Source organism: Ipomoea nil, unplaced genomic scaffold, assembly GCF_001879475.1.
Source record: "Ipomoea nil cultivar Tokyo-kokei standard unplaced genomic scaffold, Asagao_1.1 scaffold3030, whole genome shotgun sequence".
Lineage (NCBI taxonomy): Eukaryota > Viridiplantae > Streptophyta > Magnoliopsida > Solanales > Convolvulaceae > Ipomoea > Ipomoea nil.
This window is the reverse complement of record NW_017619458.1, coordinates 1,149,219-1,221,307: the sequence shown is the minus strand read 5'-3', so window position 1 is coordinate 1,221,307 and position 72,089 is coordinate 1,149,219. Positions and strand designations below refer to the sequence as shown.

Sequence of the window (72,089 nt, the reverse complement as noted above, 5' to 3'; positions counted from 1 at the left end):
ATCAATGCGGGCAAGTATTGAGAAGTCCAAAGGCTTTTTACAAATGAGAAGTTTAAAGGCTCTTAATTTTTTTAGTACTATTGATCCGGCAATTTGTGTTGTGGAACCGTATCCATCTTGCAAGATAAACACGATTCCAAAATTGTTCATAATTATGAATATATATAGTTCTACTATTATGATCATAGTGTTGTGAACATAATTTTGAACACATAGTTTAGTAATTATGAACATAGAGTTTTGTAATTGTAAATATAGAGTTCAATAATTATGAATATGAAGTTAAAAGATTATGAATATATAACTTTATAATAATGAACATAAAGTTCAGTAATTATAACCATAGACTCTGTCCACCTTGCAAGGTGGACACAATTCCACAGCATAACTATTCGATTGACCCTGTTACATGTATACTTTCTCAACCTATTGAAGACCAACGTGTCAAAATGCTTTTATTTAAGAAACCTTATCTTAATGGCTTCTTATTTTAGTTTTTTTTTAAAAATTTTTTTTTTTAAATTTATTAGGGGGTTTAAGAAAGATTAACCCAAAACGTATATGAGTTGTTTTTGTTTTTAGCAGTTTGGATCAAATTGCTAAGTTATTAAATAATATTTTTGGTGTTTTGATTAAATATAAAATGTTAAACAGACGAATTTCTTAAAATTTTGACGAATTTGTCAAATAATCAAATTAGAATAACAACAACAACAACAATAATAATATCAACAACAACAACAACAATAATAATAATAACAACAACAACAACAACAATAATAATAATCCAAAACAAAACTAATATCAACAACAACAACAACAATAATAATAATAACAACAACAACAACAACAACAATAATAATAATAATAATCCAAAACAAAACTATATACAAAATAAAATTAAATTTTTTTAAAAAAATGAGTCACGGGCTCCCTTTGTAAATGATCTGGGATCATTTTGATCGCACATTAAAAATGTTTGAAAAGAGAGAGCAATATCCTCTTACAAACATAATTGCTTGCCCATCAATATGGACAAATATTGAGAGGTCAAAATGTTCTTATTTAAGAAGTCTTAACTTTGTCTTCTTATTTTAGTTTTTATTTATTTATTATTTATTATTAGTGGTGGGTTATGAAAGATTAACCCAAGTTATTATATAAGTTTTTTGGTGTTTTGATTAAAGTTAAAATGTTAAAATGTTAAAATGACGAATTTGTTAAAATTTTGGCGAATTTATCAATAATAATAATAATAATAATAATAATAATAATAATAATAATAATAATAATAATAATAATAATAATAATAATAATAATAATAATACAAACAAAACAATATACAAAATAAAATTAAAAATAAAAATAAGAAGAAGAAGACAAAAGGGAGCCACGGACTCCCTTTGTAAATGATGTTGGATCATTTTGATCCCATATTGAAAATGTTTGGAAAGAGGAGCTCTTGAACTCCTCTATATATTACTTCTCTTACAAATACAATTGTTTGACCATCAATGTGGGTAAGTATTGAGAAGTCCAAAGGCTCTTATTATTATTATTATTATTATTATTATTATTATTATTATTATTATTATTATTATTATTATTATTGTTGTTGTTGTTGTTTTTTTGAGTACTATTGACCTGAAAAATTACGTTGTGGAACCTTGTCCACCTTGCAAGGTAGACACGGTTCTAAAATTGTTCATAATTATGAATATATAGTTCAAAAATTATGAATATATGGTTCTATAATTATGAATATAGTGTTGTAAACATAATTATGAACTTATAGTTATGTAATTATGAATATAGAGATTCAATAATTGTGAATATGAAGTTCAAAAATTATGAATATATAATTTTATAATTATGAACATATAGTTCAATAATTATGAACATAGAGTTTTGTAATTGTGAATATAGAGTTCAATAATTATGAATATAAAGTTCAGAGATTATGAATATATAGTTTTATAATTATGAACATATAGTTCAGTAATTATGAAAATAGAATTGTGTCCACCTTGCAATGTGGACACGGTTTCACAGCATAACTATTTATAAATAGTCAATGAAAATTAAAAATAAAATGAAAATATTAGGTAAAAATATGATTGCATCTATATTCTAATTGTCTAATTGACTAAATATAAAAAATAAATATTGACTGAAAATGAATCTAATATTACTAATTGACTGAAATTATAAGAGGAAATTAATATTAATAATTGACTGCAAATAAAAAATGATCCATAATTGACTAAAAAAAAAAAAGAAATGGTCAGATCATTGCATTTTAATTAAGAAATGGAATGGAAATTAAAAATTGGAGGGAAATATTTCAATAATAATATTCTACATTATCAATAGTAAATGCATATTTTAAAAAATAGTAAAAGTAGAACGGAAATATTTCAATAATAATATCTACATCATCAATTAAAAATGGAACAAAAAATTATGTAAAAATATCACTGCATTTGATATTCTAATTGACTGAAAATATAAAAGGATAACTAATTGAGATTCTACCATTATATATTTTCACCCAAGTAACCTGTCATGTTGGATTGAAGGTGTTAGCTCTAGATGAAGCTGAACAAGATTGTGTTGCCACTACCAATGTCGTCTAGAAAGAGGTTTCAATAATGTGTAAATATAATCGGTGATATTAAGTTTTTTTTTTTTAAATGAAAAAATTGTTATATATCTAGACAAAAAAAAAAAAAAAAAAAAAATCTTCCATACAAATGAATAAGGATAGCAATTCATTTCTATAACTGAGCTGTTAGAGTACGGGCACATTTGCCTAATTTATGAAAATACTAAACAATGATAAATAAAATCTTTAAAGTTATAGCACCGCATGCGTACATCTAGACATTAGCTATTAATTTGAGCAATTATTTGCACAAATTCAAGAAATGATATCATCAAAATATATAAACGATCTAAACCATATCTTTAATTGCACTATATAATATTTGATGTTATAATTTAAATAATTATATATAAATTCATATATTCTTAACAAATCCATTCCGTGCATCGCACGGGTGCAAATACTAGTTTCTTCTAAAACCAAAAGACAAGTCAAATTCTTTTTTATAAATACAATGGTCAATGGAGTATATTTTTTTCTGAGCAAATACCAATTTTGGTCCCACAAGTATTAACAAAATGACAGTTTTAGTCCACATGTTTAATTCCTACCAATTTTCATCCATAATTATTGTTTTAGTACCAATTTTCATCCACGACTATTATTTTAATGCTAAAGTTCATCACGTTGGTCACCTCTTCGTTTAAGGCATGCCAAAAAATGAAATTATTAAGGGTATTTTTGTCCTTTTTCAAATTAAGATATCAATTTGAACATGAATAAAGGAAATTTAGCCATAAGATCTATCTAATTCGTAGTTCTCCACCACAAATTAAGGTAAGATGAGGAGGAGAACTGCGAATTGAGATTCATCTTAGGGCTTAAATCTCCTTATTCTTGCTCAAATTAGAATTTTATGTTGAAAAAGACGAAAATGCCCTTACAATTTTTAGATTTCGGCATGTCTTAAATGGACGGGTGATCGGCATGATGATTTTTGGTACTAAAATAATAATCGTGGATGAAAATTGGTACTAAAACAATAATCGTGGATGAAAATTGGTAGAAATTAAACATGTGGACCAAAACCGTCATTTTGCTAATACTCGTAGGACCAAAATTGGTATTTTCTCATTTTTTTCTGGTAAATATTATAATTTTATCATAAATAATTCTTTAATTCATAAATATTAAATTTTAATTTTAAAGTATTACAATTTTATAAAAAAAATATTATACTTTTTCTTATAAATAAATAATAATCATATTTCTTCCGGCAAAAGCTTGGTGACGTGTTGTAGCTCCACGACGGCAGCAACTTTGTTATGTACGGTGATAGTAAGGACGACAAAAGGTTCTAGGCGACCTATAAAGTTAATTACTTTTGTACGGTTCGATTCGAAAAAACTAAATCGAATTGTCCTCCTTAAAGTTAATTACTAAAATGGTTTCTTAACTATAGAGAATTATCAATTTGGTCCCAAGTTAACGGTTGACTAACGGTCAAACAAACGGAAGACTAAATTGGTTAAGATTTTTAAAGTTGAGGGACTTAATTGGTCAAAAAAATAGTCAAGGATCAAATTGGTAATTTCGCTATAGTCAAGGGACTATTTCGGTAATTAACTCTAATCTATATTTATACTATTATTAAAAACAAAATCTTCCTTTGTAACTTCCGGCTCAAACACTTAATAGTAATAAGGTTAACAATAAAAAAGAATAGAAAAAAATCGTAATTCAAGAAGTCATAATGTTCTAAAATTATTTCTACATGTTATTTACTATTAATCTAATGAATATGAATATAATGAAGATTTAGCAAAAAAAAAAAAAAAAAGAATTGGTTATTAATAATTTATATTAAAATTACAGGGCGTTATTTTATTATTAATCAAATGAATATAAGAAAGATTTTGTAAAAAAAAATTGGAAAAGAATCGGTTATTAATAATCTATAATCTATACAATTATTAAAAACAAAATTCTTCATTTTAAGTTCCCGCCCAAACACATAATAATAATAAGGTTAGCAGTTGATAGTACTAATTCTCGGTAGTCGGTTGTACTCGTAGAGTGTATGTACTGTATATAATATGTATCAGCAAGGTATGAACAAAGAACAAGAGATATAGAAAGGTTCTTTTATTAATGTTCTTGTATGCTTTTGTTTGTAGAGAGAAGTGGGAGGAAATAATGTAGAGAGAGAGAGAGAGAGAGAGAGAGAGAGAGAGAGAGAGAGCTGGTCTCGAAGGAAGGAGAGCACCCTAATTTTGAGGGCTAAAGGCCCTTTTATACGCATGATGGCGGGTTTGACCCGTCACTTCTGACTTTGACCCGCGGACCGGGTCCCGAACCGCTTAACCCATGTACGTACAGTTGGCCGGTGATGTGACACCCTGTAAATCCAAACTTTATCCAATGATTAATTAGATAATTAATCCTAGCTTATTTGGTAATTTGTTCCTAAAATTCTGAAAATTCAATAGTCGGAGGACTAGAATTTGACTACTCAATCCAAGTCAAAGAGTTGTACCTTAAGCCTTATGAGTTGTTCCCTTGTCTCCTTATTCTTCCAACTTTAGTAAGGGCAAAGAAGTCTTTCTACCTAAAGTTTGTGCCCCAAGCTAACCTAACATCATCCTTTCATTTCATCCACCAACACTCTAAACATAAAACATCTACCTTCTCTCTAGAAATTTGATAGCTTCTTCTCCAAGCTAAATTTTGGGCATCTTAGATTCTACAAGTTGGCTTCCAAGATTCATACTTTCTTAACCTTGAGCATAGGGGTGGGTAAGATCCTTGATCTCTTGGTGTTTTTAGTATCTTTTTAGATGTCTTTTTTCTAAAGATAGAATCTTTGTTGTCTTTTGGTGTGTTTATGAAGTTGGAGTTGAAGAAGAGCTTTAGGAGAAGCTTTTAAGGGTGAGAAAAGTGAAGTGTTAGGCTACAAAGGTAACCCATGCTTTACAAAACCTATTTTATTACTTATATGATGATTTCTTAGCTTCTACTTGTGATTCTTGTGTTGAAATGTGAGATTTAATGCATTGTCTTGTGGTAATGCATGTTTAGAGCTTGTTCTTAGGGTTATTGTATGTCATTGCTTGGCTATTTCTTGGGTTCAACTCATATTGTTGTATTGTGTGAGATTTTGGGTATTTTGGACTTGAATTTGGACTTGTTGTTGAAAATCCCCGAAGGGATTATTTTGTGGTACATGGGTGTACCCGCGGGCGAAACGGCGGGTAGAGCTCCACCCGCCACCCCACCCGCGGGGTACATGCCTCGTGGGTGTTGGTACCCGCGGGCAGAACCACGGGTGGAGGTCCACCCGTGGCCCCACCCGCGGGGTACACTGTTGGTTGTCGGCGGGGATTTGTTCCCCGTGATTCTTTTGACTCGGTAATTGATGTTTTGACCTCCCGATGTTGTTTTATTAGGCTATTTGAGTGTCTTCTTGATGTTTCGTATGTCTAGAACGGTATGTCAGGAATCCATGTAGGATTTGGTGTCTTGAAATCGTGCTAAGTGTCCAACTTTGTGATTCGTTGGACTATGATGAGTCTTGTATGTTCTATGGAACTACTTTTGGTTTACCCGTTTGATAAGCATGCTAGTTTGATGTTGAAATGCTAGTGTGTACGGTTTGTTCTTTCCTATTGAGATTGACAACTTGTGTTGACCATCGTTGATGTCGGATTGTAATCCTTTCTTGTGGAAGTATGGTTTCATATCTTTGTTGTGATCCATTGATTGATTCCGGTGATGAAAACGTGTGTACTTGTGGTGCCTTGATTGCACGATTAAGGTTTATGGGGCCTTAATCTCCAAGGTACCAAGGTGGTCCTCGTGTGGCCATGATTGAAATTGGTGGTGTGACTTGAGCTTTGCTCACTTGTTGGTGGTTGTGTGATTGAAATGAACGGTACCCTCGTGTACTATGTGTTGGTGGAAGTGTTGGTGGTTGTTGGTGGGGGAACGTCGGTTCCCGGAGGCATAAGGTTGGACTCAGAAGTATAGGGGTTACTCAGAGGTAATGGTTGGAACTGTAATAAGGCCGGGGGCAGCCATAAGGTTGGAACAGGGCATAAAGTTGGAACTGTGTGAATCTTGTGACATGTAGTTGTCACTGTGGCATGTAGTTGCCAATGTGTGAATGTGTATTCTTTGCTATGAGTATGTCGCGATGTATTCTACTTTGTGATCAGTAGAATATGTCTCGAGTTGTATTGTTTACTGTTGTTGTTCTTGTCTTGATGTTGTCATGGGATGTTGACTTCCCTTCTTCCTTTGGGAGTGTGAAAGAGTTTTTGTAGTTGACTTTCCTCTATGACTTTCGAATTGATATATATAATGTATTCCGTTTCGAAAATGGTTTTGATTTATACTATCTATATATGCTATTTAACGCGTATTGATGGGTTACCAGCAATGTTCGCTGACCGGGCGTCGTCCCCTTTCTTTATGTTGCTTTACAGGTCTTGAGTAGCTTTTGGAGTGCGCGCTAGCTGTTGTTAGATAGTGTAGCTCCTTTGACTGTTTTAGTTAGAGTTTTGGGCCTGTGAACCATGGATTGTTATGATCATGACTTGTTTGTTCGTTAGATTTAGCCTGTGCACCTATAGATGTATAGGTGTGGCATGACATCTCCCGTATTTTGACTTTTGCTTCCGCGTTACGTTAATCTTGATGAGTAGACTTTGTTTCTTTACTAAGCTTTAAATGTTTTTGAAAATTGTGAAAATCGGGGGTGTTACAGGTGTCGAGATATATATCCTATCAAGAGCCCCCTCAGTCCGTGCCCTGACGACGAGCTAACAAGGAAGGGTTCGGGCTGGAAAAACTAGTTACACGGTCTGTGACATGCGCTGGTTGCTTCATTAAAAACCTTAAGCTAATAAAAAAACCAGTGGGAAAAATTTATCCCAGGAAAAAAGAGCACAACTTTAAGCGCAGTCTTGTGGACCAAAAGGGGAGCGCCCGACCTAGGGGTCGGACTTGCAACGCAATTTGTGAGATCATACTTTGCCGGTCCAGCGATCGGACTGGTGAATATGACCGGGAGGTTGATTTGATTGCGATATGAATATCTACTTCGCCAATTACGGGATTGGACGGGATTTGGATTTACTTGCGATTAACGGATCGAACTCTTGCGGGGCAAAAGAAATCAAATTGTACTGATCTTAGGTATTGACTTGCACGAATCGGGAGATTGGATTTACTCGCGATCTAAGGATAAAAAATGACTCATCAAGAGACTGGGTTTGCAAGGAAAGCTACTAATTACTTTTTGCCAATCATGCGAATCGCAGACTAGAACGCTTTTCCCACCTTACTTGGGCTTGACCGGTTGCGACTATTTTCGAGCTCGGTCAAACTTTGATCTAAAGCACTCGACTAAGAAGATCGCTCTTAACCGATTCGCGCTTGGCTAGTTTTGATTATTGCACTAATCACTACGATTTGCTTTTGAGAACTAAGAATTATTCGAGCACAGTTTACGAACCGAAAGTCCCGAGCGGAGGGATACTAAGAGACCCGTTGAGCGAGATGCGTTTCAAAAACGATAATCAGCTGAACGGGGAGTGTGCTCCCTTTTTATGCTCAGTTTGTGGACCAAGAGCCCCCCAAGCGATGGGATCGCTAAGAGACCCGAAGGTCTAACGATGATGAGACCACGGAGGTCATTTTTGACCGAGATGTGATGACGAGACCAGGAAAGTTGGTCTACTCGAGCAACGCTTTGGAGAAACAAATGCAATTCGACCGACGAGCGAGTTAAGCGCTTTGGTGAAACGAATGCGATTCGACCGACGAGCGAGCTAAGTGCTTTGGTGAAATGAACGCGATTCAACCGACGAGCGAGCTAAGCGCTTTGGTGAAACGAATGCGATTCGACCGACCTACTCGGGAAAACTTCAACGAAGCGAACGGACTCCAGCTAAGTGAACAAGAAGCAAACGAGCTACTCTACCGATGTAGCCCCCCACTCCCTTAGGTGCGAGAATCTTCAGCATAAGGGAGTAGATACAATGGGTTCTCGAGTTCGCCTTGTTAACTTTAACTGCGATCGGAAAATGACCCGACCGGGCCACGATGTTAAAGCACTAAACTATATACATAGCGCCGATAACCGGGAAATGACTCGACCGAGCTCACAGTGTCGGTGTACTACCAATCGTATTGCCTAATTTGTAGGACTATGAAACTTTATGAATTCTAAACTGACCGATCAATTGATCGGACCTCTAACAAGGTAAAGGATTTATGTGCTGCCGATCAGGCGATCGGGTTTAAAGTCGAGACATGGTCTCGAGCTGACTAGACCGGTGGTGGTGAGGCCAACCCAACCGGTCGAAGAAATGCCTACCTCGTAGGGCTTAAAGTTGAGATACGATCTCAAATTAACTTGGCCGGTGGTGGCAATGTCAACCTAACCGGACTCAAAGTGCCGGTGGTGGCAACGATGCCGACCGAACCGGACTTAGGGCGCCAGTGGTGGCAAGGCCAACCTAACTGGTCTTTAAAACGCCGGTGGTGATGAGGCCAACCTAACCAGTCAAAAAGTGCCTAGCTTGTAGGGCTTGAAGCGAGACGTGATCTCGGGCTAATTGGTCCGGTGGTGGCAATGCCGACCTAACCGGACTTTGAATGCCAGTGGTGGCAAAGGCCAACCTAACTGGTAAAAGTTTAAGCAATGTTGCGGTCGATACAAGTTTAAGCGACGTTGCGGTCGATACAAGTTTAAGCGACGTTGCGGTCGATATAAGTTTAAGCGACATTGCGGTCGTTCTCGGGCTTGTGCCCTCATCGGCGTGGCTAGAAAAAGTTTAAGCGACATTGCGGTCGGCATCGGTTAGAGAACCGGGAAAAAGTTTAAGCGACTTGGCGGTCGGCATCGGTTAGAAAACTGGAAAAAAGTTTAAGCGACATTGCGGTCGTCAGGCTGGATCCCTCATCGGCATGACCGGAAAAAGTTGAACGACATTGCGGTCGTAAGTTGGATGTGGCGTGACCGACCTGACCGAGCTTAGGGTGCCGGTGGTGGAAATACCAACCTAACCAGACTTAGTACAACTAATTTTATTACAATTTTTCTAAGTACAAAGCTATGGCCTATACAAATCATAATCTAATACAATTTTCTAAGTAAAGGCCTATAACTTCTACGAGTTGTAATATAGCCTATACAATTTTTACACTATAGTACTACACTAAAATGTTACACACTGTAACAACTTTGCACGGCTACAAGTCGGTACTATACTCAAAACTCTATAAGTAATAAAGTTTAGGCCTTTCGCCCTTTCAATATTTGGATGTAGCTTGCCAACTTTGAGAAGTCCCATGAGACCACCTTCCAACTGACCAATCCGATTAGAACATCCAAATAGACGGAATCTAGGGAAGATTACTGATAAAAAGTGGAGCTCTCTACGCCGAGTCGTTAGGTTTCGCCTCGTTCACTCCAATTATCAAGTTTGAGAATTTGATACGACCGGTGAGAATCACAGGCACTCGGCGATACTAAAAAGTTTTTGACAGTCAGAGGTCGGAAACGTATACAATTAGAGGATGGCTTGATTAAACCAACGATGAAATCAGCATGGCAAACATCAGGGAGTTCTGACCGGTGCTGAACTCTTTAAATTCCTTGAACTGAATTTTGCAATTGGTCGGTGTTGGGAACATCGATCACCATTAACAGTGCAGGGAACCTGACCACATATATTCTGCGCACAATAGAGTAATAAAATATTCAAAGCTTACTGCAACGGGGTAACCTGATGGTGGTCAGCCATATTCCCTTCCACGTCCGAGTCTGTTCCGCTTGGTTAATTTTCGCCATGCTCGGGAAAATACGAGGCAACTACGTTAGCAGCACCAATGGGCAAGGTTGAGCAAACGGACTGAAGACTTAGAACAATAAGACAACAGCGGTCGGGGAAGACTTGTGTGTAAGCAAGTAAATCACATAGGAACATAAATACGTGATAGGATCTTATTAAAGTACTAAGTACTAACCTCCAGCCATAGCTTCCGATTGATGATGATTGAGTAGTCACGGGACTGCTGTGGCAGAGTAACAGTATATGTTTCTCTCACTTTCTCAACGCTCTCTGGATGGTGTATGAGGAATGAATGTTAAGCAGTGAGAGGACTAGAGGGCTCTTTATAACCATATGCCATCAATATGGTAACTGAATCACTTCCTAATCATACTCCTCATCTTTATAATCAAGCATTACCTTAATTATTAGAAGTATGTATGAAAGAGTTGCACCAAATAACATATTACCTTAATTATTATAAGGTTGACCTAATATTATAATAATGTAATCTGGGAAAACTTTACATTCTCCCACTTGGTGCAAACTCCATATCCCAAAAACATAAAAACACCGACCATAGTGATATGTCCTCCTTAAATCGAGTAGCATCCATTATGATCAAATGTAAACTGCCCTTGAGCACTTAATTTAGGAAACAAAAACTTAATGAAACAAACTCTATGTTTATTTCAAGTCCAACTGAAGTACATTATCTCAATAAAATAAAGGTGTACACACTTAATGAGATGAATGTCAAAATGCAAAAGAATTTCATTAAAACTGAATACTGAATGTATATATACAAATTACAAAGTTGGCGAAAGTCTCATTTTCTTTACAAGATCCTTGAATTTAACTGAAGGCATGCATTTAGTCAAGGGATCTGCTAACATCAACTCAGTAGTAATTGCTAAGAAATTGATGTTGAGGTGCTTAATTCGACTCCCACTTTTTCTTAGCCAAGAAGATTGTAGCTGAGTTGTAAAAATAGACTTTTAGTGGCATAGATATAGAGTCCATAACTCTAAGCCCAAAGATGAAATTCTTGAGCCACACACCTTATGAAGTGGCCTCGTAACAGGAAACGAACTCGGCTTCCATGGTAGAAGTAGTTATTAAAGACTGTTTAACACTTCTCCATGAGATAGCCCCACCGGCCATAATAAAGATGTACCCTAAAGTTGATCTTCGAGAATCAACATAGCCAGCGAAATCCATATTAGAATAACCGACAACATCTAGGATGTCCGTCTGCCTAAACCCAAGCACGTGACTCTTAGTTCCTTTTAGATACCTCAAAACTCTCTTCAAGAGAAATTGTTTCTCATCAGAAACATCTCATTGTCATTGGTGGCAAGCAAAATTTCATTCACATATAAAACAAGAAAGCATATTTTACTCCCACACACCTTTCGGTATATACAATGGTCAAGAAGATTTTCAACAAAACCAAATGAAGAAATAACCCCATCGAACTTGATATACCATTGATGGGAAGCTTGTTTTAGATCGTATATGGATTCTTAAGCTTACAAACTAAATTCTCACCACCCCTATAAGAGAAAACTTTCGGTTGTTTAATATAAACTTCCTCTTCTAGATCACTATTAAGAAAAGTTGCTTTCACATCCATTTATTGCAACTGGAGATTGAAATGTGCAACTAATTCCAAAATGACTCGAAGTGAATCTTTCTTTGATACATGAGAGAAATTCTCCTTATAATAGATTCCTTCCTTTTGAGTAAATCCCTTCACAACAAGTCAAGCCTTGTATCTCTCAATATTGCCTAATGAATCTCTTTAGGTTTTAAAAGACCCATTTACAGACCATAAGGCAATTCAACAAGTTCCCGAACCCCATTGTTCTTCATGGAATTTATTTCATAGCTTTATACCATAAGTCAGATTGGGCACATTTAGTGGCTTAAGAAAACTTCTTAGGATCATTTTCAACTCCAATGTCAGATTCTTGTAGATAAGAAATGTAATAACTAGGAACTGCTGATCTTTTCATCCGAGTAGACTGTCTTAATGTTGAACCTCCGTCACCTTGCAAAGGTTGTGGGGTAACTACCTCTTGAGGAACTGGGGACAGTCCTTAGATTGGTTCAGTCTGTATCGGTTTAGAATTTTGTAAATCCTAAATTAATTCAACTATTGTTTTAGAATCTGGCCCAGGAAATTGCTGTAAGTCCTGAAGTGATTCTTCCAAAGGTTGAGTATCAACAGTTTGTGGAATCTTAATAGTAGGTTGTATAATCGCAAGTGGGACCGAAGGAACGTTGCGTATAATTACAACCCCATTAGATGACGTAGAAGGTGGAGAGCCATTATGATCGAATGAAGGAACTAAGTCCTTTAATCAATCTCTCCCACTAGTCAAGTCATCTTCAAGAAACTTGGCATTCCTTGATTCCACTATCCTAGTAGTATGAGATGGACAATAAAACCTATAACCGTTAGAAGATTGTGCATATCCAATAAAAAAAAAAACTAATAGTCCTTGGGTCAAGTTTCTTTTCGTGCGGGTGATATATCCTCCCCTCAGACGGACATCCCTAAATATGCATATGTTGCAAACTTGGTTTCCAACCTTTGAATAACTCAAATGGTATCTTAAGGACAACCTTGGTTGGAACACGGTTTAATATATACGTTGTCGTCTAAAGTGTTTCACACCACAACGATTTTTGGAAGGCAAGATTTACTTTGCATACTCCACACCATATTCAAAGGGTCCAGTTCCTTCATCCAGCAACACCTTTTTAGTCCGAAGACCCAGGCATGGTGTATTGGGAAACAATCCCATGCTCTTGAAGAAACTTTACAAAGGGACCTGGTGTTTGTCCATTTTCAGTGTATCTACCATAGTATTCACCACCCATATCAGATCTAACTATTTGTATTTTCTTGTTATATTGGATTTAAAGTTCAGCCTTAAATAATTTAAAGGCATCCAATGTTTCATGGTTATTATGAAGAAAAAATACACATAGGTAGATCTTGAGAAATCATTAATGATGGTGATGAAATATTTGTGAATGAATTTTTGTTAATACTACACCGTTTGATGCCGTTTTGAACATGTAAAGAATTATGATTTAAATCATTCTTTAAGTTAAGACGATAGAGACCATCAGACAATGTACCATCACAATCACAAGTAGAATTATTGAATAATTTGAAATACTTGGATTAAATTCGAATGTAAATCCAAAAGGGTACAAGTCTTGAAACTGAAATTAAATTCCTCGAAAAACTAGGAACATAAAAGGTCTCATCTAATGTCAAAACAAAACATTATTAAAAAAAAAAAAAACTAATTCACAAATTCCAACAGCTTCAACTAGTGGTGCAATCTTGTTTCCAGAGAAGATGCTTCACTCAGTTCCCGTCGGCTGCCTCAGATTTTGCATGTTCTGCAAAAAATTTGTAATGTGGATTGGTGAACCAAAATCAATCCATCAAGAATTAGTATTAACATCTGACATATTAGATTAATAATATATAAAGAAGGGGGAAATATTACCCTTATCAGACATCCACTTCTTGAATTTGGTACAATCTTTCTTCATGTGTCCTTTCTTCTTGCAGAAGAAACACTTTTGTACCTTCTTAATATCAGCTTTTGAGGTCAATTTCCCCTTTGCTGCTGCAGTGAATCCCTTGGTTTTCCCAGATTTTTCTTTAGGCTTTGTTGTGGCCAACATAGCACTCTCCCCAACCTCTTCAATAAGCCTCTCTTCCTCTTGTGCACACATGGTTATCAAGTCATTGATAGACCATTTGTCCTTATGTGTGTTATAGGAAATCTTAAAAGGGCTATAATGTTGAGGGAGGGTATTAAGTGCAAAATGCACAACAAAGGTATCTGGCAAAATTATTTCCAACTTCTTTAGTTGAGCCGCAATATCCCTTACTTGCATTATGTGTTTGTGTGTGCCCTTAATAGTGGAAAGACGAAGACCAACAAACTTCATGATTAGAGTACTTGCCAAAGCTTTATTGGATGTAGCAAATTGGTCATCAATAGCTTTGAACAAGGTTTCGACTTTATCACAATGGTCAATTGACCCACGAATGCTTCTTGGGATTCGTGTCTTAATGAAATACACACACAACCGATTGGATCTAGTCCATTGTGCGTGAAATTTCTTGTCAGCCTCAGAGCTATCATTAGTGATAGGAGCAGGCTCTTTATTGTGAATAGCGAAATCCCTCTCTAACAACCCTAAGTGTAGGAGAACAACATCTTTCCACTCTTGGTGATTATCATCACTTAGCATAGGAACATCAGTCATTATTGTGTTTTGAGTTGGGATTTGAGGTTCTGAAAGGAATACTGAATGCTTGGTTAGAATTTTCGAGGCGCAAAGATAGAGAAAGACTGAAGTGCATATTATTACCAATGTAAATTTATGCAAAAGATAAATTCGAATGCCATAAAAATTGCCTGTGGGCTAAATTTTTACGCATAATAAATTTATCAAGGCTGAATAGTAGAAATAGAATGGGTACGATTTGGATTTGGTTTTTCCACCCTTAATGATAAAACTACCAAACTATATGCCGATTCATAATCCCTGTGGGCAAATTATGATCATAGTTTAGTATTTAATCCTAATTCATCCTACAAATATAACAAAATTGCATGTGCACTAAATTTTGCAATATTACGCGAAATGAATTACAAAGGTATTGCCTATTCTTAATGTGATTTAAATTGAAGACAATTTATGCAATTAAAGATGCTATGGCTACTCTCTAATTAAAAAATTGTAATCACTTGGCAAAACGGAAATTTAAAGCCTAGCAAACAGATTAAACCAACACATGATAAACAATCATTAGGTATACTCCCAGGAAAGTTGGTCGATATGAGACTTGGTTAAATACCAACTCCTTAGACAGAATAGCGTCGCAAGGGGACTAGTAGCAACAAGGCTTTTAAGCCAGGGCCATAGAACTAGTATTCCTCCCCAAGAAACTTCCCTAAGTCATGCATTTTCATATTTGAAGTAAAATCGTTTGGAAGATCTATAAGATGTGATACACCTATTGATAAGGCTTTAAATAGGGTAACTATGAATTTTTATGTACTTTATGTGCTTTAAGAACGTTAAGAAAGCACGAATGGAGTAATAAATGAAGAATAATATTGATATGCGCAATCTATTCCTTATAAGGCACTCAATTCACCTAAAAGGCACTAAATCATGCATTAAAGACATTTAAATCATACCTAAAAGGCTCTAAATTTTTCCTTAAAAGAGCATGCATTTCTAAAGACATAATTATAATAGTAAAATAATTATGGCAATAAACATATAAGGCATACTTAGAGTATGCATATCAATTACTCATACTCCATAAATAAATTATAAAACTTAATACAATTTAAATTTGAAAATTCAATATTAAATTAATATTCAAACAAATTCAACACTTAATAATTTGTTCAAAATTTGAATAATAGTTTAATACTGAATTTAGGCAAAATCAATTAGACAATTTTAATAAGAAGAAGTCTAAATATGATGAACAAATAATGCTTAAGCAAGCCCAAACCAAACAGGTCCAGATTTAATTTAAAATTATTTTTTTTTAGTAGAGGCCCAGGTCTGGCAGAATTGGGTCAGACCCGGCCCAAACTATTAAACCCATCTTCATTCATCATCTTCTTCATTCTGCAACGCAGCAGCGATGGAGATCGACGAACAGGAGTTAAGGGTCGCCGGCGTCGCCACAAGGAGAACGGACAACGGCAACGTCGCCGGGAAGCCCAGCGCCACCACCGCCCTCGATGCAACACCAGCGCCATCGACCGCCATCTGCCGTCCGTAGCCACGACGCAAAATGGCCACTGCCGCGATAGATCCTTGAGGCCGTGGATCCGTCTCCATCACCGAAAAAGAAGCTCCATGTATGACGGCAACAATGGCTGCCGGTGAGCTCCTGATCCGGCGAAGCAGTAGGGAGCAAATTAAATATCCATTATTTTTAATAAAATCTAATTGATTTTATAAAAAAAAAAATAGACTTAATGCGGAAAAAAAACATCCAGCAGTCCAAACAATTGCATATAATTATTCATGTAATAATATACAACATATGCAATTAAAACACTTAATGCTAGGCAGAGGTAAAGCAGACTCTTGATACCAACTGTAAGCAAATAAATCACGTAGGAACATAAATACGTGATAAGATCTTATTAAAGTACTAAGTACTAACCTCTAGCCAGAGCTTCCGATTGATGATGATTGAGTAGTCACGGGACTTCTGCGGCAGAGTAACAGTATATGTTTCTCTCACTTTCTCAACCCTCTCTGGATGGTGTATGAGGAATGAATGTTAAGCAGTGAGAGGACTAGAGGGCTCTTTATAACCATATGCCATCAATATGGTAACTGAATCCCTTCCTAATCATACTCTTTATCTTTATAATCAAGAATTACCTTAATTATTAGAAGGAGTAAAAGACAATTTTGGTCCTAGACTTATAGTGCCCCGGACAATTTTAGTCCACTATAAAAAAATCAGACAATTTGTGGACACTCTTATTGTGACGAGGACAATTTTGGTCCTCTGTCTATATTTCTGTTAAGTAGCCGTCTAAGAGGAGGGCAATTGCGTCAATTCACCCTATCTTCTTCTCCCATCTTCTTTCTCCGCTGCTCAGAACCAAGGTGCGTGTTCGTCTTCGTCATCGTACCAACCATTTATTTTTTAAATTTATTATTATTGTTTTTTTGTTGCCTATGTTTACAGATCGTTTATTTTATATTCGTTGTTGAATCCCTAATGTGCTAGTACATATAATGGAGATTGGATTTGTGATATAGCTGATATCATTTCAACTATAGATATTATTTTGGATCGTGTTGATTTTTGTGTATTTGGGTTCTCTTTTCTTTTTTAAACTATGATTTTTTTCCAACTTAATGATTCTGAGAACGAATGGGTGTAAGATAGTTGGGTAAGGAGCATTTTCTGTCATTAGGAGTTGTCTGTTGGGCAAGTGAGGTTTATCAATTGCGTGATTCATACAATGATTGTAAATCACAGATTATGAGCTGATTGTCTATTATGCTCTGCAATTTGGAGGTTGTAATAAAGATGATTGGACCACATGTTTATGTTTATGTTTATTAGAATATGGGTAGTTTGTTTTGACTGTGGATTCGACATGGAGTGTCTTTTGTAGCTTATCCGTTAGGTAAGGTCCTCTTTTTGTTTAACATAGTTAACACGATGGCCATCTGAGACGAAGAAGAATACGCAACTTGGTTCTGAGCAGCGGAAAGTGTGGCGTGAAGACATTGTCGACTCGGAGCATCCCGACGAGGGAGAGGAGGAGGAAGATCGCGGAGGAGACACATACAGGATCTGGGGAAACTCATTCGTGGCTGTCTGGGGATGAACACGGCCAAGATGTTTCAGGCTGGAAGGTTGGGGAAGAAGATAGGGTGAATTGACGCAATTACCCTCCTCTTAGACAGCCATCTAACAGAAATATAGACGGAGGACTAAAATTGTCCTCGTCACAATAAGAGTGTCCACAAATTGTCTGATTTTTTTATAAAGGACTAAAATTGTCCGTGCCACTATAAGTCTAGGACCAAAATTGTCTTTTACTCTTATTAGAAGTATGTATGGAAGAGTTGCACCACATAACAGATTACCTTAATTATTATAAGGTTAACCTAATATTATAATAATGTAATCTGGGAAAACTTTACATTGTGAGGTCGAACACTAACGATGGAAGGGGATTACCCGGCCTCCTTAACTGCTATGCGGTTGACGTAATTGGACTGTTCCTCAGTGGTCGCTTTGATTACTGATGTACTACGCACTTCTCTGTTTTCGATAACTCCGGAAACTTGATTAAAGGAGCAGAGTATTCCACAAGGTCAGGGAAGACCACGATCGAGGATTTGAAACTTTGAATAACTTGCTTAACATGGTGACTTAGTCGCTCGGTTATAGGTACACTAAGCAAGAGCTCGGTTACCGGATTGGAAGTCTCTATTCGAGCAAATATTTGCACGTTAAACTGAAGGAGCTTCAGCTGCTTGGCGATATTCGGGCTCGTCTTCGGTCATGTCGTCTGATCAACCGGAATTCTGCTACTGTAGTGGGCTCTTAAATGATGAGCCAGGTGTCTGTGCTCAATGATGACAACCGGCTTCTGGCCGGTCGGTGAGGCTGAAAGCTGAGATATTCATGCACTGAGATGTTCTTGCATGCCCTTAATTCCTTCCAAATGATACGAGTCCGGGAGTGCATTCATCTTAGTAGGCGCGATCGGAATCGAACTAGGAGAACCGGACAGGTGCACATCTTTTTTTTTTCCTCCACCCATGCAAGCAAGGGATATTTAAACAATGTCCCATAAGCTTTGCTATTTTCCTTCCTTTTGCTCTATATCACCGCCAGCTGCAACCAATGAGAGTGCATGCATGCACTTTTCAATTTTTATTTTCTTTTCTTCTTGCACTATCTTGGTTATCACGTTCCATCGCTGCATGCACCAATCAACTTATTTTCTTTTTTCCCTTTCTTTTGCCTTTCTCATTTATGCTGCCACTATCTCCTTGTTATTACCCCTTCACCCCCACTTTCAACCGGGGTTGTCTACAGCTAGCAACCCAGGAGAAAATACACAAACGATGAAGGAGCACTGGTAAACTGCTAGCATGGCGTTCTTTAAAGTGGCGAAGGGGAGGAGATGGCGATGCCGAGGCGTCCCTGTGAGTTGTTCAGTGAGAAACGCCTTCTCTTCAAGAGTGTTCGTCGTGAGTTGCAAAGCTATATATTGTGGAGAACTCAATTATTCATGAGTGTAAAGTGGTAATCAGAGAAAGGAAGATGGTGTGCATTATTGATGATCTGAGGAGAATACAAAACTTAGCAAAGAAAAGGAAAGATAGCTACTGTTATATACAAACTGCTATGGCAGTTATAACAGAAAAGGAAAGAGGAGAAAAGACAATAAGGTCCTCCTTGATAGAAGGCAGCTCAGTGTGCTAAGTATGCCTCATCACCCCCTCCCCCTCCCCCCCCCCCCCCCCCCCCCCGTAAGCTGGAGCATGAACATCTTGAAGGCCCAGCTTAGAGTGGAAGTTATCAAACAACAATATAGGTAGTGCCTTGGTGAAACCATCAGCAAGCTGTTTTTGTGAGGGACAACATGACAATCTATCTCAATATGTTTAGTCCTTTCATGAAAGACATGATTCTCTCCAATAGCAATTGCAGACTTGTTATCACAAAATAGAGTAGTGGGGCTGTTAGGCTTGACTTTCAGATCTGCAAGCAAATATAAGAGCCATTGGACCTCACAAACAGTGGATGCAAGGGCCCTATACTCAGCCTCAGAAGATGATCTAGAGACAGTAGCTTATTTCTTTGTTTTCCAAGAGATTAAGGACTTGCCAAGATAAATGCAATAGCCTGTGACAGATTTTCTGGTTTCAGCACAAGTGGCCCAATCAGAGTCAGAGAACCCTTGTAGCTTTATTTGAGAGTTTGCTGGATAAAATATCCCTTTTCCAGGAGCCCCTTTCAAGTACCTCAACACTCAGTGAGCAGCCATAAGATGAGTGTTCCTAGGCTTGTCAACATACTGACTCAACTGCTGAACTGCATATGTGATTTCAGGCCTGGTATTTGTCAAGTATAATAGCTTCCCAACAAGTCTTCTATAAACTTCTGGCTTATCAAGTGATGTTCCCTCAAGAGAATTGAGTTTCTGGCCTGCAGTAATTGGAGTCTTTGCAGGTTTAGCATCCATGAAGCCATACTCCTTTAGGATTTCCAAAGTGTATTTTCTTTGGCAAATGTTGAGACCATCAGTGGATCTGAATGCTTCAATCCCCAGAAAGTAATTCAAATGACCAAGATCTTTGATCTTGAATGTCTTATCCAAGAACTGTTTCAATCTATTAATCTCTGCTGAGTCTGTCCCTGCAACCAATATATCATCTACATATATGAGAAGAACCATAAATTAAGTGTCTGAGGTTTTGGTAAAAAGGGATGGATCAACTGTGGACTGTTGGAAACCATTATCTTGCAAAGCCTTAGTCAATTTTGCATTCCATTGTCTGCTAGCCTGCTTTAGGCCATATAAAGATCTCAGCAACTTACAAACTTGCTGCTTGTTATTTTGAAAGCCAGGGGGTGAAACCATGTATACTTCTTCATCTAAATCTCCATGCAAAAAAGCATTATTGATGTCTAATTGTTGGATGTCCCAGTCTTTTGCAATTGCCACAGTTAGGAAAGTTCTAATTGTTGTCATTCTAGCCACAGGAGAAAAAGTTTCCACATAGTCCACTCCAAGCTGCTGAGTGTAACCCTTTGCCACCAATCTGGCCTTGTGTCTTTCTATGGAGCCATCAGCTCTATGTTTCACCTTGTACACCCATTTGCAACCAATTGGGGTTTCGCCTGGAGGTAGGTTTATCAACACCCAAGTTTTGTTTTCAACCAATGCATCTATTTCACACTGCATTGCTTTCCTCCATGCCTCTTCTTTAACAGCTTCATTGTATGATTGTGGCTCTTGTGTGTTCAAAATGGAGGTTGCACAGACCCTATGGCATGGGGATAGACCCTCATATGATATCACCTTGTTAATAGAGTGTGGTGATGACCTGCTGTGGTGACTGCCTGTACTCAGTGAATGACAATAGTAATCTTGTAACCTTGCAGGTATGTGTCTTGTTCTTTCTGATCTTCTTGGTTCTAAGAGTTCATCTGTTTGAACTACTTCATCTTGTATCATTGTGTTATCACCTGCCTCATTGGACAATTCATTGTTTGTGCTGACATGAGTATCCATACTGTCAGTATTGTAGGATGAAGGACTTGACCTGCTAACCCTTTCTGGTGGTTCAGTGTTGTGGATTGGGGGACTAGGAGTGACAGCCTCTCCTAGTATTTGATTCTGATTGGCAGTAGTATCCAAATGTGGCATGCTAACCTCAATGGAGACTGGGACCAAAGGCAGCACAGGATCAAACATGTTCTTTTCACCATAGGCTTCAGATTTGTCCTCCTTAAAAGGATAAATGTGCTCATAAAACTGAACATCCCTGGAGATAAAAACATTTTTGTTAGCAATGTCATATAACACATAGCCCTTTACATTTGCAGGGACCCCCAGGAATAGACACTTCTTGGCTCTTGGCTCAATTTTACTTCTGCCATGAAACATAGTGGAACCAAAACATAGGCAACCAAAAGCTTTGAGGTGATGATATTCCACAGTTCTGCCAAACAACAATTCAAAGGGGGACTTCTCACCAGGTTTAGCAGGAGGCAATCTGTTAATTAGGTAGATGGAATGCATAACACAATGATTCCAAAATTCCATAGGCACTCTAGATTGAAATCTGAGAGCCCTGGCTACATTCAAGATATTTTGGTGCTTTCTTTCTGCCACCCCATTTTGTTGGGGTGTATAGACACAAGATTTTTGATGCACAATTCCTATCTCATTGCAAAAATCATTCATTAGAAACTCAGTTCCATTATCTGTCCTTATGACCTTAACTTTAGCAGAAAACTGATTCTGTACATAGTTACAGAAATTCTTGAACAAGTGTTTTACCTCTGATTTATTTCTCATGAGATGCAACCAAGTGAATCTACTATAGTTGTAACACCCCGGATTTTCAAGACTTTTAAAACTTATATAATAAAGGTAAATTCTCATTAAATCCCAAACAGAGCAGTTCTAAACATAAGAATACGGGGTGCTATGCCACATCTGAGCTGGAGAACTCAGATGCACAGGCTAAACTAACTAATATCCTCAATACATCATTATGGCACGCAGGCCGAAAAAAAAGACTATCTATCTAATCCGCGATCTTCTAGCGCACTCTGGGATCTACTCATCTGTGCCTGAAAGCCAAATATATCTGTTCAGCGAGAGATGCCCATTCGCTGATTAATCCAAAACACCATCAACGGAACCTGTGAATCAAATCGGACTTTTCACTAAATAATCGAGCTATAAATTAATTAAACCCTAAGGGATTCAAACCCTAGATTTCTCCTAACACCAACTATGTCTTACCCAACTAAGCTAACTCACCCATTTTTAACATGAAACCCACATGAAACCCAAATCAATCATCTACCCACCGTGTAAGTAATATAACCTAGTATTAATCCTATGGGATAACAGTACAATAGGGAGATTGGTACTAGTCGGCAAATCATCACCGTCCCTAAGCGTATTAATCGCCCCATAATTATACCCAAAATATGATAAGCATATACAACCAACACATGCCAACGAGATTCAAACCCTAGCCAAACCATTAGCTGAACCAGCGCCTTACCACTAGACTAAGCCCTCAATTGTTACTTCTTACTTAAATCTAATATTTAATAGCTATGTTGGCGTGAGTCTGTAACTTACCTTCGTCTTCTTCCCCGATCTGTTTCGCCGAGGGACAGCGGTTGTCCCACGGGCGCACCTCCTCCGGCCAGCCACCCACTGCCTCCGTGCTAGTATGTTTGCTGGGGGGAGGAGGGTCGCAGTCGTAGCCGGAGGACGTTCGAAGGGGGAGAGCCACCGTCGCGTAAGTCCGCCGTCGCCGTTGTCGAGCCGTTCGCACTGCATATCGTTGTATCAAGGTCGTTCGTCCGTAATGGAGGGTTGAGGGAGAGGGGTTCATGGTTTAGAGCTTAGGGAAGGATTGGGGCTGGTGGTTGCCGCCATGGTGAGGGCGGTGGTGCGGTGAGGGTTCGCCGGTGTTGTCTGAGAGAGAGAGGGAGCGATATGTGAAGGGGGTGGGTGTTCGGGGTCCATGCCGTACGTATGTATTCGTTAAGCCCTTAGTATAAATGCGTGTACTAGGTATGATTGGGGTAGGAGTAGTATATACATGTATTTATATACATGTATATATATATATATGCGTACGTTTAATCCTATTCGTATACGTATATATATATATATTGTTACTATTATTATTATTATTATTATTATTATTATTATTATTATTATTATGATTAGGTTTCCTAAATGGACTTGGGTTAGGTGGGTCAAGATTAAATACGTTTGGGCTTGGGCTACTTAATACTTATTGGGCATATATGATATAAGTATATATCCTATGTATATATATATTTGGGCCCAGGATTTGGGTATTTAATATCATAGCTTATATACTAATTATCCCTAGTAATATATTTAGACTTTAGGGTCTTTATTATAGGCAAGGGTACATGGTCCTCTGTGGGCCACCTTAATCAATTAATGGAGATTAATTCCCTATTAACTGTTCTTGGCGGAATTAATTATATAATTCCCCCCCTTACAAGAAGCTTCGTCCTCGAAGCTTAGAAATTATTTTGGGATAGAGGGCCAGAAATGGTATGGTGGTCATGAGGGAACACCTTCTACGGGGAAGTATACGTAAACATCTACCTACGTACCCTAGGTCCTGGGAGTGGTGTGGTTTAAGAGGATAATGAGGGTGAAGGCTTTAGGTTTCAAACTCGAGGGCAGGGTTAGTTAGGAATGAGATCAAGGTTTTCAAAGTTGCGACCTTAGGAAATAAGGTTGCCACCTTGTAAGGAATCATTTGCGCTAAGGTGTCAAGAATGAGTTTCGGTAGGGTAGGATGGGTTTCTCAACAAAACGAGATTCGGTAGATAAGGAAAGGGGATGAATTCTGCCAGAATAGGGCTAAGGACTCTCGGCTTCGAGCGATTATTCCCGTTTGAAGCTCGATTGTGACAATAAGACGAACTGATGATCCTTTTCCTTTAGTTTTGGCTTCGTCTTGACTCTAAGATTCTCGTTGATCTTTTCTTCCCTGTTGAAGTCTCCTCCATCTTTATTGCTTTCGAAGGAATTCTCGTGATGAATTCTGTGTATAATCCCTAGAATGCTGTGGACCTAGTTGGTTGGCATGGCTGATCTCCAAGTCTTGAATCTTAATTTCTGTTGCGGGCTCCTAAGAGTCACAGGATTTCGGGTTGACTTCCTTGTTTTATTGAGTTTCATCCCTTCCTTGGCGGATGAAATTCTTAACAAGACTTTATGTCCTCCTTGAAGTTCGGCTTGCTGCACCTTTTTGGTGATATTTTCTGTAGTGAGGGCACTTGACACACTTTTCTCTTTCTTGGAACGCATTTGTTCGCCTGTCCTTGTCATCGCATGGCGTTCTTTGGTGACGCACGTACTTGTTATGGTCTCTTGTGAAGCCATCACGGCTTTCGTGCAAAGATGAGATTTTCACTACAGTGGTGTTTATTGCACGATACCTTCCACGCATTCGTAACTTCCACCTAATCCGCCGATCCCCATCTAACAACTATTTTAATATCGAATCAACGAACCCCAGCTCTCACGTCTCTGGGCAGAGTAAGGGTTTTATACTACTCTAAGGGTCTTAACAGGGTTTCCAAGGATGGGAATATAAACTTAGAGCGATGGCGATGATTCCAATGCTCTTAACAACTTAGGGTTTCCGAGGGCTCAAGTTAGGCGCAACAAAGGGTGAGCAAGGCGTAACGGTTGTGACTGCTTTCAAGAATAATTAAGGATTCGGGGTGGGAGTTTTCAACAAATAGGGATATCGAGACGATGGGATTCCGGGGCGGTCGATGATAAACTAAGGTAAAGGGGTCACACGACATTGTGATATACTTACCTTTCATCAAGAACTTAACTTAGCAGTGTCGTCCATCCGCTACTTCACTTTCTTGTATTATTTAGCGTTCTAGTTCTCTTTCCTGTTTGTCGTAGCTGTAATCTGTACTTACCGTGACAAAGTAACTTATCAGAAGGTGCATGCCACTTGCTTGAATCGGGGGTCGTGGTAGTTGAATCCAGGTTGGTGAGTAATGCAGTCTGAGTTGTCTTCATGTCCCGACACGACCACCACATCTTAACTGCTTTAGCAGTCGTCCGAGTCTTCCTTCTCTTGGTCACGGCCTTCGTCGAGTCTGTTGGTGGGAACTAGAACGAGGCGACTTACCGGGTAAGTGTACATGACCCGGTTACGGAAGTAAACCTATCTACTCGCATACTTACTTGGTGTTTTAACCAAAAGAACTGAAGCTAGGCAAAGAACAAGTATGGGAACTTAGATGGGAATGATAAGCTCACAGTGTCACCGTGCGCCCTAAAGCTCCTATACCCTAAGTACTTTAAACACCTAGATTTCAAGCCTAATGTCCTAAAGTTCCTTCCTAAAGATCTCTAGTACTTAGAATTCAAGCCTAATGTCCTAAAATCTGGTCTTAAGAGTCTCATCCTAGGGTCAAACTTAGTCTCTGATACCAACTGTAACACCCCGGATTTTCAAGACTTTTAAAACTTATATAATAAAGGTAAATTCTCATTAAATCCCAAACAGAGAAGTTCTAAACATAAGAATGCGGGGTGCTATGCCACATCTGAGCTGGAGAACTCAGATGCACAGGCTAAACTAACTAATATCCTCAATACATCATTATGGCACGCAGGCCGAAAGAAAATACTATCTATCTAATCCGCGATCTTCTAGCGCACTCTGGGATTTACTCATCTGTGCCTGAAAGCCAAATATATCTGTTCAGCGAGAGATGCCGGTAACCCACTCCAACGCGTTGAAATACATTATAGATAGATATATATAGATATAAGAAAACCATTTTGAAGCAGGAAGATATATACTTAGGAGACACTAGTTTTAAAACCAAGAATAGACTCGACCGATAGGGATAAGCACATTCAACAGTTATAATCAAGCATATAGAGATACTAGCATATATCCTATGGTCACAGATTCACTTCATCTCATTCATATCATCATCCCAATTCGTATCTCATCACACACAAGCACACTTTGGTGGCGCCACAGGACCAATCGCATGCCCATACATGAGGGTCAGCGCATATAGCTCTGACACGGCCCCGCAGCACCCTGCCTCGTATCTCAATACGAAGGGGTCGATCGCAACCGACCGATGAACCGCAGCTCATCATAATGTTTGATCGCAACCAAACAGTGGACCGCAGCCCAAGAGTAGTCATCTGACCGCAGCCAGGAATATGAACCGCAGCTCATGTAAAACGTTTGATCGCAACCAAACGGTGGACCGCAGCCCAAGAGTGTAATTCTGACCGCAGCCAGCTTCTGAACCGCAGCTCAGGAATAACCAATTTGATCGCAACCAAATTGGGGTAACATGCACACATAACACATAACAAGCACATGCAACCCACATTAACACATTGGGAAAGGGGAGAAAACGTATAACGAAACCTATGCGTGGTCATCCACATACTAGGAATAATCCTAAGGGGTTCATACCTCCTTTACCTAGGCCAACGGGATACCAATTCAACTAGCATGCGATATATAAGACTCATTTATCCTACGAACGGTACCCGAAACATCAAACTTAGACTTAGGCACGATGAACGGAGTCTGTTGGGACACCACGAGGGTCGGGGAAACATCAAACGGGGAAGCCGAAGACCCAAGTTGGGCAATTTCCAGCGCGTAGCCGGTGGGTGGAGGACCACCCGCCGGCGACAAGTCTCCGGGCAGCGGGTGTCCGGCGGGCAGTCGTCTGCCCGCCGGCTGCCGGCTGCCCGCTGCCGGCGACGTCCTTATCAGGCAACGGGTAGGTGGCGGGTCCCCCTACCCCCACCTACCCCCCATTGACTCTTTATCAAAATAAACGTCCCGGGATCCGTTGTGGAACCCGAAACCATGCTTAGACACTTTTAAACGCAATTGATGATACCACGTAGGCAATTAACGGATCAAAAGCAAGAATCATATAGCACGTATCCTATCATGACTTCTAAACATAATCAACACCCGAACATGCGAAATCCCACCCAAATATATCAAGAATAACACAAATACGAAATTCCCAATTTTAACCTAGGGCTCTAATCATATTCAAATTAATAAAATCATGGTTCATCCTTTAATCATCAAAACATCAAGATTCATCAAGAACATCACATAATCATCAAGAATCTCTTATCATCATCAAGATCACACATAAAATCATCTCATAATCATCAAGAACTCATCATCAATATCATAAACGATTCGTCAAGACACAAGTATAGAGAGGAGGCCAAAGAAGATAATTATAGTGGGTTACCTCATTCGCTTATTAATCCAAAACACCATCAACGGAACCTGTGAATCAAATCGGACTTTTCACTAAATAATCGAGCTATAAATTAATTAAACCCTAAGTTTCTCCCAACACCAACTATGTCTTACCCAACTAAGCTAACTCACCCATTGTTAACATGAAACCCAAATCAATCATCTACCCACCGTATAAGTAATATAACCTAGTATTAATCCTACGGGATAACAGTACAATAGGGAGATTGGTACTAATCGGCAAATCATCACCGTCCCTAAGCGTATTAATCTCCCCATAATTATACCCAAAATATGATAAGCATATACAACCAACACATGCCAGCGAGATTCAAACCCTAGCTAAACCATTAATCGAACCAATGCCTTACCACTAGACTAAGCCCTCAATTGTTACTTCTTACTTAAATCTAATATTCAATAGCTATGTTGGCGTGAGTCTGTAACTTACCTTCATCTTCTTCCCCGATCTGTTTCGCCGAGGGACAGCGGTTGTCCCACGGGCGCACCTCCTCCGGCCAGCCACCCACTGCCTCCGTGCTAGTATGCTTGATGGGGGGAGGAGGGTCGTCGTCGTAGCCGGAGGACGTTCGAAGGGGGAGAGCCACCGTCGCGTAAGTCCGTCGTCGCCGTCGTCGAGCCGTTCGCACTGCATATCGTTGTATCAAGGTCGTCCGTCCGTAATGGAGGGTTGAGGGAGAGGGGTTCATGGTTTAGAGCTTAGGGAAGGATTGGGGCTGGTGGTTGCCGCCATGGTGAGGGCGGTGGTGCGGTGAGGGTTCGCCGGTGTTGTCTGAGAGAGAGAGGGAGCAATATGTGAAGGGGGTGGGTGTTCGGGGTCCATGCCGTACGTATGTATTCGTTAAGCCCTTAGTATAAATACGTGTACTAGATATGATTGGGGTAGGAGTAGTGTATACATGTATTTATATACATGTATATATATATGCATATGTTTAATCCTATATATATATATATATATATACATATATATATATATATATATATATACATATATATATTGTTACTATTATTATTATTAATATTATTATTATTATTATTATTATTATTATTATTATTATTATTATTATTATTATTATTATTATTATTATTATTATTATTATTAGTAGTATGATTAGGTTTCCTAAATGGACTTGGGTTAGGTGGGTCAAGATTAAATACGTTTGGGCTTGGGCTACTTAATACTTATTGGGCATATATGATATAAGTATATATCCTATGTATATATATATTTGGGCTCAGGATTTGGGTATTTAATATCATAGCTTATATACTAATTATCCCTAGTAATATATTTAGACTTTAGGGTCTTTATTATAGGCAAGGGTACATGGTCCTCTGTGGGCCACCTTAATCAATTAATGGAGATTAATTCCCTATTAACTGTTCTTGACGGAATTAATTATATAATTAATTCCAGGTCTGGAGATCGTAACACGGGGTGTTACAATAGTCATCCACAATTGTCAAAAAATAGTGTTCTCTATTTATAGATGCAACAGATAATGGGCCCCAGACATCCATATGTAAAAGGTCAAAACATTTTTCAGACCTGGAAGTGCTAACTGGAAAAACAAATCTTCTTTGTTTTGCATAATGACATGTTTCACAGACAAAATCATATGGTTTACAGAATTGACCATCATTTATTCCATTCAAGGATGGTATCCTACTCACAGGATAATATCCTAGCCTATGATGCCATAAATACAAAGAGGCATTATTACATTTCATCATCTCATCAATTGGACAGTTCTTTCTTTTTGGTGGATCAGTGATCACATATAAGCCATTCCTTTGTTCAGCAAAACCATCCATCATCCCAAAAGGACCCTGAATGTTACATGAATCAGTATTCATTATGATTTTGTAGTCCCCTTATTTAGTTAACTTGCTAGCAGATATGATATTGAATGTGAATGAAGGGATGAACAACACATTGTTTAACAATAGGTTTAACTGCAGTCTGATATCACCTATATGTGTCACACTCACTGTTCCTCCATTAGGCAATTTTACAGAAACTCCACAAACTCTATGATACCTTTCAAAATAGTCTAATGAGCATGTAATGTGATCAGTAGCACCTGAATCTAGGATCCATATAGCAGAAGAAGATATAACATTATTAATGTGGGGGTCAGAGATGAACCTGCCTTCATTAGATCCTGATTTCTTTTCATAGCTGTTCATTGTTATGGCTGCATTTGAGGAGGCTGGTTTCTCTTGGTTCTGACCATGCAACAGACTCACAAGTCTCTGGAATTGCTCAGTAGATAACCCTATATCCCCAATCTGATTGATAGCATTGCTCTGAGCATCTTGATTTTGCCTGTTTCTAGATTTGTATCCTGGTATCCAACTAGGAGGATAACCATGCTTCTTGAAGCATTTCTCAATAGTATGGCCACTCATGTTGCAGTAAGTGCATTTGGCTACATTCTTTCCACCATTGTTGCCAAATTTCTTCTTATTATTTGAAGCAGAGAAGGCCACAGTCCCACTGTCTTCTGTGGACTGTCCTAGACTGTTCTGGACTGCATTGGATTGAAGGACTTCAGTGTTCCTTTGATTGAGAGATCCATTTATCTTCCTTTCCACTTTCAAAGCCATATTGAGAACTTTCTCCATGGTTGGGATTGGATCCATGACTAGGACTCGTGACTTTATGGATTCAAACTCATCATTCAATCCTTCTAGGAACCTAATGACCTAATCATCTTCTTTCTCCTTTTGTATCTTGCTTAGCAGCTTGCATGAACATCTAGGGTTACATTCACACACTGGCAGGGGCCTCATTGCCTTCATCTGCTCCCATAGAGCATTACACTTTGTAAAGTACTCATTTATGGACTTGTTACCATGAGTATTCCTATATATTTCATTCTGTAGTTCAGCTATCCAATGTGGATCAGCTTGTGAATATCTATCTCTGAGCTTGATCCAAATCTCTTCTGCTTTCTCACAGTAAAGGACTATCTCAACAATGGTGGAGTTGACGGATCTAAGGATCCATGAGCAGACAATTTTGTTGCATCTCGTCCAGGCAGCAAATCTGGAGTCTGACTGCTCTGGACAGGGAATTGAACCATCAACTAGGCCAAACTTGTTCTTCACTTGCAAGGCTATCTTCATGGATCTGCTCCATGAAGCATAGTTGAGCTCTGTTAGAGGAGGAGAAACGAGAATCATGTTAGGATTCTCAGTCACGTGAAGGTAGAGTGGATCATCGACCTCATCTCCTCTCAGATTCGGACCTTGACTCGTCGTGTTCTGATTTGGAGATGTGTTTCCGATTCCGGCTGGATTGTTTCCGGTGTTCATCGTTATGACGGCAGCGTAGCATCGGCGAAGCTCTGATACCATGTGGAGAACTCAATTATTCATGAGTGTAAAGTGGTAATCAGAGAAAGGAATATGGTGTGCATTATTGATGATCTGAGGAGAATACAAAACCTAGCAAAGAAAAGGAAAGATAGCTACTGTTATATACAAACTGCTATGGCAGTTATAACAGAAAAGGAAAGAGGAGAAAAGACAATAAGGTCCTCATTGATAGAAGGCAGCTCAGTGTGCTAAGTATGCTTCATCATATATACTCAGCAGACGATTCATTTGATGACTCTTCTAACCAATTTCAGTGCTTCTACAGGAATAAGGATGTCATGAATCTTCTTGCATGCCCTGCATAAATATCCCTAGTGTTTGCTTCTCTGCCCAGAAACAAAGTCATGCAGCGGGTAGCGGCGAAGATGATGCATGGCATTTCTTGAAGTGGTGATGAAGATGAAAATACTCCAGTATGCGCAGAGAAGTGTATGGAGTAAATAAATCCATTGGAAAGTAGTGAACTGCAATAGATACAGAGAATGAAATGAGAAGTAGAGTTGTAGAGTGGTTTGGGTATCAGCTCAGCAGCCCGAGTGTTTGGGTTTGAACTCCTTTAGCATCAATCCAAAATTTCTCCCTTCTTTTTTTTTTGATTGCCGGAACGTAACAAATAATGTATAGAGAGAGAGAGCTGGTCTCGAAGGAAGGAGAGCCCCCTAATATTGAGGGCTAAAGGCCCTTTTATACGCATGATGACGAGTTTGACCCGTCACCTCTGACTTTGACCCGTGAACCGGGTTTCAAACCGCTTGACTCTGACCTGATTATAAACGAGCCCATGGACGTACAGTTGGTTGGTTCCAGGGTATATATCCTATCAGCAGTAAAAAGGGAAAAATTGAAAAGAATCCGTAATTCGAGAAATCATAATGTTCTGAACGCGTTATTTTACTATTACTCTAATGAATATGAATATAAGGAAGATTTTGCAAATAAAAAAATAAAAAATAATAAAAATAAAAAAGAAAAATAATCGGTTATTAATAATTTAGATTAAAATTATAGACTGTTTATTTTACTATTAATCTAATCAATCAATACAATTATTATCCTTTTTAACTTCCCACCCAATATATTAAAAAAGAAATAGTACTTGGCAACAATATATTGTCATACTTACTGATAACAATATATAAGTGTAGTTCAAGATTTTGCAATAATTGAATAACAAATAATTAAATTAATGATATAAATGAATCCAACAATATTAAACAATTGGTGTTAATTAAGGCACGTTATCTACATATGGCATTTATAGACTTATTTTATAACCATATATCGCAAGCTAAGGATTTGTTTTAGAACTGAATCCAAATAGAGTGGTAGAGTACCCCAGAGTGGTAGAGTGGTTGGGGTACCAGCCCAGCAGCTTGAGCGTTTGGGTTTAAACCCTTCCAGTAGCCATCCAAAATTTCTCCCTTCTTTTTTCTTTGATTGCCGGAACGTAACTCTTTGCCAACTCTTTGCCACGTTCCCCACAGACGGCGCCAAAATGATAGTACTAATTCTCGGTAGTCGGTTGTACTCGTAGAGAGGAAATAATGTGTAGAGAGAGAGAGAGAGCTGGTTTCGAAGGAAGGAGAGCCCCCTAATTTTGAGGGCTAAAGGCCCTTTCATACGTATGATGGCGAGTTTGACCTGACACCTCTGACTTTGACCCGCATGATGGCGAGTTTGACCTGTCACCTCTGACTTTGACCCGCGGACCGGGTCCCGAACCGCTTGACCCTGACCTGACTATAAACGAGCCCATGGACGTACAATTGGTCGGTGCCGGGGTATATATCCTATCAAGTGTAAAAAATAAAAAAATGAAAAGAATCCGTAATTCAAGAAGCCATAATGTTCTGAACACGTTATTTTACTATTAATATAATGAATATGAATATAAGGAAGATTTTGCAAATAAAAAAATAATAAAAAAGAAAAATAATCATTTATTAATAATTTAGATTAAAATTATAAACCGTTTATTTTACTATTAATTTAATCAATCAATACTATTATTATCCCTTTTAACTTCCCGCCCAATATATTAAAAAAGAAATAGTACTTGGCAACAATATATTGTTATAGTTACTGATAACAATATATAAGTGTAGCTCAAGATTTTGCAATAATTGAATAACAAATAATTAAATTAATGATATATAAATGAATCCAACAATATTAAACAATTGGTGTTAATTAAGGCACGTTATCTACATATGGTATTTATAGACTTATTTTAGAATCATATATCGCAAGCTAAGGATTTGTTTTAGAACTGAATTTTTGTGCACGTTCCCAATTTGTATATTTCATTGGTATTCAATGGAATTCATACCTCCTCAAAGTCTTTGGTATAAGTTATTACGAAGCACATTCTTTGTATGTTGCTATCAGTTTGATAGATTATCACATACTTATAAAAAGATTGTCAACATGAAGTTAATAGCTATCTTTTATTTCCAATTAATTGAAGTAAATGACTCACCAGGCTACTGCCACATTTATTTTAATTTTACATTTCTGTAAGTGTCAAAGTGAAACCAAAATATATATACAATATAATAATTAAGGTTGAAGTGCAGTGTATCATTTGAGATAGTTGTTTAGCTTAATTTGTGGAGTTAATGTTATGCATTTATAAGAACAGCTCATGGTGTTCAATATAGTAACCATTGAACAATTCATGGTGTTCAATAGTATTAATAATATATTCATGAAAATGTTGAGACAAACCATTGAATATTTGTATTGTTTAAGTTGTCCGGATGAGAAATGTTAGACCTATTTGTCAACTATGTTTATAAATTTTAATTGTAAAAATTGTATAAATCGAAATCATACAAGGATAACATAAAAAAACATAATCTTTATCATACCCATTTCATCAATTGCACTATATAATATTCGTTGTTATAATTTATATAATTATATATCGATCCAAATATTCTTAAAATATTATAACAAATCCATTTCGTGCAATGCACGAGTGAAAATATTAGTATTTATATAAAAATAATTTTTTATAAGAGCAAATTACACTTTTGATCTTATGACTATAGGGGGCGTGTTAATTTCGGTACGTGACTTTTAAAACTAACAATTTAGTCCTTTAACTATGCTTTTTTTACTAGATTTGGTCCTCTCGGCCAAATTACATGCGAATTTTCGCCGAAAAATCGTAATCCATTTTAAATTAAATTTAAGTGGGGGAAAATGGTCAATTTAAATTTTTTTTTTTAAAGGAAAAGTCTGAGTGTGGATCACCGGAAGCAAAAAGTGAAAATGAGGAGGATGGAAGCGGCGGTTGCTATCCCTCCAGCCAGCGGCACCACCAGGCTGTGTGTCTGAGTGTGGATCACCGGCGGCGGCGGCAAAGAATGGAAATCACGTGAGGGCATGGCGATAATCACCTTCTTGGCGTCATTCTGATTGGGGAACTCAAACAAAAACCTACCTCCACCGATTTCAGAGATACGGACACCCATGACAGATCTCCAAGAAGCGACCATTACTTGTTGCATGATATCAATCTTGATAGGTTTGTCAGTCACCAAGATCCATGATCTACTAGCCGGTCTATGGGAATCTTGATTTTCTGGTTCTTGTTTGACGAAGGAGATGCCGGTATTTTCATCTTCAAAGGTCACCAAGGTAGCTCACTCCGGCGTTGCTCGTGAACCAGTGGAAGCAAGGTTATCGTACTCAGAAATTGAATTTGGCACCGTAGAAGGAGGAAGAGAGAGAGACGAAACCAAGGCAGTAGTGATGCCTAAAGGAGGAGGGGCAGCAGCGATACCGTCGGGAAGCCAAACTCGCGCCCGCCTCTGTAAATAAGCTCTGAATTGCGCTTCGCCACATATGAATACAGTGGCAGAGGAATAGTCCCATGTTAGGGCCATCATCACCGACGATACAACCGACGGGTAGTTCCGAGGGCTGCCGTCGAGCTCCAGAAACTGTTTCACTATTGAATTCACCTTATAATCATACTGATAAGAATATTTTTGTAAGTTTTGATGAGCCAAATGTACTTTAGATCCCCTTGGTTTTTTTAGGTCTTTTAAGTACAAGCATCATAAATCAGAATATCGAGTCAAAAGGAATCTACCTAGGAAGAACAAAATTAATTTGGGAAATTAATTTTGGTCCTACGAGTATTCATCCGAGAAAGAAGCATAAAGGAATGGCGTTGCAAGGATTGACCGGATGAGCCTAACGGCGAAATGGTAGAAGTCCTTACTTAAAACGATCACACCCGAGATTGATTCCCCGTCCCAAGGACTAAATGCACAATGTCTCAAAGGAGCACGATGCGGACAAGCACAAGGAGCACGATGTGACCAAATCAGAAAGAGCACAATGTTCAAGTCAAACAAGCCAAGTCAAAGAAGCAAGATGTTCAGAAAATGAATAAATTCGAAGGAATTTATTTTGGATCAGCCCACATGCCACAAGAATCCAAAATTGCCTGAAGATATTCGATCAGAATGGAAAAATATTTATGAAGACATGAATATAAAAACTTATCCTAGAAATAAATTCTATCAGATGAATTTATTTCAAAGATTCGTTGGATATTCAAATTGACAACAAAAATAATATTTTAAGAAACAACTTGACAATCAAGTTGAGATAAAATATTATTTTGTCAGGCAAGTTGACAATCAAATCAAAATTGAAGATCTACTATTGTCAACAATATCAGGCTATGAAGATTCAAATTTCAAATATCAAATTATCCCACTCCAACGGATATATTTGATTGCCTATAAAAAGCCATGAAGACTTGAAGATACAAGGCAGAGGTGCAATACACACGGATAAACAAAGTGCAAAATTCAAAAGTGCAAGTGCTCAAATATTCTTAGAGACTTAGTCTGAATAGTCTCAAATCTAGTTGGAGAGAAATACAATTACCTTTGTATTTGTAATTGTAGAAAGAGTATAGATGTGTGCAAAATACTCTAGTGAGTGTAGCTGTGTGCAAAACACTCGTAGTTGCTAAGTGTAGTTGTGTGCAAGACACTTAGTTGGCGTTGAGTATAGCTGTGTGCGAAATACTCGGAGTTGAGTGTAGCTGTGTGCGAAACACTTGGAGTTGGGTGTAGCTGTGTGCAAGACATCCGGAAGAAGTGCTTGTGTAGCGCTTATTCACTATTGTAACTGTGTGTGGAAAATAGTGAATTACTCCTAGAAGTGATTGGAGTAAAGTGGACTAGGAAGATTACGCCACTTCCGAACCACTATAAATTGCCTCTCTCATTTACATACCGCACTTACATAATTTGCTCTATTTATCTATCTTATCCGACTAACCCGTTTACTATTCACAGTTAATCTTAATCATCCGGGTTTAGTGTGTTTTCACGTATGCATGTGACTCAAACTTCTCAAGCTTAAATGTTGGATTATTCTAAGCAAGTTTGACGTGTTGCATGTAACTTTTGTTACACGATCGACGTGACACGATATTTACTTACAATCTTGAATATTATTATTATATATTGAGTGCACCATCTCCTTTATATATTCAAGATATCCTTGTCAATTTACATATCATCTGTATCCATCTTACATGCGCATTTAAATTATTGGTTGGGCATAACTCTTTACATACTATTATTCCGCTGTGCAGTTTTAAACTTACTCTATTTACTTGTTACTTAGAGTTGAAGTTACCAAAGAGTTATTTATTTTGAAAAAGCTTTAAAGTCTATTCACCCTCCCCCCCCCCCCCCTCTAGACTTTCACCACCCTATCGGGACCAACAATTGGTATCAGAGCGGTTGTCTATTTGAGTCAATTTTGACTGCTAGGCAGATCTCGAAAAATCAAGATGATGAAAAGAGATATGGCTCTTGCCCAAAATCTATTGTTTTCCTTAGAGAAATTTGATGATTGGAAAATTCGCATGCCGGTACATTTATCCGCGTTACATGATGAAATGTGGGAAGTTGTTACAAGTGGTCCTATTGAATCAATTCATGTTACATTTGATGAAGCTCATAAGAAGGAAACCCAGAGCAACAAAAATGATCAGGAAAGATGTGAAGTTGAAAAATCATTTAATGATACTGACATATATTTTAAAGATCAAAGTATACAGGGTATGGAGCAATTGGACATTGATTGCAATATTGAAGGACACGTGGAAGCTAATGGAGATTCACACGTGGAAAATCAAAATTCTCAAGTTGAAACACAAGTTGGAGATCAATCTGATGAGCAAAATGTGCTTGCCTCCAACTTACCTACTGAGCAAGGAAACGTGGAAAACCCATGCAACCTACAACCTGACTTGAGATGGCTCAAAAATCACCCTCCAGAGCTAGTAATTGGAGATCCACGAGAAGGAGTAAAAACAAGGTCCTCAAATATACATACTTTATTTTCTTGTTTTCTTTCTCAGGTGGAGCCCACAAGCATTGAAGAAGCTCTAAGTGATCCAGATTGGATTAATGCAATGCAAGAAGAGCTTGATCAATTTAAAAGAAGTGACGTATGGGAATTAGTTCCAAGACCTTAAAATTACAATGTAATTGGAACAAAATGGGTCTTTCGGAACAAGGCAAATGAGGATGGAATCGTCATTCGCAATAAAGCACGATTAGTGGCAAAAGGATATTCACAAGAAGAAGGCATAGACTTCGATGAAACATTTGCACCTGTTGCAAGACTAGAAGCCATCAGAATATTTCTAGCTTATGCCACGTACAAGAATTTCACTGTCTATCAAATGGACGTGAAAAGTGCATTTCTAAATGGCTTACTTGAAGAAGAAGTCTACGTTGAGCAACCACCCGGTTTCGAGGTAAAAGGTGATATTAATAAGGTCTACAGATTAAAGAAGGCGTTATATGGGTTAAAACAAGCACCGAGAGCCTGATATGACACCCTATCAACGTTCCTAATTAACTGTGGTTTTACAAAAGGCCTTGTTGATAAAACCTTGTTTAGAATTCGAGAAAATGATCACATTTTATTGGTACAAATTTATGTCGATGATATTATCTTTGGTAGTACTAATAAAACTTTATGTGAGAAATTTTCCAAGCTAATGCAGCATAAGTTCGAGATGAGTATGATGGGAGAGTTGAACTACTTTCTTGGATTACAAGTAAAGCAACTCAACGAAGGAATATTCATCAATCAGGCCAAATACACGAAAGATCTTATAAAAAAATTTGGTCAAGATGGAAAATCCTCAATCAAGATCCCGATGAGCACATCTTTAAGATTGGATAAAGATGATGAAGGCAAGGACGTTGACGAAACAAAATATCGAGGAATGATTGGATCATTACTATATCTCACTGCAAGCCGACCAGATATATCTTATTCAGTGGGAGTATGTGCTAGGTTCCAGTCAAAGCCAAAAGAAAGTCATTTTCTTGCTACCAAGAAAATCATCCGATACCTAAAAGGAACAGTCAATGTGGGATTATGGTATCCCAAAGAAGGTAATTATACACTAACTGGTTTCTCAGATGCAGACTTTGCAGGATGTAAAATCGATCGAAAAAGTACCTCAGGGACATGCCAGTTCTTAGGGGGAAGATTGGTATCATGGTTTAGCAAAAAGCAAAACTCCATAGCCACAAGTACAGCCGAAGCTGAATATATAGCCGCTGGGAGTTGTTGCGCGCAAATTCTTTAGATGAAACAACAACTGAAAGATTATGGCGAGAATTGTGAAAATGTCAACATATTATGTGACAATACTAGTGCCATAGCCATAACATACAATCTCGTGTTACATTCAAGAACAAAACACATTGATGTGAGACATCATTTTATCCGGGATCATGTCGAAAAGAAGGAATTATCAATTGAATACATCCCGACTGAAAATCAAATAGCTGACATTCTCACAAAGCCTCTGTGTGAATCAAGATTTCCGAAATTATGACACGAGATGGGCATGATTGAATTGAGCTAAGTTTCTAAACTCTTTTTAAATTAAAAGCTCAAATTTTTCATCTGAAAATTCGTTACTTTATCTGATTTAATTAAATTCGTGCCTATGTGTCTCTCATGCAAAAATGTCACATCTTAACATTTAAGTCTACAATAAATATTGATAAAGCACATTGCATGCATGTCTAACCGTGTATCTATTTACCTATATGAAAATTATTTAGATTTACAAAATCTTACCATTTAAGAGATGACAAGATGGTATGATGATGAGTTATCTTAAATGAGAGCATCTTTTTATGGTAGTTGCACATAATAAATAGTCTAAAAAGAATCAATTTCTTTTTCTTTCTCCCAATTACATTTAACGTGTATATATACATGCACATATTATTTTCGGAACAGATTTAGTGCTCTATGAATTTTATTTCAGGTAAAATCAGTCCGAGCATCTAAATTTTTGGCGCCACATCAGCAGACAAATTGGATGGAGAATATATAACCTAAACTAACTATCAGTTAGGTCAAAGGTTGGAAATCATTGGAATATCAAAAATACCCCTCACTTATTAAAAGTCAAAATTCAATTGTGAGGATATTTTTGTAAAGGCACCTCCTTTTTCACCCAACCAGTCGAAAAGCCACCATTCCACTCAAAACTCTCCAAAGCCTTTACACCTTCCATAGACGAAACCTTTCAAGATTCATCTCTCTCAATCTCAAATCCAAAAATACCAAACACATTATGGCCGCCATTGGAGATTCAAGCTCCCACCCGAATGAAGAACAACTCAATCTCACCAAGCTAGCAGTTGGAATCAAGGCCGGAGGAAGCTTTGACCCACACGGATTTCTCAAAGAGGCCAAGAACTCCCAACTTGCACAAAGGATCATCCATGCACTTCAACAAAGCAATCTCATGAGGTTATGTTCTTATCCATACTTAGGATTTTATGATGAGGATGTAGCAGATTTCTATGTGAATGCCAAGGTTGTTGGATGGACCATTGAGTCCACCGTGAATGGAACTCTCATCACCATTGATGAACAAGAGTTGCACACAACTTTTGGACTTCCTATATCTAGTCCAGAACAACCACTGTTGGACTTAGATATACACACATATGATCACATGGAAGTTTGGACAGAAATTCGAAATGAGAATGCTTCTCTCGAACCAAATCTTTCCGGTCAAAAATCTGATTTGAAGCTAGAGTATGAAATGCTAGTCAAAATCCTGTACAAATGTGTTTTATGCAAATTGAATAGTATGGAGGATATATCACCTGTGAGAATTGGATATTTGCATGCCGTGATGAATGATGTTAAAGGTGACTGGATTAAGCTTATTTTGAGCCGGATTGCACATTTTTTGAAAGGTGCAAAGATTAGGAATGGCAAGTTCAACCACATTCTAGGGTTCGGGTTACTTATTGGAGAAATTGTAAAGAGAAAAGAATTGCCAATGAGGTCTAGAAAGCCATTTGGAAACAACCGGATTTTATTTAAAGATCATGAAGTGTCAACCGAGTTGAATTCCAAAAGGAAGAGGAAACTGAGAGGAATTCATGCTAGGAAAAGGCCAGTAGCAGAAATTCTTGGTTTAGCTTCTCAACCCTCAATCCAACCCCATGAAAACCCAACCTCTAGTCACGAACCAAACTCAAGCCAAAATCCTACCACAAGCCAAAATCCCACCATGAGTCACAATCCTACATCAAACCTTAATCCCAAAACAAACCAAAATGTCTTGAACCCTTTTTCTCAAATTGCCGAAATAGAGACAGTGTTGAATGAGGAAATTTATCAAGTTGATGGACTTGATTTGATATTGGTGAATGAATACCGAAGAGTTCTCAATTGGAGAAATTGGAGACTTGGTTCCTATCAAGAATTAATGACAAGAGGACCGAGTATGCAAGAAGAAGAATTATTTTCTTTGAATTGGATTGGAAATTTTGATGTTGGCCATGCAACATTGATGTCTACTGTGAATAGAGCTTTTGTGAACAAATTAAAAGCTAAGTTGGCCGAGACTTCTCATGATGGGACAGTCCAAGGAAATATGCCAACTGAAGATGATTTCTTAGTTGATATTGATGAATTTGTTACAAGAAATGAAGAAGATGAAAATGTCACACGTGGTGCACATTTGATGGACAGTGGCTTGTATGATGTGAGTGTGTTGAATCTCACTGAAATTAGTCAAGAGCATAATGCCATGCAAGTTAGCCACAATACGGAGGAAATTCAATCCATTCATCAGAAAGTATGCAAGGTTACACACACGTGCTACACACGCCGGAAAGAGAAGGGAATTTACTAGAAAATCAAGCACAATCTCACATGCTTGAAGTCAATTCTGCTCAAGAAGGAGCAAGATGTATTCCCACAACCCGAGAAGAGCAAGACATTGATGGCACAACCTCAAATGAAAAATTGAAAAATCTGGAGAAAGTTGTACTAAGCCTAGTTGACCGAATGGAAAGTATCTTTCAAGGCATCTACACTCATGTGGATCATGTTGTCAATACTCAAGGAGGAAAATTCGAAACATCTTTTGATGAAAACCGGAGGAGTCAACAACATTTGATCGACACACATCAAGCACTTGAGAGACAAGTTGGTGGATTGAATGCAAATGTCAAAGGGCAACTCAATGAGTTCTACATCCAACTGTCTCAAATCCTCAAAAATTCTGGAAAATCAAATGAAGCAATTGCCATGAATCAAAGTCAAGGGATTCTCAATGTGGTTCATCAACATGAGAAGCAAATTAGTGATGTCCACACAGATCTCATCTCCATCAATACCAAAGTGGGCTGCCTTCGAGGTTCATATGAAAACATATCCGAATCTGTTTCATCTCTTCGTGAGTCAGTTTATACACTCATTGATTACGCCAAAAAGGGGGAAGAGAGATTCAGTCATTTGGAAGGCATGCTTGAAATGATGATGACTGCCATGGCTACCCGAAATGTTGGTACAAGCAGTAGTAGAGGAGGAGGAGGCAGATCTGCTGGCAGAAATGTTGCTAGAAGAGGAGGATTGGAATATTGGTTCGGTGGTGGTGAAGCTGGCAGTCCAGGAGGATCAAGCAGTGCAAATACCACTAACCGTTCATTTCGTGATATTGTTTGTGCAGGTGGAAATGTTGAGCAAATCAACTAGTACAACAAAGCAGCTCTATATTTGGAATCCACACCAAGAGATGGTAGAGTTGAAATGCCAAGATTGGCAAGCTTGAATGACCTACCAAAGGGAATGAAGAAAAGTGGTCCAAGTGACCAAAATTTGTGGGTTTCGAATGAGAACTTCAGGAGGATCAAAAGCTATGCTAGAGCTTTGATGATCATGGTTCTAAAGGACTATATCAAGGTCAATGATGCCGAGCTACAAAGTGGAAGGAGTCTAGAAGAGTGCATCATTTGGTATGAAGAAGGAATACTGCCCGGGGACATCATTGAAGCATTCAACTATTATGTGATTGGGCAAGTATGCAACAATTATGCCATTAGTGACAATTTCATTGAAGTTCAAAATCATATAAATCATGTGCTTGAAGAAAGGAGAAACAGAATCATCAAGTGATTTGTATGATTGTCACATTTTTTTTGGTGTATGGTCCACGAACTTGAACTCATGATCATGGAACAATTTAAAATGGTTCGAATTATCTGTTTATGATGCTATTAAGCTTTCCCTGTTATCTATTGTTATTTTATTTGTCTTGAAAGGTATTTTAGCTTAGATTGTATCAAATCGCATAAATTGGAAAAAATACAAAATTCATTATCATTAAACTCCAAAAATGCGAATAGAAATTTAGTTGCTAAAAATACCTTTCCTAGAGTCAAAATCAAATGTTAAACTCGTCTTGGCTATGTCAAAATTAATAAAATCTTTTAAAAAAATAATTGTTTTTAAAAGACAAGCCAAATGACTGAGTATAGGTTTTGGCGTCATCAAAAAGGGGGAAAATTGATAGGAATATTTTTGTAAGTTTTGATGAGCCAAATGTACATTAGATCCCCTTGGTTTTTTTTAGGTCTTTTAAGTACAAGCATCATAAATCAGAATATCGAGTCAAAAGGAATCTACCATAGGAAGAACAAAATTAATTTGGGAAATTAATTTTGGTCCTACGAGTATTCATCCAAGAAAGAAGCATAAAGGAATGGCGTTGCAAGGATTGATTGGATGAGCCTAATGGTGAAATAGTAGAAGTCCTTACTTAAAATGATCACACCCGAGATTGATTCTCCCCCAAGGACTTAATTTTTACAAGTCAAGTTTTCGGACAAGCACAATGTCTCAAAGGAGCACAATGTTCCTAAAGGAGCACGATGCAGACAAGCACAATGTTCCAAAAGAGCACAATGTCCTTAAGGAGCACAATGTGTACAAGCGAGATGTGCCCAAGGAGCACAATGTCTGAAAAGGAGCACAATGTTCTGAAAAGGAGCACAATTTGAACAAGCACGATGTGTTCAAAGGAGCACAATGTGACCAAATCAGAAAGAGCACAATGTTCAAGTCAAACAAGCCAAGTCAAAGGAGCACAATGTGGCAAAGAAGCAAGATGTTCAGAAAATGAATAAATTCGAAGGAATTTATTTTGGATCAGCCCACATGCCACAAGAATCCAAAATTGCCTGAAGATATTCGATCAGAACGGAAAAATATTTATGAAGACATGAATATAAAAACTTATCCTAGAAATAAATTCTATCAGATTAATTTATTTCAAAGATTCGTTGGATATTCAAATTGACAACAAAAATAATATTTTAAGAAACAACTTGACAATCAAGTTGAGATAAAATATTATTTTGTCAGGCAAGTTGACAATCAAATCAAAATTGAAGATCTACTATTGTCAACAATATCAGGCTATGAAGATTCAAATTTCAAATATCAAATTATCCCACTCCAACGGATATATTTGATTGCCTATAAAAAGCCATGAAGACTTGAAGATACAAGGCAGAGGTGCAATACACACGGATAAACAAAGTGCAAAATTCAAAAGTGCAAGTGCTCAAATATTCTTAGAGACTTAGTCTGAATAGTCTCAAATCTAGTTGGAGAGAAATACAATTACCTTTGTATTTGTAATTGTAGAAAGAGTATAGCTGTGTGCAAAATACTCTAGTGAGTGTAGCTGCGTGCAAAACACTCGTAGTTGCTAAGTGTAGCTGTGTGCAAGAAACTTAGTTGGCGTTGAGTATAGCTGTGTGCGAAATACTCAGAGTTGAGTGTAGCTGTGTGCGAAACACTCGGAGTTGGGTGTAGCTGTGTGCAAGACATCCGGAAGAAGTGCTTGTGTAGCGCTTATTCACTATTGTAACTGTGTGTGGAAAATAGTGAATTACTCCTAGAAGTGATTGGAGTAAAGTGGACTAGGAAGATTACGCCACTTCCGAACCACTATAAATTGCCTATCTCATTTACATACCGCACTTACATAATTTGCTCTATTTATCTATCTTATCCGACTAACCCGTTTACTATTCACAGTTAATATTAATCATCCGGGTTTAGTGTGTTTTCACGTATGCATGTGACTCAAACTTCTCAAGCTTAAATGTTGGATTATTCTAAGCAAGTTTGACGTGTTGCATGTAACTTTTGTTACACGGTCAACGTGACACGATATTTACTTACAATCTTGAATATTATTATTATTATATATTGAGTGCACCATCTCCTTTATATATTCAAGATATCTCTGTCACTTTACATATAATCTGTATCCATCTTACATGCGCATTTAAATTATTGGTTGGGCATAACTCTTTACATACTATTATTCCGTTGTGCAGTTTTAAACTTACTCTATTTACTTGTTACTTAGAGCTGAAGTTACCAAAGAGTTATTTATTTTGAAAAAGCTTGAAAGTCTATTCACCCCCCCCCCCCCCTCTAGACTTTGACCACCCTATCGGGACCAACACATACATAACAGCCCTATTAGCGAAGATGAAAAGATGCCTATTAGGCAACAAGTGAACGTAAGGATACAGATTGTCCAATTGCTTGTCTTCGACTTCACCGAGGAAAGGAAAATGTACGGCGGAAGCTGTCGAGATTGCCGTTAGGGAAGACGAGTATTCGATTTCCCCCTTTTTAAAAATGTCAATTGACCATTTTGCCCCTATGAATAAACAATTTGAAAACATTTACGTTTTTCGGCAACATTTGGCCGGGTGGACCAAATCTGCTAAAAAAGTATAGTTAAGGGACTAAATTGTTAGTTTTAAAAGTCACGTATCGAAATTAACACGCCTCCTATAGTTTTATATTTGTTCAATAGTCATAGGACTAAAAGTGTAATTTGCTCTTTTTTATAAGTACAATGGAGTATACTTTTTTTTTTTGACACCTCCACTGAGACTCGAACTCAAAACCTTGCAAATGAAAGTCCAACCCAGGTACCATCAAACCACATAGTCTTGGTACAATAGAGTATACTTTTTCTCATAAATATTATAATTTTATCATTAATAATTTTTTAATTCATAAATATTAATTTTTAATTTTAAAGTATTACAATTTTATAAAAATACTAGTTTTTTACGCGCATTGCGTGATTGGGATAATGCCCAATATTTTTTTTTCTTTTTAAATAAGTATTTTAAAGTATATCAAGGCAAGATTATATTGGAATTGTTCGTGCATAGATAATTGAATGTTAAATTTACGTATTTAAATAGGCAATTCTAAATTTACAAATGCAAGATAATATAGTCAAGATTGATTATAATTGTCAATAAAATAATTGTATAGGTATGGTTGAAATCAAATATGGGACATAAGGGAAAGTAAATTAAAATTAGGGCATAAAATATTAAATATATACTAATATTGAAAAGTTAATTGCGAGTTAGTTTCCTACTTCAATTTGTTGTGTGAATTTTTTTTTTTGAAAGTTACTGGCTCTATTACATTGTAGTATCTGTTCATATACTTTCTCAACCTATTGAAACACAAAGAACCAATAACGCCTCCACTGAGGCTTGAACTCGTAATCTTCCAAATGGAAGTCCAACCCGGGTACCATTAGACCACATAGTCCTGGTAATTTGTTGTGTGAATTGAATACTGTTTTTGTCAAAAAATTCCTCAAGTAGTTAATATGATTGGCTTAATTATATTTTTTTATTTTTTTTTATTTATACTTTTTCTTATAAATAATAATCGTATTTCTTCATATCTTAACTATGTGTTGTAGCTCGGCGGCGGCAGAAGCTTGGCGACGTGTTGTAGCTCCACGGCGGCAACAACTTTGTTATGTACGGTGACAGTAAGGACGACAAAAGGTTCTAGGTGACGACAAATCTTTGTGAGCTAGCGGTGAGGTCTCCATTACCGGCGGCCGGCGACAGTAGCTTTTTTGGAGGTATTTTTAAAATTTTATATTGTGTATAAATATTAAATTGTATTTATTTATTATTTTTTATCTATAGTATATTATTTGTGAATTGTGCAAATTTTTGATTTATGAATTATTAGTAATTGTCCCGTGCGATGCACGAACTATTATTAATTTAACAAATTTATCAATTAAATTTTTGACATCCTCTGAATTAGCAAAGAAAGTAATGGTTTTGGAAACAGAAAAACGTACTTGAGTTCTTGAGCTCAGAATTAGTTTGATTAAAAATGTAAGTATAACTATACAATGTAATATTTAATATTTTTAAAAGTTTAATTATGTTATTATTTGAATTTGATTTTTTTTTGAAAGGAATTTGAATTTGAAATAACTACTTTAATTATATAACTAACGTATTTAAATAAAACTTGTAAATAAAATACCAGACGATATTTGTCGAAAATCTCCACCAAAAATTTATTCATTTGAAAAAGATTATTTATGTAAGAACTATATTTATTTTATATCTAATTTCTCCTCTTTACATATGTGGAGTCAAATTAATTATAATTGAGGTTTAAATGAATATATACACAAATTATATTAAATATAAAACTTTATCAATAAATTTGAACACAATAAACTTTTTTTCATACTTCATTATGCTTTAATATATATATATATATATATATATATATATATATATATATATATATATATATATATATATATATAGAGAGAGAGAGAGAGAGAGAGAGAGCGCTATAATAATAAAATATAATTTGTAAAATATAAATACACATAATAACTTCAAAAAAAATATGTATAAATACATCTACCCATACAATTAATGCATTCATACAATCATACTTGCTAATCTTGTTTCTATCAAAATGCATTCACACTTTGAAAGAAAAATTTTGTGGCTAGATTCTGCTTTATTATATACCTAATATAAAGATAGTATTAAGTTGTGAATTTGAGAATTACTTATTTATTATTATGTTTGTGTATAAGTATTGAATTTGTAAATTATAGTATGATTATATATATATATATATATATATATATATATATATATATATATATATATATAGGGTGAGGATAAGGCCCTAGGTGAGGATTGTGGCTGATTTTGATCCGTGGGATGAGACAATCTAATAGCTCAGAATGCACAAAATTAGTAATTAAAAATCGACTAAAATTGATAATAACCGTAGAAGTAATAAATGTAGGGGGTAAAAGAGTAAATGAGAATTGAAGGGGAATTGTCGTGAATGGAAGGTGCAAATAACCCGTTTGACTACCATTAGGATTAAAACACCGATTCTCTAGGTGAGTTGTTGGCATTGCACATTCCATTCAACCAAAATTCCGTATCGATTTTTGGTTTGTTTTGGTTTGTTATTTTGTGCTTTTTGAATCTTTGTCTTTGCTGTCTGATCTGATTGTAGGTCTTGCACTTTGTCGTTGTTTGGTTGCTTTCTTCGTGTGTTTTTTTGTTTTTGTTTTTAAGTCGCCGCTTCTCGCCGTCGGAGGTGTGCTGAGGGTGTGAGGGCGTGGGATGTGCAGTGTGGCGGTGAGGCGTGGGAGGGACGTGTGTAACATTCTCTCTCTCTGAACAAAAGGAAAGGTAGTAGAGAAATAGGGCGAGGCAGCTGTTTGTTGCGGAGTATTTCCAAAACCACTACCAAAATCCACCAATTCCTATGATCAAATTTGTTGAAAAATCCTAAAGTTCCTGTCTTTGCATTTTGCTTAGTTCAACACTCACTCTCATCACCCCTTATTTTCTTTCATTTCCGACATTTTTTCCTCTTAATTGGTCTGTATATTTATAGCCTTTATTCATATTCCCTTATGTGAGAGGATCAACATCTTAGTGAGTGTAATGAGAATCATGCACAAAACCTCGCAAGCTCGCCACTCTTCCATCAGATCAGACTGCCCTATTCTGTCAGGAACTCTGTAGACAAATGTTGGAGTTTATAATTTGTTTGGTTTTAGACAATGGAATATGCTACAACTATAATATAAAGTAATTTCAGATTGCACATTAAAAACATGTTGGTTTTATTTCTTTTGTTTTTGTTGATGTTGTTGGTAGTGCAACTAGTATGAAAAAATGGGAGTTATGATGAGGAAGCACCTGTGAATACAACGGTGTGGGCATGGATTGTGGAAATATGCGGACTCAACGAGCTACGGGTACTGTGCAACTGTATGATTTTGCATTAAGTAGGTGTGCAACCGTGTGGTTTTTTAGTGTGTAAGTATGCGGAATGCACCAGTTACGGCATGTGCAACCACGTCGTTATTCATTGTGAAACTACAATTAAAAAACAAGAACGTGCAGAATTGTTAAAGTGCATGAATAATTGAAACAAATCCACTGCTTTTAAATGAAAATAAGAAGTTAAACAATCGAAACTTACAAGTAAAAAAAATGTTCTTTCACATTAAACTTGTGTTTTTTTTTTTTTTGGAAAATGCATTAAGGTACATGGTAGTTATGTTACAGATTCCACATGTTAGGTGTGCACCCCAGTGGTTTTCCAGTGTGTAAGTATGCGAAATACACTATGGCTGTACAACCGAGTCGTAATTCATTGTGCAAGTACATAATTAAAAAAATGACACACTATAACCATCAATTTAAAACGTTCTTTTATTAAAAATTTAAGTGCATAAGTGTAAAAGTGCATGAATAATTGAAACTAATAAAATGTTTGTAAACGAAAATAAGAATTTAAATCTGTAGGCATATTAGGCTTGAGCATTTTCCTTGTGCAGCGGGAAGGTACGATTGTTATGGCCATACTCCTCACAGGTCTGACATTGTCATTGGCGACGTTTGGACTTCTCCACAAAGAAAAATAAAAAATGGGGCTAACGAAAACGCTTTAACGACAACCATTCCAACCTACGCAAAAACACATGGCAAATATACCACCTAATGCTTTGACTTGACTCAAAAAAGACTACCATAGAAATATGATAACAAGCAAAATACAGCAAATTATAAGTAAAATGCGAAAAAAAATTATACCCACCACTGAATGGGTGTAACGGTAGAAATTTTCAATGAAAAAATAGAGTATAAAATTATAACAAAATTTTAAAAGTACATCCGCAAAATGGGTTTAGCACTGGAAATTTTCAAAGCAACAAAAATATTATTGAATACTGCTATTTTTAACACATTATTTTCAGAGACAAAAACCAACAACAAACAAACAACAAAACTTCGTTGCACAAACGTAATAGTTGTGGGTGCACACTGCTACGAAAAAACACCAAAACCCCTATCCAAAATCTCCACAAAATGAACTCAAGAACAATATGAGAAGGCAATACCCCACGTCAAAACACAAAGAAACGCAACTGACGAAAATGAAAAAGATGAAAACATATAAAACTTGAATACAAAATCGCAAATGGCCTGGCATCACAACATGTCCTTAATTACTATTATTAAACAACCTAAAAACATGCGAATTACGCCAAATATAGGAAATAGAAAAAGGAATAAAAACACAAAGACAAAAACACCCCCAACATATATTGACACGAAGATCAATTAAAAAAGGGACAAAATTATAACAAAAAAAAATCAACCACACATCAAGCAAAGATCAATGGTTAAGATTAATCCACAATTCTCATGTGGGAATGCATCCTCATTGGATCCTTTACATATATATATATATATATATATATATATATATATATATATATTGAATTTCTGGATTATAGTATGAAGTTGTGGATTATTTATGTTACTAGTTTTTTACGCGCATTGCGCGATTGAGATAATGCCCAATATTTTTTTAAAAAAAATAAGTACTTTAAAGTATATCAAGGCAAAATTATATTGGAATTGTTCATGCATAGATAATTGAATGTTAAATTTGCGTATTTAAATAGGCAATTCAAAGTTTACAAATGCAAGATAATATAGTCAAAATGGATTATAATTGTCAATAAAATAATTGTATAGGTATGGTTGAAACCAAATATGGGACATAAGGAAGAGCAAATAAAAATTAAGGCATAAAATATTACATATATACTAATATTGAAGAGCTTAACTGCTGATTGCCAAACAAGAACATTGCGAGATAGTTTCCCACTTCAATTTGTTGTGTGATTTGAATACTCTTTTTGTCAATAAATCCCCCAAGTAGTTCATATGATTGACTTAATTATATTTTTTATTCTTTTATTTTTTTTAAAACAATTATTATTATTATTATTATTATTATTATTATTATTATTATTATTATTATTATTATTATTATTATTATTATTATTATTATTATTATTATGTGTGTATACCCTTAAGTCATTTTGCATGTTAATCTAATATCTTTTTACCAACCGTTGAAATAATTCGCTGGTCAAATTCGCTAATATAATCCGCTAATTGCTAATTGTCAAACAAGGACATTGCGAGGTAGTTCTCACTTCAATTTGTTGTGTGATTTGAATACTTTTTTTGTCAACAAATCCCTCAAGTAGTTAATATGATTGACTTTATTAATTATATTTTTTAAAATTTTTTCATGGTATTAATAAAATCCTTGGTAAATTAATATATATCACTATTTTGTATTATAACTTTGATATTTAATTAAAAAAATAGTGCGCAAAAAAAAAAAAATAGACAATGTAGTGAATATAATCAATTGATGAATTTGAATGTAAAGAATTTTTACATTATATTGGAGAAATATAAAGACAATATAACTAATAAAATTATTTCTCTTAATTAATTTATTGATAATGAATAATTTGTTTTAATAAATACATTGTAGGAACAATGTAGCGAATATAATCAATTGATGAATTTGAATGTAAAGAATTTTTATATTGGAGAAAAATAAATACAATATAACTAATGAATTGAAATTATTTCTCTTATTTAATTTATTGATAATGAATATTTTTTTTGAATAAAGACATTGTGGACACATAATTCTAAATTAAAGAAATGCATATGTATTATTTTTTGTTGTAGCTACTAAATTATTATTCATAATCTACTATACTAATAAGAGCTCAAGAGGGTTAGACATATAATGAGTAGAAAAAATGGCGGTCAAAATTTTTAATCAAATGAATGACTTAGATTGATCAGATTTTAATTTTTCCCTAAGATTTCCTAATTTATCCTTAATGAATATGATTATCCGTTAAGTTTTCCGTTAAATATTATATTTTTCGTTAATTTCTATTAGTTCACCGTTAACTTACTCATTGATTTTAATAAGAAAGGTCTTAGGTTCGAACCCCATCCAAATTAAAGTTGGCATAATTAGTACTCTATTTTACTCTTATGAAATTAAAAAATAATTTAGTAGCTACAACAAAAAAAACAATACATATGCATTTCTTTAATTTAGAATTATGTGTCTACAATGTCTTTATTAAAAAAAATCATTATCAATACATTAAATGAGAGAAATAATTTCATTAGTTATATTGTATTTATTTTTCTCCAACATAAAAATTCTTTACATTCAAATTCATCAATTGATTATATTCGCTACATTGTCCCTATAATGTCTTTATAAAAAAAATATTCATTATCAATAAATTAATTAAAAGAAATAATTTTATTAGTTATATTGTGTTTATATTTCTCCAATGTAAAAATTCTTTACATTCAAATTCATCAATTGATTATATTCACTACATTGTCTATTATCTTTTTTGCGCACTATTTTTTAATTAAATATCAAAGTTATAATACAAAATAATGTTATATATTTATTTACCAAGTATTTTATTAATACCATGAAAAAATTAAAAAAAATATAATTAATAAAGCCAATCATATTAAATAATTGAGGGATTAACTAATTGAGGGATTTGTTGACAAAGAGTATTCAAATCACACAACAAATTGAAGTGAGAACTACCTCGCAATGTCCTTGTTTGACAATCAGCAGTTAGCGGTTAGCGTTAGCGGATTATATTAGTGAATTTGACCAACGAATTATATCAAGGGTTGATAAAAAGATATTTGAAAAAATTAATTGTTTAGATTGAGTGAAACAGATTATCGTTAATTCAAACTCAGAGAAGTTATAGAGATACAAAAGGAGATTAGTGTCCTATCTAACTACACCTATTCAATAGCTATTAGTTACAGGACTATTTCAACTATAATGTTACATAATAAATAAATGGGAAATATAACATTACTAACACTCCCCCTCAAGCTGAAGGTGGTGTAGACACAACACTAAGCTTGTCTCGTAGCGTGGCAAAGCGAACTGATGGAAGAGGTTTGGTGAGGACGTCAGCTAACTGATCTTTGGTGGAGATAAAATTAACCAGGAAATCCCCAGATTCCACCTTATCCCGCACGAAGTGATAGTCAATCTCAACATGCTTAGTCCGAGCATGAAAAACCGGATTAGCGCACATATAAGTGGCGCCCAAATTGTCACACCATAGAGTCGCTGGATTCCCAGAGTGTAGACCAAGCTCCCGAAGTAGAGATACAAGTATACAACCCAAGTAACCTCAGCTGCGACTCGGCTAGTCCCTTGTACTCAGCCTCGGTGGAGGACCTAGCCACAGTTCGCTGCTTGCGAGAGACCCAAGAGACTAGATTTGTCCCAAGAAACACGGCGTAACCACTGGTGGATTTGCGATCTATCGGACACCCAGCCCAGTCCAAGTCCGGGTAAGCATGAATGTCAGCAGACGGTGATGCAGACAACTTAAGACCATATGCTTGCGTGCCTTTCACATGTCGTAGGACCCGTTTCAGTAAACCCCAATGCTCATCAGTCGGAGTGTGCATGAACTGACAGAGCCTGTTCACGGCATAAGACAAGTCCGGACGCGTGATAGTCAGATACTGTAGAGCCCCGGCTAACCGACGGTATTGAGTAGGGTTCTCATACGGACTCGTTACCGGAGATATGGCTTGTGTGACCGCAGCTGGAGTGGATAGAGGTTTGCAGTTAGTCATACCTGCGCGAGTCAAGATGTTGGCCATGTAACGGCGTTGATAGAGTAGAACACCATCTTTCACTGGAATAGTTTCAATACCGAGAAAGAAAGTGGGAGTGCCCAAATCACGGATTTTGAAAGTGGTAGACAGCTGATTGAGTAGAGAAAGTAATAATTCGGAGTCGTTGCCAAGCATGATGATATCATCTACATAAACAAGCAGATAAACCCGTGACGTGCCACGTGTGTAGTAAAAAGGGGAGACGTTAGTTTTGGATGCCACAAAACCTGTAGTCAGCAGGAAATCATGTAACTGCTTAAACCAGGCACGTGGAGCCTGCTTAAGCCCATAAAGAGACCGTTGTAAACGGCAAACATAATCTGGATGAGTAGGGTCCTCATAACCCGGTGGTTGTCGCATATAGACAGTTTATGCCAGATGTCCATTTAAGAAAGCATTATGGACATCCAGTTGCCGCATAGTCCAGCCCTGTGATATAGCAAGGGCGAGCAATATGCGAACCGTGGTCGGCTTGACCACTGGACTGTAGGTTTCAAAAAAGTCCTCACCAGCGACTTGATTGAATCCCTTTGCGACCAAGCGAGCTTTGTAACGCTCTATAGCACCATCAGCCTTCCGTTTGGTGCGATAGACCCACTTGCAGCCCACTACGTTCATACCCGGCTTGGCTGGAGTGAGACACCATGTATTATTATGCAGAAGGGCATTAAATTCCTGGTCCATAGCATCCCTCCACTGTGGGTGTGCTACGGCCTGAGTATAGCAAGTCGGATCAGTTGAGGCGGTTAGAGCCTGAAAGGGCTCGTCTGTGCCTCGCGTCATGTGCCGGAGTCGCATGACATGAGGTTGCACCGGTGGCCGGACCCGGACCCGGGTTTTACGCCGTGGTACCACTCTGTTGACCGACTCATGTTGTATTTCTAACGGTGGCACTTGGGCTGCCAACGGTAACTCATTAAGCGGTTCAACTTGTGGCCGCGTGATTATGGGACTTGATGCCCAAGGCACGCCATTCTGAGTGCTTGTGACCCCATCTTATTCGTGTGAACCTGAGGCATAGGGAAACACACTTTCGTCAAATCTGACATGGCGGCAGATAAAGGTCTTCCCAGTTACTGGGTCCATGCATCGGTACCCCCTATAAGACGTAGGATATCCTAGAAAGACACAGAGTGCAGAACGATACTCTATCTTATGGCGATTGTAGGGCCATAGATAGGGGTAACATTTGCACCCAAACACGCGCAGAAAAGTGTATGGTGGAGTTTTGTTATAGACAGACTCATAGGGACTGACAAAATTTTTGAGTGCAGATGACGGTAAGCAATTTATGAGATAGGAAGTTGTTTCAAACGCGGCATCCCAGTGTTTGATAGGGACTGAGCTATGCGTGAGTAAGGCTAACCCGGTTTCGACAATGTGTCTATTCCGGCGCTCTACTCGGCCATTTTGCTCATGCGTATAGGCGCAAGACTGCCTATGCACAATGCCTAGAGACTGAAAAGTGGAGTGGAGACGGCGATACTCGCCTCCGAGATCGGACTATATAGACTTGATAGAACGCGAGAATTGGCGTTCTACCATGACACGGAAAGACTTAAAGATTTTATAAATGTCTGATTTTAACCGCAAAGGGTAAAACCAGCAAAAACATGTGTGGTCATCTACAAAGAAAACAAAATATCTAAAACCCCCGGCAGAAACAACGGGTGCCGGTCCCCAAATATCAGTATACAGCAAGTCGAGTACATTATTGCTACTAGAAAAAACTCTATCTAGCGGGAATCGAGACGATTTCCCGAGTTGACACGACGAACATAATTGCGGCACACTTGATTTGGATTGAGTGACCGGGCATTTTTGTAAGACACGATTTTGGGCACGTTCATGCGGATGTCCAAGCCTGCGATGCCAAATATCAGGCGGCGCACGAGCGGTTATTAATGCAACATGTGACCGAGACATGGGTAGCTTGTACAAACCCCCCGTGGTAGGACCCCTAAGGAGCACCGCCTTGGTGTGACAGTCCTTCACAACAAAATGATCATGGTGAAATTCAAAGTAAACATCATTATCAATTGCAAAGCGATTAACTGATAATAATGGTAAGGAAAGACGGGGGACATGCAAAATATTATTTAATTTTAGAGTTCTAGACGCAGAGTTTAATGATGCATGGCCAACACTGGTTATACCCAAACCTGATCCATTGCCCACGCGGAGCACATCACTGCCAGCGTAGGGATCTGATTGCGCCATCATCGTCTGATCGGGCGTAGCATGCGACGACGCCCCAGTGTTCGGGTACCACGCGTCCGCCACGACTGCCGCATCTTCTCCGGGAACTGCCGCATGGGCCTGCGGTTGCGGTGCGCCAGAGTAGCGTTTGAAGCAGTGAAGTGCGGTATGCCCATGCGAGCGGCAGATTTGGCACCTCGGACCGCCACCACCACGGCCTCTGCCTTGCCCGCCACGGCCACGGCTGCCCCGACCTCGCCACTGCTATCCGGAACCAGCGTGCCGGGGACCGCCACCTGCTGCCTGGTTCTGTGAATAGCCGCGTCCAGCAACCATCGCCGTATGCCCTGATGGAGCTCCGGCAGTGGAGAACTCATCTGCCCAGATGAACTCTTGGGCCTGGAGATAGTCCGAGAGCTAGGGGATCGACACCGATGCACCGGATGCCGCGAGGGAGGACGCCATCGACCGGAATTCTGGCCGGAGACCTCGGAAAACCAAGAGGTTTTGTTCATCAAGCGAGACCGGTCGGCCGGCCAACGCTAGATATTCCACCAATAATTGTGCGCGATTGAGGTATTCTGCGGGAGTGCTGTCACCTTGCCTGAGCGACTGGAATTGTGCCAGGAGATTAAGACACCTCGCCCGAGTTGAGGAACCAAGCGCCGCCGTGATCGACGACCAGACCTCCTGCGACGTCGTGCGGCCCACGGCGAGGTAGACCACCTCGTCTGCCATCGACGACACGAGCAGAGACAGGATACTTTGGTCCTGCTGTATCCATAAGCCGTGAGCCGGATTCGGTGTTGTGGTGGTCGTGGCGCCGGAAGCAGCATCACCGGACGCCGGGGTTTCAAGTGTCGCCGGCGGACATGGCGTATCGCCGGTTACGAACCCAAGGAGGCCCTATCCACGGAGGAATGGTACGAGTTGGGTACGCCAGAAGAGGAAATTCTTCGTGGTTAACTTCATAGATATGAAGTGGTGAGCCGAGGCAAGGGTGTTTGGGGTGGTGGGGGGTGGTGGTGTAGCGGCGGTGACCGTTCTTTCGCTAGAGTTTGTCGACATAATTTTGGGAGAGAGAGTAAATAGGTTCACCAAGCTTACTGATACCAGATGAGTGAAACAGATTATAGTTAATTCAAACTCAGAGAAGTTACAGAGATACAAAAGGAGATTAGAGTCCTATCTAACTACACCTATTCAATAGCTATTAGTTACAGGACTATTTCAACTATAATGTTACATAATAAATAAATGGGAAATATAACATTACTAACAAGATTAACATGTAAAATGACCTAAGAGTATACATATATTTAATAATAATAATAATAATAATAATAATAATAATAATAATAATAATAATAATAATAATAATAATAATAATAATAATAATAATAATAATAATAATTGTTTTTAAAAATAAAAAATAAATAAAATAATTAAGCTAATCATATTAACTACTTGGGGGATTTATTGACAAAAAGAGTATTCAAATCACACAACAAATTGAAGTGGGAAAACTATCTCGCAATGTCCTTGTTTGGCAATCAGCAGTTAGCTCTTCAATATTAGTATATATTTAATATTTTATGCCCTAATTTTTATTTGCTATCCCTTATGTCCCGTATTTGGTTTCAACCATACCTATACAATTATTTTATTGACAATTATAATCAATCTTGACTATATTTTTTTGCATTTGTAAACTTAGAATTGCATATTTTTGAAAGTAATAATAGTGGTGTATTAATGGATAAACTGAGCAATAGAGTCAGGAAGGACAGAGTCCCAGTACATAGGTTGTTCCTGATCGAAAGCTAACGAAGCTAAAGTATGAGCATGAAAATTAAGTGTTCTAGAAATATAACTTAAAGAACAACGTGTAAATAATGATATGGTTGTCCTACATTGGTCCACAATGATCCCAATATAGGACAAATTAGATGTTGGGCTTGAGTATAATGCATTCCGCAGCTCTGAGCAGTCTGTTAAAAGATCCACCATCCTGATATCCCGATCCTTAAGCTAAGACAACGCCTCTTTGCAAGCAAGTGCCTCCGCCATAACGGCTGAGAATTGCATATTTAAATACGCAAATTTAACGTTCAATGATCTATGCATGAACAATTCCAATATAATCTTACCTTGATATACTTTAAAGTACTTATTTAAAAAAATAAAAAAAAAAAAAAAAAAAAAAAAAAAAAAAAAAAAAAACATTGGACATTATCTCAATCACGCAATGCGCGTAAAAAACTAGTAATTTAATAAGAGTAAAATAGAGTACTAATTATACCAACTTTGATTAGGATAAAGTTTCGATACTAAGACCTTTCTTATTGCAATCAATGAGTAAGTTAACGGTTAACTAATCGAAATTAACGAAAAATATAATATTTAATGGAAAAGTTAACGGATAATCATATTCATTAAGGATAAATTAGGAATCTTAAAGGAAAAATTAAAATCTGTTCAATCTGAGCCGTTCATTTAATTAAAAAATTTGACCGCTATTTTTTCTACCCGCGTAACTCTCTTGGACTCTTATTAGTATAGTAGATATTCTAGTCGTGTAAGTATTGAATTCGTGAATTATAGAAGTAAGTTGTGAATTTGGAAATTATGATTCTATATAAGTATTTAATTTTTGAATTATAGTATGATTATAAGTATTTAATTTGTAGATTAAAGTATGAAGTTGTGAATTTGTTAATTATTTATGATATATTAGGTTGTGTAAGTATTGAACTTGTCTATTATTGTATTATGTTATAAATTGTGGAACTATTTGTTTAATATTATCGTTGTATATAAGTATTGAATTTGCTAATTATATAGTATCACAAGAATCTCACCAAGAACCGTGGTGAATGGAGTCACCGGATCAGCGAGTCAAGAAGACCCAGCCTGCCCCAGGATCAGGGTAACGAAAGAGGACAAAGAAAGGCTTAGACGCCCTTGGCGTCGTACTCTCATTATCCGATTGCTCGGCAAGACAATAGGCTATAACTTCCTCCTTGGACGCCTGCAGTCCCTGTGGAAACTATAAGGCCATTACGAGCTCATCGATCTGGAGCAAGATTACTTCCTTGCTAGATTTGAATCCAAGCGTGATTACGACCACGTTATGTTCGAAGGCCCCTGGATAATTCTTGATCACTACATCAAAGTGCAAAAATGGGTTCCATATATATTTCGACCCCTTAACAAATAAAACCGAGAAGATCTTAGCCTGGGTTCGCTTTCCATCCCTGCCAATAGAATATTTCGATGATGAGTTCTTGAAGAAGATTGGTGAGAAAATTGGACGAACAATCAGGATTGATGATACAACATGTCTGGCTTCGAGGGGAAATTGATATAACAAAACCGCTACTTGCAAAGTTTACAATTCGCAACAAAATTTGTCCAATAGAATATGAGGGAATTCATCTTATTTACTTTGGCTATGGTACGTATGGTATGGTCACAGAAGAGAGCAGTGCGGGCAGGGTCTCATGGTGCCGATCGAATCCACTGGATACCACCAGGATGGAGGAAGACAAGCCAATTGATCAGGCGGGGAATCTTATTTACGAGCCAGCTTTACTAAAGAAAACTGCGACTATGCAAGCGACTGCAAAAGAAAATTATGGGTCATGGATGCTTGTCACTAGGAAGGAACGAAGGCCAGCAAGAAAACCAGACAACAGAGTGAATGCTAACCAGCAACGGGCAGCAAGTTCACCGAAGCTTATGCCTAACATGACTACGACCTATAACAATCAGCTATACAATTCCCGATTTGGTGACTATTACTCAGTTTGTAACCAAAACGAGGTATCAAATAGCGATCATTTCTCTTCTTCTCGGTGTGTAGGTTTCAAGAATTGGATCTTTAAGGAATGATTAATGGATCTTGGCTTCTCTGGTGCAAAATTTACGTGGAGCAGGGGCTTAATACCTCATCTTTCAAGGGGGCTCGGTTGGACCGCACCCTTTGCAACACTGCCTGGAGGTTACTCTTTCCAAATGCAGAAATATCACACCTCCCGATTGTCAGCTCCGATCATGCCCTGCTCTTGATCCGCACTTCGCCGAAAATATCTCAACACAATTCAAAATTTTTCAAGTATAACATTGTTTGGGATCCGCCCCCTACAGTGGGGGCAACTCCCCATCCCCATTATATATAGCCCTTGTATATATAGTACATTATTAGTTTAAGTATTAAAAAAATAGATAATGTGAACAAAAGATTGATTAGAGTAGGTGGTAAACGCATTTGAGTCTAAAAATCATCTAGGTTTGAGTCCTTGCTTTAACATAGTTAAATTTTGGCATATATATATATATATATATATATATATATATATATATAACTTTCTTTTATATTACTAATGAGATGTGTAATTTATAATGTGTTTTATATTCGAATTATTTTATCAAATTAATTATGTTTCATATTTTGTTATAAATATTTTTATAAAATTTTGATATGTTTTATTTTTCGTTATATCCAACAATATTTATGGTTATACTTTTAAGTGTTTCATTTTTTTTCAAATTTTCTCTTTTGTTTTAATTTTTCGCCCCCACTGAAAAAAATTTCTGAATCCGCCCCTTTACCCGGATTTCATGCAATTTGTCAATGATAATTGGGATTCCAAAGTTGGAGTTGAACAGATAAGAAGGGTATGGAAAATATCAAAATAATTTGCAAGTCTGGAACAGAGGAACCTTTGGTAACATCTATATTCTAATATATATATATATATATATATATATATATATATATATATATATATATATAAAATCCTCCTACTTCATTTTCCCGCTCAAATTTAAGGACAATTTAGTAATATCAATGTTATGAATTAATTAGGAATAAAATTAATTAGTAATATTAATATTACTATAATGACTTGATTAGGAATATCAATATAATGAATTGATTATGGCAATACCTTAAATAAATAAATACACTTTCCTTTAGAAAAATCTTACAAATTTATAATTTTCATATTTTTCACCTATAAATACAATGAGTTGATAGACTATAAAAAAAAATTATGAGTCTTCATTTTACCTTGCATCCCTCTTTTCCCTGGCAGAGATGACTCTCTCATCCCCCATTTTTCAATTTAATCATTGTGGTTCAATAGCCACTCAAACTAATATGCATATTCCAAGCATTAAAGTTACAATTTCTCTTCTAGCTATTTTTATTTATGTGAAAAAAGTTATTATTTTTTCATTTACATTCTTTATTATGGATTTGTTCGGGTTTATGTCTCTCTAGACCAGCTGTAGTTGCTCCGACTAAGCCGATGCAAACAAGTTTAATTTTTTTAGAAAAGTATTTTTTTCGTATTATTTTTGTCTATAATTGATCTTCCGTTGTTTTTAATTATTGTTTTGTTTTTAAAATTTTGTATTATATATATTTTTTTCGTATTATTGCTTTGTTTAAAACAATAATTTTGTAATATTGTTTATATATTTTATTTCCAGGCACGGTTTTTGTTATTTATGTGATGCAATGGTTACAGAGTCACTAGGGGATACTACCCGAGTTCCCTGTTTTTTGGTGACTTTGTAGTTAAGAGAGAAGTGAAAGTTGCGGTCGAGAAGACCAGCGCAAAAAAAAAAAAAAAAAAAAAAAAAAAAAAAAAAAGCAGAAAAATGATTCAGCTTTAAAACAAGTTATAGAGAAAAAAAATGTCGATGGCAAGATTTAGAAGAATGTGGTGGAAAGCGGTTCCTCTTCATCTGATGAAGACACTTCTTCTGATTCTGAGAAACAATTGAAGGTCAGTAGATTAAAATATCTATGTATGTGCATGCTTGAAAGTACCATTTAGTATTTGTTGCTTTTATTGACCTAAACTTGATTTCCTGTAATTAAATTCTTATAAAAACTAATGTTCTTATATTTTTTGTTTTTAGAGTATGGATTATTTGTTCCATTCAATTTTTTTAAAATATATTGTGGGTTGTGTTTTAAGTATTGAGTATCTAATGGTGTTTTTTATTGTTCTCTTTGCGTTATGCAGGGAGGATTTTATTTTTTATTAATAGAATAGATTATCACATGATTAATATTACTAAAGTAAGAAATTTATATATGACAAATTACTGCATATAATTATGGTAACATTTATTTAAAATATAATGAAATTAAAATTTTATATACTATTAATACAAATAAAATTCTCCTGTATAATTTCCAGTACAAACTTTTATTAATAATATGGTTATTTTCCTTTAAAAGTGAAAATGAAAAACAATCGATAGTATGAAGAATTTAAAAGAAAGATTGTGCGAAAATAATAGAACCAAATTGAATATTAATAATTAATCGCCCAATTTTAATAATAATAAGCTTATTAAAACAATCAGTAATCTATACTATATATACAAACAAAATCCTATATTTTAATTTTCGCCCAAAAGACTCCTACAGTATTAGGGTTTGCGTAATATTGTAAAATATATGGTAATACAATTTATATTCGTACTACAATGGTACAAATATGGTAATACAATCCCTACTACAAATATTCTTACATACTTTCCTATTTTTACTACAATTCTAAATTAAATTCGATATCAATTTACCTTATGTAAGATATCATATGACATCTATATATTATTTCCTCTTCTATTTTTCTTATTCTTTTGATTTATCTTTTTTTTTTAATGCCGAATAATTACCATAAATTATTAATAATAATTGTAAATTTATATTGGGCAATTATATTAATAATTAATTATTAAAGCAAGTATAATTTGTTTGTACGGTAGACGTATTATTTTAATAATTTTGATTTAAGCTACTCAAGTTTCTATGCTTTTCATATACAAAGCTATAATTGTAATACTTTCATAATAATATTGAATAAATATTATCCATATATTTAGATTTAATTATATATATATATATATATATATATATATATATATATATATATGTATATATAAATCTAATATAGTGATGCTTAATAAGGGCAAACCATATAAGAGTGTAATCTAATATAGGAAAATATTCATTACTAACCATATATAACTTAGAAATAACTGAACTCATTGAAACTTAATTATTTATAATTTCACCTTTAGTATAAATATGTAGTTTTAATATCTAAAATTAATAAGATTTTTTTTAATGTGGATGTATATATTTTAAATAATTTCAATTTAATAATACTATACCTTAATTATAAAAATAATACCTTTTATATATATATATATATATATATATATATATATATATATATATATATATATATATAAGTAAAATCCTTCTAGCCAACTTTTTCCTCCAAAAACTAAATCGAATTGAGGGGTGAGAACGTTGTAGATGAAGGTCTTTTCTCATCCTACTTTGCCTTTTTCTAGAGAGGGTGAGAATGTGATGTTGAGGAAAGAGAAAAAGGAAATGGAGAGATTTTTTTTTTTTTAACTAGAAGTTTCTATGTTTTTCTTATACAAATTTATAATTGTATATTTATATTAATTAATAAATAATTATTTAGACAAGTGTAATTTATTTTATATCGTGGACACATTATTTTTAATAAATTTGATTTAATAATATTATACCTTAATTATAAAAATTCTAGCTAATAATTTTAGGATTAAATGTCATACAATAATTACCATAAACAATGTTTAATAATTGACAAATTCTATTAGGCAAAAAAAATTACTATTATAAAATCTTTGGTAATATGTACACATTATTTTTAATTATTTCGGTTTAATAATATTGTATCTTATTTATAAAAATTTGATATAATACTTTTAATACTATTGAATATTGATTGACTAAAAATTGTCATAATTATTAAGGCAATTAATAGTATTTAGCTTTCAAAAATTTCAAATATATGAATTATACATAGTAGCACGGAATCAATTAGTAGGACAATTATATTAGGTAATCTAATTAATAATTTACTTTTTAAATTATTTTTCCTTTTTTAATAATGAATATTTTCTTAAAGGATACACATATTATGCTTATCAATATATAATTAAAAGTACACACACACACACACACACACACACACACACACACACACACACACACACACACACATATATATATATATATATATATATATATATATATATATATATATACTTAATATATAATATTATTAGTACAAAATCAATTATACTTGCATTAATAATTAATTATTAATTATTAATATTATTTTCTAATAATTATGTATTGTCACATTTTGCGGTGTAATTATTATGTTAATTTATATACATATATATTTTTATACTTAAATGTATAATATTATTGACACAAAATAAATTATACTTACCTCAATATATAGATCATTTTTTAATATAATTTTCTAATTTTTATTAAAGGTAATTATTCTCATAATTTGTCTTTTCTTCTTTTGTGCAATTATTATGGTAATTTTATAGTAATGTATTTAAGTATTGGAAGAGAACAAATGTTATTGATGGGGTGTGAACCCCGTGGGCTCGGGGCCCAAGAAGAAAAGAGATAAAGCCCAGACAAAGAAGAGAAGCCCAAGAAGAAAATGGAGCAAGCCCAAAAGAGATACGAGCCAAGTCGGGGAGTCGGCTCGACCCGGGAGTCGGCACGAGTGTGGGATCGGCACGGGTAGAGGGTCGGCCTAAAACTAGCCGTTAGCCCCTATTAAATTCCTAATTATCTACCCTTAAAGTCCTATTTACTACCCCACCATTCCTAACCTCCCACTTATTACCCCATCTTATTATTATTATTATTATTATTATTATTATTATTATTATTATTATTATTATTATTATTATTATTATTATTATTATATTATAATCCATAACCCCCTAACATAAACACCTATTCACTACCCTCTTGAAACCACCCATAAATCCTCTACTAAATGCCCCAACGGACACTTTTTGAGGAGCTAGCTATAAGAAGGGGGGAAGACAAGAAGAAGAGGACCATTCACTCATTCATACACACATGGGAGGACTCTCCCAAATACTACCACTCACTATTCTTTCATTCCCAAGATGGCTTCATCACTCTCCCAAAGAGGATGCACTCTTCCACAACCACTCTCCACTCATCCAAACAAGAAAACCACATGAAGAAGACTCTATATGGGAAGACTCCACCACCCTTCCACATACTCAATCTCAATGTACAAAGTATAGCTCTCTCCTTACACAAGATTTCCATATTACATATACAAAATAGCCATACAACATGTACAAAAACACCTATAAAATACATAGTGGAGTTAGGCTTGGCACCGCCCAAAAAGGCTCGTGGTTTTCCTTTCGGTTTCCACGTACAAAAGCATTGAGTTATATGTTTCTACTTATTTTTCTATAAGCCGCATGTGAAAGGTGAATCCACCGACCAAGGTTGTGTTGGACCTCCTTGGGCCCGAAAACCCAAAAACCAACACTGGCGCCGTCTGTGGGGATCGTGACAAAATGTTGCGTTTACCTCTTTATCTGAGCAATTTCGGAGAGCGTCCGAACACTACGGACGGAAGTTTGAGAGGGTTCACGAAGAACCGTGGACTAAGAAGAGAATTAGGGGAGACTCAAGTAAAGAAGCTGTGCGTTGAGGTCTCTAAGAGGTAACCCTTAAAATTAGACGTAATATTTAAATTAAAGTACTCGGTAGTTGTTGGCAAGAGAAGGGTCGGTCCATCACACCGAGGGACTCGGCCGGGGGAATCAAGAATTCGGGACGCCGAATAAACGGTTCCTCCAACACGACCTTAACGGTAGACACCGTGGTCACAATTGTTTTATCTATTTTTTCTCTTGATTATGCGAAAAAAACTCGTTTATAAAGAGGCAAATAAGCAGTATGTTGCTAAAAGAGGCTCGTGCAAGGACTCAACAATATATATCTCCATCGGGATGTCTCCCGTGTTAGAGAATGATCAAAGATTGTGTGCCCTTATCATTATAACAAGAAAATTAAGCACGCCGACTACAGTCACGGGCTTTTGCCCCCCTAATCACTCAAGAAAGATTAAAGTATGAGAATTGAAGTGATATGTGGCAAATAAGGATGGCGTATACCTACTGTGCGTGGCAATCAAAAGAGAAAAGGGAAATCTCTACATAATGACCATATTTTTACATATGGCATACGAAAAAAAAAATGGAACTGGGAAGAAATGGCGACCGAAGCTCTCATTTCAAAAAATGGCGAACTCGACTATGGCGAACTCGGCTCAGTATTCTCGCTCTCTGAGTCGCGTTGCGATGAAGAAACTAAGACGGCGAGTCCTACAGATGCGGCGTTTCAGAGTCAATCCTAGCAAATCCTACTGTGGCGGAGAAATCGCCCCACCCCCAGAGGCACTCGGCGCCACAAGCTCAATCGGAATTGCCGGATTATTCCGACTGCTCGTTCGGCGCTGTTACCCTTCTTGCTGACTAAAGGGAAAGAGAAGATTTGATGATGTTCATGGTTCCATGCTTTTCCATGCTTTGCATCGTCACCCATGGGGAGATGCCGTCAATAAGCATGTGGCAGTCGGTCCTCCCCATAACCACTTCGGGGGAGGTGAACTCTTCGGGAATGATGTGCCCAGTTATGTAAGAATGGTGAATCCTACGAGTCCACGTAAATCCTGGGTACAATGATCCAATAAAAAGCAACGTGTCGAAGGGTGGTAGATGCATGCGCCCAACCATCCACTTCAATATGCATGTTCCTAGAAGAGCCGCCCGACTCTGGAGGCACGACGAAGAAGAGTCGACAATGGCGAACTCGGCACAAAGACGCAGTGGTGCGAGATGAAAGTGATTATGATGAAGAAATGACACAGCAAAACTTGAAAGAATGATGAGTTCAGCGCCGTACAAACCTACCATTGTTGCCGAGTACACGCACGTATTTGTTGCGCACTACCACGTAACCAGGCGAGGGAGATAATCGCGAATGAAGGAAGTCGGAAGTAGACAGGGAAGTTCGGAGAGCGATCGACTCGGTGGTGACCAGTCGGCGTTCAGGTGATGGACTCGGACTCGTCGCACGGAATAGCAGAATACGATGGTTAAGGGATTGCAAACTACCCCCGACTGAGCAACCATGGCCGGCCTAAGTAAATGACGAAGAGGATTCTGAGAAGGCCGACTCCTCCACAATGATGTCCGATAGTCGATCTAATAAAGTCGCCGGCTGCACAGTCGGCAGGAGAAGATACTAGTGCACTGCGATGGTGACGCCATTCTAACGTCCGACTCGACTTCCCGCTCCGACGATTTTCCGGGAGAATCGTGCTCACTGAAACAGAGCCATTTCCATATTCCGTGTCAAGAGTCGACAGCTTGGGAAAATTCTTTAGGAGAAAGTTGCCTCCCGTCGCACCGTTACCGAGTAAGGAGCATCTCGAACACCAAAGATAAAGGATTAGGCAGTCGGAGCGTTCGCGCTAGGGAAATTACTTTGGCTGAGTCGTATATTTTCTGGGCAGTACGGAACATTCAAAAGCTTCACCATGCCGTCGGGCAGCCAGGGGAGTTCAATGGGATCTTTTATTGTTGGTGCATATTGCCTTGTGTAAATACCGTGTACCCCTCCATACGTGGCAAGGGGAGATGCGTTGGAGTTACGAGTGATAACAAGCGAAGCCTTTCCAGTATGCTTTTCTCTCTATAAGCAACGACACATGCACAAACATGCGTAAACATGGCCCGGCAGTCAGCCATTGTTTTCTCACTCGAGCCACCACTAAAATCATAGTCAGCAAAGGGAGTGTCGGCGTAAAGGAGTCGGAGTCAGTGCATACCACGATTGAAAGTACTCCATGAACGTTTGCTCTGAGTTCTACCACCCGTTGCCACCATCGACTACCTATGCTCAACTGCTGAGCTACAATCATTCCATGTTGCAGGGCTCCTCTTCAGCCACGATGAATAGCCCACCTACAAATCTAATTCTGACTCCATCCAAGGCCAGAGGGTCTTCTATAGCACAAGGAAGAGCAAGATCTTATAAAAAGGAAAGAAAGACGATGAGAATATAGCCTCAACAAATATATGACAGCCGAGCGTTGCGAAAGAAGCATCCTGTTGAAAATTTTCAACCAATTTTTATGTATTGGTTTCGGACTTGTCAAAGCGTCGTTCCTGATTGGCTCGCCAAGTGGGGCGTATGACACCACTCCCAAATCTCTCGATTGTGGACGCGGGAAGAGTCGGTGACGGTGGACTCGGCACAAAAATTCGATCAATTAAGCTCGCCTTCGAGTTCCTCTGGTCTGTTTACAGGAATGGCCAATAGAATCAATGGAACCATGCGATGGAGTCTTTACGTTTTAGAAATGCAGTTAGAATCAGCAGGACCAGCCAGAAATTTGCTGTGTTGACGGAAAGGATGCAGGGTCGAGGGGGAATCCACTCAGACCGAGAGACTTGGATTGGAACTGCGATTGCTGATCCCGTGGTCGAGTTTTGCTCCCACGGTCAAAGGCAATGCACAATGGAGAACGGTGAATCCCGCAAAGTCCGCCGAATCCACGTTGCGCCAACTTCTTTTGCTTTGGGTACCTGTGTCACGACTTGATCAGACTCGTGACACGGGGTCGGCATCGATGGTGACAAAGCTCCCAACCGGTAGGGAAGCCCTCGACGAAAAACACTCGACAAAGAAAGGGGTCGGTATTTGACAAGAGCAATGGAATTACTGAAGACCTTGAAATATGACGAATACCTGGCACGCAAATTGGGGACGAAAAAGATGAGGATACGTCTACTTTATATTCAAAGTGCACGGAATTGAAGTATATTGGGAAAAGACAAGTTGAAGGCCAAAATTTTTGTGAGAAAGCCTGCAGGCAGTACGTGGCTGTGGCAACTTTGGCAAGGAGACATGGAGAGTATATTTTTTGACAATTATATTCGAAGATCCTTGAACTTCCGAGCGTGATTAAATGGTACGTGGCAATCAGTAAAGAAAGCAGGCAGATTCAAAGCCGACTCCGAGAGTCTGACCGAGTAGGTTCGCCCATTTGCGTTGGGTCGACCACTCCGTGTCGGACATCGGATTGTCCACTCACCTAGATTCAAGGTCAACCACTGAGCGCTCGGACCTTGGGCGGTTGACCCATCTAGTTATACGAATAGAAGACGCGGAAGGGGGAAATTTGCAAATATACAAAAAGTACCAACGATCTCTCCAAAGCCAGTGAAAATAACAAAAATAGAAGGGGTACATATGTGGCGTAAAATACGGGAGCACGACTCGGCATGGAAATTTAGTGACAGAGAAAGCATATACATTTCAAAATATTGCTCGGGGAATTTCTCATCCACAAGGGGCTATACAAAGGGAAGAAGAAGTAAAGCTACAACCGAGAGTCACTCGAGTTAGTAAAAGAACCAAGACTCCAAGAAGTTTACTTAGAAAAGAAGAATCATAGCCAGGCCTCGCTTCGAGCAGGGACTCGGCGAGTATAAAGAGAAACGACGGGGCACTGACCCTAAATTGTTTCTGAGATAGAAAAAGCCTACAGGAGTCGCCTCGACTGAGGGACTCGGCGAGTATAAAGAGAAACTACGGGGCACTGACCCTAAACTGTTTCTGAGATAGAAAAAGCCTAAAGGGTCGCCTCGACTGAGGGACTCGGCGAGAAAAGATAGGAAACAAGGGCACCGACCCTTAGACGTTTCCGAGAAAAAGCCTACAGGAGTCGCCTCGACTGAGGGACTCGGCGAGTATTAAGAGAAACGACGGGGCACTGACCCTAAACTGTTTCTGAGATAGAAAAAGCCTAATGGGTCGCCTCGACCGAGGGACTCGACAAGAAAAGATAGGAAACAAGGGCCCAGACCCTTAGGCGTTTCCGAGAAAAAGCCAAAAGGGGTCGCCTCGACTGAGGGACTCGGCGAGAAATTAAAGAAACAACGGGGCACTGACCCTAAACTGTTTCTAAGTAAAGAAAAAGCCTACAGGGGTCGCCTCGACTGAGGGACTCGGCGAGAAAAGAGAAAAGAAACAAGGGTTCCGACCCTTAGACGTTTCTTAGAGAAAAAAAGAAAAGAAACAAGGGTTCCGACCCTTAAACGTTTCTAGAGAAAAGAGAAAAGAAACAAGGGTTCCGACCCTTAGACGTTTCTTAGAGAAAAAGAGAAAAGAAACAAGGGTTCCGACCCTTAGACGTTTCTAGAGGAAAAGAGAAAAGAAACAAGGGTTCTGACCCTTAGACATTTCTAGAGGGAAAAGGAGCTACCACCGAAGAGTCGCCTCGACTGAGGGACTCGGCGAATAAAGAAGGAATCGAGGGTCCGAACCCTTAGAAGTTTATTAAAGAAAGAAAAAGTTACAGCCAAGATTCAATTCGACGGCTAAAGAGAAAGGGGCTCAGAGCCAGAAGGTCACACCCACTGAAGCAGTCGGTCATACGGCAAACAAAGAGAAGTCATGAGGATGGAGTCGTGTAGAATGTTGAATAAAGAGTCGGCAAAAATCGAGGGGGCTAATAAAGGAAATTTTGAGGCAAGACAATATACTTTTCCATGCCCTGCTGAGTGCGGGACATAGAAAAGTGAGGGACTAGTTGATGGGGTGTGAACCCCGTGGGCTCGGGGCCCAAGAAGAAAAGAGATAAAGCCCAGACAAAGAAGGGAAGCCCAAGAAGAAAATGGAGCAAGCCCAAAAGAGATACGAGCCAAGCCGAGGAGTCGGCTCGACCCGGAAGTCGGCACGAGTGTGGGATCGGCACGGGTAGAGGGTCGGCCTAAAACTAGCCGTTAGCCCCTATTAAATTCCTAATTATCTACCCTTAAAGTCCTATTTACTACCCCACCATTCCTAACCTCCCACTTATTACCCCATCTTATTATTATTATTATTATTATTATTATTATTATTATTATTATTATTATTATTATTATTATTATTATTATTATTATTATATTATAATCCATAACCCCCTAACATAAACACCTATTCACTACCCTCTTGAAACCACCCATAAATCCTCTACTAAATGCCCCAACGGACACTTTTTGAGGAGCTAGCTATAAGAAGGGGGGAAGACAAGAAGAAGAGGACCATTCACTCATTCATACACACATGGGAGGACTCTCCCAAATACTACCACTCACTATTCTTTCATTCCCAAGATGGCTTCATCACTCTCCCAAAGATGATGCACTCTTCCACAACCACTCTCCACTCATCCAAACAAGAAGACCACATGAAGAAGACTCTATATGGGAAGACTCCACCACCCTTCCACATACTCAATCTCAATGTACAAAGTATAGCTCTCTCCTTACACAAGATTTCCATATTACATATACAAAATAGCCATACAACATGTACAAAAACACCTATAAAATACATAGTGGAGTTAGGCTTGGCACCGCCCAAAAAGGCCCATGGTTTTCCTTTCGGTTTCCACGTACAAAAGCATTGAGTTATATGTTTCTACTTATTTTTCTATAAGCCGCATGTGAATGGTGAATCCACCGACCAAGGTTGTGTTGGACCTCCTTGGGCCCGAAAACCCAAAAACCAACAGTTATAATTAATATAATTAATGAAATTATTATGGTAATTGTCACAATATTTGGTAATTATAATTAATATAATTAATGAAATTGAGAAATATAAGATTTCTTCCATAGAAATAATTGTGACAGTTTCATTAAATTATAATTAATAAATATGAAATATAATTAAAGAAATGAAATTGGCCTAACTTCAATGAAAATATATTTAGAATATTTATAATTTTTTTTTTTATTTTTTTAAATATAGATACATACACTTTTTAAATTTATAAATATAATTTTTTAAAGTATAAATCTATAAATATAAATTATAATTAATGAAATTATATTATAGAATTTTTCTATATACATATTAATAAATATTATGTGTATATACACTGTATTATACAATCATATAAGGATATGTGTCCCATTAGAGTTTATATTTATTCATACAAAATTTAGAATTTATATTTTTTATTGATTTCTAAGTACAATTCTCTTAGTTATTATTATTCATACTTTTAGAATTATAATATATATGAAGTACAATTTGGAATAAATCAACTTAATTATATGAATTTTTTCTATAAGGGTCTGTTTGGAAAGCAGGAAAATGACTTCTGGAAAATTTTTTCTGAAAAATGAGTTATTTTTCGAAAAATATTTTCCTTTCCAGTGTTTGGTTGCATTATGGAAAACTGGGTTTTTGTGTGTTTGGTTCATTTTCTGAAAAATGAGTAGAATTGTATAATTAAACATTTTAACTATTTTATTTAGAATATTACAACATGTATAATATATATATATATATATATATATATATATATATATATATATATATATAATACTTTTAAATATAATAAAAAATAACTAATAATATATCAAAAATATTATGGTGGTGGTGGTGGTGTAGTGGTACTGGTGTTATTTGTTATATAATAATAATAATAATAATAATAATAATAATAATAATAATAATAATAATAATAACAACAACAACAACAACAACAACAACAATAATAATAATAATAACAACAACAACAACAACAACAATAATAATAATAA

General features: G+C 37.0%; 2 protein-coding genes and 1 long non-coding RNA gene across 3 annotated transcripts; all 3 read right to left on the bottom strand.

Annotated features, from left to right (window-relative positions):
- Positions 1-13,831: 13,831 nt before the first annotated feature.
- LOC109163519 lies at positions 13,832-14,748 on the bottom strand. Its single transcript, XM_019312269.1, has 2 exons — positions 13,977-14,748; positions 13,832-13,866 (listed from the first exon to the last, which is right to left on the bottom strand). The coding sequence occupies exons 1-2, from the start codon at positions 14,746-14,748 to the stop codon at positions 13,832-13,834; spliced, it is 807 nt and encodes a 268-aa protein (XP_019167814.1).
- Positions 14,749-20,280: 5,532 nt separating this feature from the next.
- On the bottom strand, positions 20,281-42,510 carry LOC109163620. Its single transcript, XR_002051306.1, has 3 exons — positions 42,499-42,510; positions 39,576-39,581; positions 20,281-20,363 (listed from the first exon to the last, which is right to left on the bottom strand). It is a non-coding gene; the product is annotated as an uncharacterized LOC109163620 (long non-coding RNA).
- A 10,012-nt stretch (positions 42,511-52,522) lies between these two features.
- LOC109163518 (uncharacterized mitochondrial protein AtMg00810-like) lies at positions 52,523-53,690 on the bottom strand. The gene is made up of 2 exons (XM_019312268.1): positions 52,814-53,690; positions 52,523-52,770 (listed from the first exon to the last, which is right to left on the bottom strand). Exons 1-2 carry the CDS (start codon positions 53,688-53,690, stop codon positions 52,523-52,525), a joined length of 1,125 nt encoding a protein of 374 aa, XP_019167813.1.
- Positions 53,691-72,089: the final 18,399 nt, after the last annotated feature.

Coding starts and splice junctions, on each gene's coding strand:
- LOC109163519 (XM_019312269.1), bottom strand. CDS start 14,748: ATGACTGATGTTCCTATGCTAAGTGATGATAATCACCAAGAGTGGAAA. Junction 13,867..13,976: donor GAAGTGGATGTCTGATAAGG/GTAATATTTCCC, acceptor AATTTTTTGCAG/AACATGCAAAATCTGAGGCA.
- LOC109163518 (XM_019312268.1), bottom strand. CDS start 53,690: ATGCGACAACCACCGGGTTATGAGGACCCTACTCATCCAGATTATGTT. Junction 52,771..52,813: donor GTTACTTGGGTTGTATACTT/GTATCTCTACTT, acceptor CTGGGAATCCAG/CGACTCTATGGTGTGACAAT.